Raw genomic sequence first — 60,948 nt, 5'->3', positions numbered from 1 at the left:
CTGCTCAGTCCCACTTCACTTGTCCTTCCCTCCAGCATGCACTGGTTGAAGATAAAATGATGAACAGTCCTGTATGTGGTTCAGAAAGATTCATCAGCTCAAAATTCCACAGGCAAAAAATTTTGACGTACCCATCATCTTCCCGATGTGTTTTCTGTGTTGCTCAGTGAGGTTATGTTATGTACTTAAGTGACTTGAGACAGTTTTGCACATAGAACATGTTAAATATAGTGATGCAATTTGACACTTCCCAAGTTCCTAAATTGGTGTTACAACATCTTGGTCCATTCAAGAAGGAAGCCACCCCAAGCCAGCCAACAGAACAAACTTGTTCTGTGAATGAATTCCTCAGCAGTTTGTGGGTTATCAGTGCAGGTAACTGCAGTTTTTCCTTGTCATACACGTAATAATAGTTTTTCCTTAGTTTCAGAAGAAATTTCAGGTCATGCCATTGCTCATAAGAAACTTCAGAGTGAAAGGAGATTTATCTTACTTTTTGAGCACCCCCTAGTCCTTGTTTGCAATCAAAAGGGTTTGAGTTGGTCATGCCCTGTTAAAGACACAGATCTATCCAAATGTGAGCGCTTCACCAGTGTGACAGAGCCATCTTCCATTAATAGGATACACTATGAAATACTTTATATTACCAGATTAGCTCATTATTGAGCAGTTTTACAGACACAATTTCTTCCTCCCAAGATCTTTTCTTTGATATAATTGTACTGGCAGACTTAAATCTAGGCCTGCTTTATGCTTATATATATATCAAAACTCCATAAATTTAGCTAGATCTTTTTCTGAGAAAATTATCCAGAAGATGACTGCAGCCTCACAGAACTAGATTGCTCCATAAAAAGCATCAGTTCAATAGCACTCAGAAAAAGCAGAGAAGCAAGTGTTACAGATTACTGGGAAAGGAAAATGGGTCTTGAGAAAGAGGTCTACAAAAGTCCCAGTGGCACAGAAATGTTGGAAAGGGATTAATCTCTCTGAAACAAGAACAAGGGGTCACCAAATCAGCAGAAGCCAACTTCAAAAAATGCGAGAGGTCCATGAAGTGGTAACTTATGGGAATTCTCTTCCAAATGAAACCAAGCCATGTTTACGTGGATTCCAAAGACAACTGTCTAAGCATATGGATAAAAGCAGAACTTTGAGCATCATCATACAGACACCTCACACCATTCTCAGGAAGGCCCCTGAGGTGACTCATCTAGAGAAGACTAGTGAGAGGAATCATCATGTTTGATTTTCTGGGAAACCCATAGATCTGGCACCTCTGGAGACAGATTTAGCTAGATGAGCTCTTGGTCTGAGCAAAACCAGCCTTGCTCTGGCAGGACAGTCTTCATTTCACTTCCCGTCCTCACTGACTACCCAGGAGTACATAAAGCACAAGCAGCAACAGCTCAAGCTGAAAATACAGTAGGCATCAGGCACTACAGATAAATTGGCAGTTTCCAGTATCTGTAATCTGCAGGCTGAACCACTGCAAGCAGGCATCCATTCTTTGTGCATCCCAAAACAGATTAAATGCTTTGTCATCTTCAAAAGTCTTTACAATTCGACTTTAAGTTGCTCAGCAACTGTATCAAATGTACATCATGTGCCCAAACCCTTGATCAGCTTCTACACTGTTTCATTTTGAAGTTCCATTTTAAAGAGTAAGTGGGGAATATTAAGTACGTCTATGGTTCCTTGATTGCCAGTAGGCCTGAATTAAGGCACTCTCCTCTAGTTCTTAAATTTCCTTCTGCTCCTGGAAAGAAGAAAGTAGAGTTCTCTCTAACCTGCCTTCAACTTAACTCTAGAATGCAACTGTTTAAGAAAAAACCCAATCCCTTGATGAATAGGATGTAGCAATAGTCTTCCCTAACTCCCAATTACAACTGAGAAATAACTACCTGTAGATACAGCGCAAGGAGAGGAGAGATGGGTTTGTTGGTGAGGGTTTTGAGATTTGTTTTTCAGGTCTGTTTTTGAAAAGCAGCTGAATACTAAGACAGACATCAGTGCACTGGAAATAAAACAGCTGCTTTGAGCAAAAGAGGAAACCTCTCCTTTGAGAGAAAGAACACCCACATCTACACCCTATGCCAAAGGAGAATGGAGAATTCTTTCAAGTGTGTCACTTATTGTATCCCAGATAGATACATGATGGAAGTTGATGTTTAAAAAACCAAAACATACACAACCAAGAGAAGCCATTAAAAATGAATATTTGTGAGCTACATAGAGCACATGCCTTTGGGAGAGGTCAAAGTAATCCCAAATTGAAGGGGTTCAAATTCTGACATATCACACCTGTAATCAATTTCCAAACATTTCCACAGGCATTAATTGTTGGGGTTTTTTTTCCCCTTCGGTTTGTTTTTTTGTTTGTATTTTTTTTGTTTGTTTGTTTTGTTTGTTTGTGTGTTTTTATTCTATCATGGGCAGTCTTTCGAAGACAGACTTAAACCTTCATATTCGTGTGTGGGAAAGCTTACTTGTATTAACAAACACTGGAATAAGAGGTTAGAGACATCACATGATTATGATTTACATAGAGATAACTGCTCATGAAACCTATCAAGTTTATGACAATTTAATAAACAGGTGCAGAGACTGAATAAATGCACAAAGTTCAAAGATTTTTCTTCTCTTTATTTAAACACAAATACATTTACAGCATGCAGGTAAGTTAAAACTATATGGCGTCTTCCCCAAACCAATTGTTTAATGCATCTTAAGTGTACTGAAGTTAAATCATATTCCACAGGTAGACTTGTCCTCTCATGTCAAATTTAGAGTTACACACAGTAGTAAGTCAGCATTTAAGTTATGTAAATAATTTAGTTGTTCACCAGAAATAAATATTATTTCACTAAGTTCCTATCCTAAACCATCTTTTAAAAAATATGATCTAGAGGAACATAAAAATAAGAACCATTCACACTGCAAGTTGAAACAGCAGTGTTTAACATTCCTTGTATAGACTGAATATTTTAACTTATAAAAAACAGTACTTGTCCTGTCTGGCTGACCTATGAGAGCCAAACGAGAAAATGTAAGAAGTGGTTGTTGGGTTTGTTTTGTTCTTTTTTTTTTTTTTTCTTTTTTTCTTTTTTTTACATTTTAAGAGGCAGTTCTTGGTAAACTTCATAAAAGGTTTAAAATAAAAAAAAGTTTAAATATAAAAAGGTGATGTACACTGAGCTACAGGCTAGTTGTTTAATCTATTTTTATTTTTTAAACACAGCAATTTTCAGCACCAAAACCCATGATAATTACCTACAGGAATGAAACCCCCATTCACAGGCATGAGAAAAAAAATCCTGCTTCATTTGAATCTACTTTAAAGAAAGTAGGAGTTTTTTGTTTTTATGATTGCATATTAACAAATGAAGGTCTGAAAACCTGTAGTTAACATTGAGAAAGATAACAGACAGTGCTGTTTCCATTGGGAGAAATTTCATTCAAAACAGTTTGCTGTTCCTTTTCTTTCCTCAGTGTGCTGTCTTTAATCATGCTCTAAAACAACTGCAGGTTTGGAGTGTTTGGCAGCCTTAATGAACAGAACAGTCTTAAAAGCTGAAAACTCCAAAATAGTGAGATTTCCAACTGATACACTCAACCTTTCAAAAAAAAAAAAAAAAAAAATCAAACTATTAAAAATTCAGATTACTGTAGATATAGAAAAAAGTGGTTCAAGGTCTAAAATCTGACTACACTCCATCCTAATATAAATATTTTGTCTATTTATAATATAAAAGTTGAAAGTGATTTGCTGTCTGAACAGTGACAGATTCTCTACTGTTTCCACAATAACTGATGAATACCCAGCAAAAAATTCAAGCCAGCACACAAAGTGGTACCTACCCAGTCTGGAAAACTAACGGGATTCTTTCAGTAAGATTAAATACTTTCTTTCTCAAAGACCTGTTAACTAATTCCTATCCAGAAGGCAGCTGTTCTAAAAATTATAGTGGCTAAACCCTATGAATAAGTTAGGCAGATTATACCGTAAAATTTTAAACCCCAGGTTCAGCTCAGTGGGAGTATTGGAGCTCAAAACAAAATAATAAAAAAAAAATAAACAGTTTCATTTTGTTAGCCACTTTACAGGACTTTATTGCAAAGAGAAGAAAAATATTCAACAACTACTACTTTGGACATTTCATATACCTACTTACAAACGGATTACAAATACAATTCAGGGTAGCACTTTATTATTTTTTTCCTTTTTTTTTTTTAAATACACGTCTCTGGGATTTCCAGATCCATAAGTTGTATCCTTTGTGTATCTGAATTCATTGGCTAGTTGCTGAATTTTTTTTTTAAATTGAAAGTTAAAGTTTTAGCCAAAAATTCCAGTACAGTGTATGCAGTGGAATATCAAGTTAAATTTTAGGTTGTGCTCATTTCACTATTATAAAATAGCAAAAGTGAACCATCACAGATACAGACAAATGGATAGACAGGCTTATCAGAATGAAGCAGAATGTTTTCACTCCACCAGACTGTACTGTGTGTAGAATCAAGAACAGGACAGATGGCATAATCCATTGCCAAAGTCTTTTTTGTAAACTTAGGTTTACTCTTATTACTGTACAATATTTAATTCTAAATTACCCGATAAACGGGCATTTAATCAGATAACAGTTAAACAGCCTTGTTCATATTGAACTCTAGTTCTGTGGTGTAGCGATCGCAGTGCCTTATGGCAGTTGTCATAAGCACACTTCAGTATTCTTACACTGTACAAATAAATTCAGTTCCAATGCTCTATTTAGCATTCCAAAAGAAAACTGTAATGTAGAGTGCCGTTCTAATTCAGTGGGATACGTAGTGTTATGTGAAGTGATAAAAATGAAAGTATACTTAAACACTGTCGCACATTCCCTAAGACAGTAAGATGTACACAAATTAAGCTAGAAAATTTGAACTAAGATTTTCTCAACGTACATTCAGCTTGGCACAGTGCAGACTAAATTTAAGACATGAAAGACAAACTGTGTAATGAGCAGAGCTACACTTTAAGTAACATGTCATTTTTCAAGACGCCAAAATTGCACTCTAGGTTGTTTTTTGTTGGGAATCAGTTAGCAGAATTTGTAGAACGGGGAAGAGCTGTACAGGCCAGGTATAATTTATACATTTTCAAAAAATAATCCTACAGTCCCCAAAGGGAGAGATTATTGTCATGGAATGACTCCCTCTATGTGATATCCAATCCTCCTCACGCTGCATTTACTTTTCAGCAACTGTAAGTGAGAAAAACAACAGAGTTAAGGGGTTGTACCTCTTAATCCAAAAAAGCCAAGTTAATTACATTTACAGTGACCATATGCGCTATTTACATAGCCTTTAAAAGCCCAATTCTTAGACCACTCAGATAAGTGCTAATAAAACATTTACTTTAGAATAAGAAATTACACAATGCAAAGCATTTAAGGAATGGTGTCTGTTACCAACAAATTTACAGCATGATAAACTGACTGGGTATCCAATCCTGACTGCCTTAACAGAGTAAACATTAGAACCACAAACCAATTATAACCCAGCTCCATTTCCCATGACTGTTGCTACTTTTCCGGGCCAGTGAGAACTGTCAGGATACCACCTATCAGCTGTTGCAAAGTTTTGACTTTGATATTTTGGGAAGATGAAATGGGAATGAAGAGATCATTTGGTATTAATCATCCTAAAAATTAGATTTGTGTAGGGAAATAACAGTTTACCATTTCTGTATTTCTTTAATGTTTCCAGAATAATTTGTTAAATGGCGGTCACCGAATGTAAAATCATGTTCTGTATGATTTAATGATAATGTAAAATCATGACTGTACCTAAAGTTCTTCTCTAACCAGAAGTTGAGATGCTTAGTATCTGTATTAATCCTCAAAAAATTATAATAGACATTACTACAGAGAAAAATAATACTGGCTACCTGAGTATTCACAAGCTAAGAACAAGTTAATATTTAATAGTAAAATAAAGTTCAAGAAAGTTTTGTTCCTTTACTTCCATGAGGGACAGGTTCTTCCAAAAAGATATGAAAGTTGGAATGAATTATGACCACTCTCCTGCCTTTAAGTGCTAAACTCTGCTTGGTTCTACAGCAATAGGTAACATGCTGACATTATAAGAATTTTATGAAAGCTTTACAACTGCTTAAGGGATTGTGTAGCATATTGGGGGGGGGGTGTGGGGTGTGGTTGGTTTGTTTGTTAAAAAGGTGTTCTAGCCAATACGTAGCAATTTTCCAATCTTTCATGATTTATCTACAAATAGTCCAAAAGTCAAAGTGCTAAGTCTCCTATTTAAATTCTCCACGACCAACAGTGAAAGCTCTTCTCCAAAGCAAAATGCAAGCTCATAATTTATTTATTGCTGAATATATCAACTATTATAAGTACTCTTAAAGAAGTATGAAACTAAATAGGCTCTCTTCAATTAGAATTGTAGACATCAGAGCATGTGCAAACTCTAGTAGGCATCTAAAATAAATTGGGTCAATTGTGCCTTGAAATGTCTCTACATTGGACAGCTGAGATTGCTTTTGTAGTCCAAGTTGCTATCTATCTGAAGATTAATCTCACCACAGCAACATAATCAAGAATCAATGCCAGGTCCTTGTTCATTCCAGGTAAATGTTATTGAAAGTTACAGTACATATCACTTCAACCTCTGATTTCCTAAGAGACACTACCCAACATTACCAGCTACCCTAACTAGTGCTACACTCTGATTTTCTTCTCTAAATTGGAGAGAAAGCTTTGAGAAGTCAGCGAGCTAATAAAAAGAAAACAACCGGAAAAGATTAACGTAAACTGCTCTGAAGCCCCTCAAAAGAGAAGCACCCAGGAATCAAGCACCACACAATCATTTTAGGAGTATTTTCAAACTGAACATGCAGATAAGGGAATGGCTAGAAGACATTTATGTGAATGCTCAAAAATGAAGATAATGACAGAGAACGCATTCCTGTTAGGTGACCAACAGACCAACTATAATGCAGATGTTAAGTAAAAAAAGAGATGTGATTCTGTGAGCAACTGAAGCATATTAAGTACCAGACTACATATAATTACTGAGGAGATTAGAGACATTTTCAAATAAGTGCACATATTAATTTCAATTACTGTATTTTAACTAGGCTAACATTTTAAAATTACTGGAGACATGAATTTTTCTGTTAAATACTTCCAAATTACAAACACATGAAACAGTGTGTATTTGTAGTAAGAACAGCAAATAAACAACATAAAAAATGACCTTATTCTTGTATTTCATCACCAAATGTTTTCTGAAGAAAGCCATATTTAAATAGATACTAGCAAGCCAAACAAAATTTAAACCGCCCACTTCTTTCCCAAACAGTAGCTATTGGCTGTGACTGATAACTATCTCTAATTGACTGTTCTCACATTTTGTTCCTACTCCAGCAGAACAACTCCAGAACTATCATTTTACAACAAACACCAGTTTTATAACAAAACCAGCAGCAGCATTAGTCAGATGTACATGTATACTCCAAGTATAAAATTCTGTAAAAAAAAGAAGCTAATCTGATCATTTGACTGATTTTATGCCACAAAAGGAACCGTAATAAAACTACTATGAAGGGGTTTAATCATACATTTAAAAATCCTACAGAAAAACTTACACTTTGTCTTGCCGTCCTCCACCTCCACGCAGTGCAACTGGCTGGCTGTTTTGAGTGAACGCACCTCCACCACGAATTGCACTTGGATGAGTTGGAGAAGCTGCTGGATGCTGGCCAGGACGGATTGGCTTAGCTGCATGAAAAGAAACATGACTTAAGTATATACATCACAATTTTACCTTGATTATTCAAATTTACTAATGCTTTATCTTACAGTATCCCAAATGTAATAATAAAAATTGAATGCACTTTGAATATGAAAACAAGTTTAGGAGACAGTATTTTGAGAACTTAACAGATTAGTATCAACTATAACAAGTCCTGAAAAACAGAAAAGATTTTGCTTTTACTGTCCCTATTAGAATTAAAGCTAGAAAAGCTTTTGATAATGATTATCTTCACACGTATTATCTGCCCCACATAATGCATTTCCCTGTAAGAGTCCTACTTCTTGGCAATAAGGAGGAGTCAAATAAGGCACATCGTTAGACAAAGTTTCATGAGGGTTATGTTCCTGTTGGGAATCATTGTACCCTGCTGTATTTCCCACATCTACTTGATTGGTAAGCCACTAGTTACTCTGCTCTGCAAGTGGTTCTGGGTACCAATTAATCTACAGGTAACATTGTTTCATCAACTTCTTACCACCACATAAAAATAAAATTTGCTCTATTACTGAATTCAAAAACAGTAGTTTTGACAGGTAGTTCACAAGCTGCATAGACTTTGATAAATGAACTACATTTTCAATCAGTTTTGCACTAGCTCTTAACAGGACATGCACAACAGTATAACTTTAAAAAGTTCTGTAATATTAAACAGAAGCATTTAAAATTTCAGCAGGTAAGAGTGGATATAAAGTACCTACAAGGTGCAATTGCATCACAGAGACACTTCTCAAGTTCTGCCTTAGAGGAAGGTGATCTCCAGTAAGACATGCTTAGTTCAACTAGACGTTTAATTACAACAGGCTTTATACTTGTGCAAAGCTCACTAGAGAATTCTGTTTGTCTTCTGTTTGTCTTCCAGAGCACTGGAACAGGCTGCCCAGGGAGGTTGTGGAGTCCCCTTCCCTGGAGATTTTCAAGACCCGCCTGGATGCAGTCCTGAGTAATGTGCTCTAGGCAATCCTGCTTTAGCAGGAGAGTTGGACTAGATGATCTCTAGAGGTCCCTTCCAACTCTGATAATTCTGTGATTCTGTGATTCTGTGTGATTCTTCGAGACTACTTGAGAGAAATATAAGACAGGAGAGCACCTATCTTCAGGCCACCACTTGAAATGACCAAGAAAAAAAATTAGGACTTTATTCTTCAACAGCTCTTTGCAGACCTACAGAATGAGTGAAATTTAACTGCAACACTCATTTCAGCTGCATTCACATTTAACAGAATTGGATTGATTACTGAAGTCCTGACACAGGACAAGAAGGCTGGAATACATAGTTACTTCTACAACAACGTAATAGGCACAGTTAAGTCCTCCACTGGTCACACACCCTCTTGGCCCTCAGCACGTTACAGCACGACAGCAAGTGGAGGACCAAGGGAATATGACCGCCTTCCCACCACACAGCAAGAAACACTACTAGTTACTACAGACTTTTGTTTTTTCCATTCTTTTCCCCTAGGGAGCAGCTGTGGAATACTGTATGCTTTAGAACAAAGACCCAAAAAAGCAATTAGGGATCTTAGGATGTTAGTTGTGGGTTTCTGTCTGCCTCCTCCTACAAGATCAAGAGACAGCAAGACAATTTTTTTGTTGTGTGAGGTGATGGCTTAATCTCTCCCCTTACTTTGGAATACCTAGTCTTACAAAGTCTTATGGAATCATGTTGAAGACTTAAGACTCACATCCGGTGTATTGTTTTGTTCTAGGAAATGGAACACACATTTGGGCTAGAATTATAGGTGGGTAAGCTTTTCCCAGCATGTACAAAAATCCAGCTATCAGAAAGAGACCCATTTAAAATAAATAAATAACAACCTAAACCAACCATACACCACCACACACACTCACAGTCTATTAACCAAAATATAACTCATGGTAGAAGGCACACTGTGTTCCCGCATGCAGTTCCAAGTAGGGCTGAAAGATGCATACATGCACAGAGACATCAGGAGACAGATGAAGCTTTATGGGGCAAGGGATTCTTTACTAACCAATTTGCGCAGAATGTCCTCTTCTGGCCATATTCTTGGATCTTACAGCTTCCTTTATACGATCTACTTCTTGCTGATACCGTTTGCGATCACGAGAAGCATTCTCTTTGGCTTCCTTCAGTGCAGACTCCAAAGCTTTAACTCTTTCCGCTGTAGCTCTAAGTCGCTTCTCCAGTTTAGGAAGTTCACAGCGGAGATCTGCATTATCACGTACCAGCTACAAAAACGGAATCGATTATTCTCTTGGTATCTCTCTTTGTGGGGAGAGCCAACCAAACACCCTCCTGCCCCTCAACAGGCAAAGCAGTAGGGCTGCTATATTATCTTTGCTTAAGCTTTTAGTAACTAATAGTTCATCAGTAAAACTGTCATTTGCAAATCAGTTACTGTGGAAGAACATGATACCCAATGTAGGCACTTAAAGTCTACATTCTTTTTCAGTCAGAGAGAGACAGGCAAGCATCCCCCAGGCTGATACACTAACTCTAAACACTAACTTGGATGTTCTTCAGTTTAAATGCAGCTATTTTGTTACATATCCACATGCACTTAAAAAAGCTATTAATTTACTTTATAGGAAAACTTTAGTCTATTGTTTTATATTGAGACACACTCAGGATGCAGAAGTATTAAACTACAGAACAGTTACTTTATGACCAAATATGCATTCAGTTACTTCTATAATAATGCACCTTAAGTAGTTTGGTTTTAATTAAAACTTGAAATTAAGCCTCATTGTACCTGCTTGTGAACTTTTGTAAGCTGTTCAAGATTATTCTCAAGGAAGGAAATCTTCTGTTTTTGTGCAGCACTGCCTCCTGTATCATCCGAGTCAATCTCAGCACTCTGCAGTAACAAAAGCATGGGGAGGGAGAGAGAGGAGGCCGAGTACAAATCTGAACTTGCGTATTACAATCAAGCCAGAAAAATTATACCATGTAAAGATCAACTCCTAATTTAGTTCTACGCTGAAATTTATGTAGCATTCTCAGAAATGCCAAGTTTCACTACAGCACCACGTTACCTTTTTCACTCTAGTAGCCAGGTCTTGAACAAACAGCTTCCGAAGATTGTGAAGAGTCTGAAGTTCTTTTGCCTATAGTTAAAGACAAGGAATTAAAAAAAAAATTAAAAAGCCCCAAATCACTCGGGGCGGGGGGGGAACAAGCAAGTATTGACATTTGCTTTGCAACATATTCTGATTATCTTACCACAGTCTCTTCCAAACCCTTTAAATCTTGCCTTGCTTGTTCCCGTCTGTCCTGCATAACCCTAAAAGAGAATAAATTCATCCTGAAACATCCAAGCAAAACTGGAAATTTCAGTATTTTAGGAGATAAGAGTGATAAACACTATATGGTATGAATGAAAAATGTTTTTCAGTTGAAGCCCTCAATTAATGATGTAACCAACAGATGAAACCACACTCAGAAATCCACATGGGGTGGGTGGGAGAGGGGAGGATAAAATGGAAGTACTTTTAATATCGAAGGAATACAGGCAAGTACTTCAGATGCATAAATTTTAAGTTTTTCAAACAGAATCATAGAATCATTTAGGTTCAAAGAGACCTTTAAGATCATCAAGTCCAACCATTAATCTAGCCCTGCCAAGTCCACCACTAAAACATGTCCCTAAAGAAAGACTCCCTGATTCAGGTTCATTATGAATATTTGGGGAGATGATTTCCTACAAATGTTCTTATCTCTGACCAGCTGAGATGAGATTAAGGATTTTTTTCTTTGTTTTGTTCTATCACCTCACCCCCAACACATTTGCCAAAGCTAGCATCACAAACAACAATCTCAGTTTACAGGAATATAACCTACTGATTATCACTTTACAGAGCTTCTGCCTTCCTATTTAATGTGAAAGCATTTACTGCACTGCTAACATTCTCTCTCAGAATTATAAGGCAGTGCAATTAGTAAGATGACAGGATACAGGAAAGAAATTTGGACTTGCTAAATGAATAAACATTTGAAGTAATAAAATATTCTAAAGAATATTTCAGCATCCTATTCATTTTCCAGACCTCAGTGGAAAAGTACTTCCAGGCATCTCTAGACAATTCTAAGTAAAAAAAAGTGAATAATCTGCATTGTTACTGGCCTGTCATTTGCCATGCACATTTATGACATACAATGGAAAATAACTGGATTCAAAAAGGCTGGTGGAGGACACAGAATACCAAACTAATTTTTAATGTTTCTTTGCAAGTCTTTTGAAGAGGGAAGTTTCTAATACAGCAAGTGCCTTTAAGGGATCAACGCTATACACAGTTTAGCCTGTAAACTAAAATAAGAAGCAATAATGTGCTATGTATATATCAAATGTTACAGACAAGAAAACCTACTGTAACTAATGTAATTTTTGTAATCATTTTGGCATATAAATAAATCAGAATAAGATGCATTCACAAGAGCAGAGTCCTGTTAAAATTTTAGTCAGTTAAACCAACATTGTATTTCACAGGAAGGCTAAAAGAAAAAAGAAGTGTTGCTTATTGGTTACTAGTACAGACCAATTGGGTCCCTCTGATTATTTAGCCAACGTCTGCTTTTAAACATGGCCAAAAAGCATGCACTTTTGAAAAAGTTAAGTGTATAGTTTTAACTTCTGTAAAGAAATTCGCATATGCTCAAAAGGGGTCGCTACTGATACTTGTGTAAAGAAATTCGCATATGCTCAAAAGGGGTCGCTACTGATACCCTAGAAACATTTCCAGCTGATTATGATTAGATTTCTAGAAGTTGAGAACTGTTTTTCAGCTTGACCCTTGGACACTTACCTGCTAGCAGAATTCAATTCTAATTATTGCAGTAACTTTTCAGTTTCTAATTCACTAATACACTGTATTTAGTTACTCAATGAAGTATATGCAGTGGCTTAATCTCAAGAATAAGCCAGTTAGAACCACCCTAACTAGTAAAATCACACAAGAACAAAAAAAAAAAAGGGAACAGAAGAAGCTGAAAAAAAGAGTAAGGGGACAGAAGGGGAAAAAAAAAAAAAAAAAAAAAAGAGTAAGGAAACTGTTACAAGCCTCTTCCAGAGCATGCAATACTTAGCTGCAAATTAAAAAATTAATTATTCCAACTTACAGCATCTTAACAAAGAAAAATTTGTGACCTTCATATCTTACATCATTTTACTTCCAATTTTAAATATTAAGGCAGAGCAAAGGTTTCAAAAAAGTTAAGTTCAAGAGGCCTCTGGAGCCTTTTCTTTAATAAGCATATCATACAGTAAGAGCCACTTCATCATATTAGGTCACTAGTTTTTTAAATTTAAGTGTTCCCTCAGAGATTTGTTTTACGCACAATTATCACTTACGTAAGTTCATGCAGTTTTCTACTTTTTTCCTGATCAGTTGCTTTCAACTTTTCATGCTCAACTCTAAGACGTTCCTGTTCAAGCATCATCTTCTGGTTTTGGCTGAACACAAAAAAAAAAAAAACAAACCACACTACATCAACTGAACCTGTCAGACATGCTATTTGGTAAAGCAACACAAGTTAGAAAGACACTGCTTGAGAAAACCTTTGCCTCTTCCTTCCCACCATATTATGCTTCTGTACTCACACAATCCAGAGACATTTGGCACTAACAAAATAATGACAATTGCTTACTCTTGAAGTTCAGTGATAAGTTTCTCCTTTGCATCAACTTCATCTCTTAGGCTACTGATTTGTTTCTGATGTGTCTCACGATGACTCTGAATTTGCTGTTCCACAGCTTGCTGTTAGAAAAAACAGCATGTATTATATGCTTTAAGAAGTTGCCATACTTCACTTTGGTTTTCAAAACAACCAATGAAATTAACTTACCTTGACTTCATTTGCAGTTTGAACCTTATTTAAGTGCTCTTTCTCCATCTCATGGACTTTTTCTAGTAGGGATAGAGGAGAGAAAAGAAAACGCTTTTTAGTCAGGTAATTAGGCAACCACAGGGAAGATGGCGTTAATTCCCCCTTCCCCCACAGCATCTTAAACTTTGGAAAAAGTCTCCTCTCACCACAAAGATCAACTAAATTAGTAACATCTTCAACTTAATCCTATCTGTAGCAGTTCTTTCAAACAACAAACTTGCTTCCTCGTTGACTAATTCTACATGTCCAGTAGCAAAAGCCATTCTATAGCTCTGCCCTTCAATCTGAATAGAACAGAACACTTTCCTGTTTATCACTATATATGTAAAATGGTGGTGGGTGGGTGTAGGGAGGCAATTCCTACCCTGTGCTCGGAGTTGAACTAATTCTTCATTAAGAGAATCCACAGACTCTTCCAGTTGCCTTTTCTTCTGTTCCACATTCTGAAGATACTCAGTCAATGACTTGATCTTGGCTTCATGCTTGTAGAATGGAAAGATTCATTTACTTTGGAATTAGGAATCACGGAATTACATCTGCATAAATAGTTTATACATATTTTTAAACAAGTAACCTGATCTCAAAAGAAAAACGGTGCCAATTAAACTTTAAGAAGAATATGACTACTCAAGTAGATCTGTAATGTAGCCTGTAAGACAATGTCTTTATTCCAGATTGGAATGAAATAAATTTTTGGCTGGGAGAAGAGATGTTTTGAATGTTAAATACTATCAGAGGCAAGAGAGTCCCACTGTATTTAGAAGACTGCACTGAAATATGCATTTCCTGATTTAAGAGATGACCATCTGTATGTAAAACAAAATATAGAAAGATTAAATCGCGTATGTAGATGACAATTTTCAGTTTTAGAAGTCACATTACTGATCTTTTCTAACAAAGACATTAAAATGGCCTTTCTCACATTAGAAGTAAATTTAATCTGCTATGCAAACATACTGTAATCTTCCTATGCCATTGCTACCTCTCCCACTTCCCACTTGCTGCATTAGTAGGCAGCGTTCTCACTAGCCATTGCTTCTGTAAGACATATATTTGTAAAGGATCCTGTGATGGAGAACATATGGACCCTAGTATTTAATACAAATGTTACAAAAGCAGTATCAGGCTAGAGACACATTACAAAAATTCTGATATCCTGTCACACAATTACCAAGAAGCATCCAAACTGAAAAGAGTATTGAGGATACAGCTGAATCTTGTGGCTGTTTGATCACAAAGTACTTTGTTAGGTGCCAAGAAGAAACTGCAACTTCCCCCCCAGCAGGTTAGTGAATTCAAAAGAACATTTAAGAAGTACAGTGTAAAGAAACGCTTACCTGTGAGATACGGAGCTGGCAGGCAGCCAACTCCTTTTCATTTTCTTCCATTTTCTTATTGCTTTCTGCTTGTGTGCCTTCTAACTGTTTGCAACGTTTCACCATTGTTTTTACTTCTGATTTCATTTTACTAATGTACAGTCTTGCAACTGTGAATTCTTCATCTATCATGCCAGTTCCCTCAGGCTGCTGAAAAGTACAGTATGACATATTTAGAAAGCTCAGATAATAAAAGAGAATTAAAGATGAGCTGGAGCAAAACTTAGTGCCCAGCATACATCCCCTGCCTCAGCTGATAATCAGAGCATTTACACACCAAAACGTAACTTTTAAGTTTTCTAACTGATTATTTAGAAGTTTGCACAAAGGTAATGAGTCACTTGAAGAGGGAAATACAGTTCGCTATAGATTTTTAACACTGCTCACATCCTTGTCCTTCAGTGATCTTCTAGATTTATCTTTTATTTCAGTTCCTCATTCCATTTTTAATAAGTAACACTTTAATTGCCACTGTAGGTCAGCATTAGATTTCGAGGATGCTGTTGATTATGACCATTTCATATGGCAGCTTAACAGTGAGAATGAAAACACTACTTCGGGGGGAAGAAAAAAAAAAAAAAAAATCATACCTGCTCTTCCTTAACTTTGCACAATAAAATTCTGTTTGGGACCTGGTAAGCATAAGCAAGGAATAAGCTTATGCCCAATTTATTAATATAAATGAGGCTTTCTATGGCGGTTATTTTTACTGTACTAAGAAAACTGAACCCACATATTCACAATATCTGTACCTAATACATGGCATTAAAAATTACACTAATTCTTACCTTGACATCATTATTTCCTACTGCAATTCCTATCTCTGCAAGATCTTTTAGTAAGGAGGCCATCATCTCCGTTGCTCGTTTCTTCTGATGGTTGGTCATTTCTTTAAGTTTCTGAAGCTCAGCATCTATACTGGCTAGAGTGACCTACAGCAAAAGAAGTTATGCTTCAATAAAGAAAAAAATCTCTTGTTTTTAGAACTACTTTCATATTATTTATTTAAATACAACAACACGTGGTTGGCTACTGAAACATTCAATTTTTATGTCTAAAACCAGACTGATATCAACCTATATGAATACACCATATAGTAAAAATTTAGAAGTCCTAGAATGATGGTATTTCTTCTGAAAAAAAAAAAAAAAAAAAAAAAAAAAAGTAAAGTACTGGAGAGAGAGGCCTTCAGCTCACAAAAACATAATCTTGCAATTCTACAACAAAATTCATGTCAACATTGTTAAACAGCACTCAGTTACATACGGTTAAATATTGCAGAGGATTGCAATTATAGGAAAAAGGTACATGGACAACAAGTCGAACCTTTTCACCATATTTTGGTAAAGGAAAATAATTTCATCTTTACCTACACAGCTCTTATATCTTTCCTACTTGCAGATCAAAAAACAGCACTCAGTTTGGAGAGTTCATAAGTGCTACACTTACTCTAGAGCAGTTTTTCAGCTAGTTTGAGCTGCTGTGCTTGTAATAGCTGCAGCTCAGCAGCTTGCATACTCAGAAGTTGCCTGCTCTCTGTTCTCCAGTTTTAAAAAAAATGCCAGAAGTTTTACAGCAGGAAAGTTTGAGCCAGTGATGCCAAAGGATGGTTACTGCATGGGTTAGCTGTGACAGACCGAGAACAGTGAAAAATGCCTTAATTTTATTACAACAGTTGTTGCTTTCTCCTGGACTGAGTTATTCATGACACTTAACAGATGTTAGTTATAAAATCTAGAATCGCTTCGTTATCTATAAACTAATATAAACTATGTATAAACAGCAAAACAAAGACAAAAAAAAAAACCAAACCAACACGCACTTCAGAATCATACACGTAGACAGCTAGCCTATTCCACCAATTTTTTTAATGCTGCTCATAATAGGAAGACCAGAGATCATCCAACTTTCAGCTGACCTTGAAGTGATATAAGTTACCAATAAAGATTACTCAGCTCAATACTTAGAAGTTTAAAGAGAGGTTTCATGATCTTGTGAACATCAATTTTAATGCCAGTGTTGTATCTAGTCAAATCTTACTAACTGAAAATTGAAAGCCACATTCACTAGAAGACCTTGACCCACTCAATTTTCAAGACTAGAGAAGAATGAGACTTGCACCATTGCATATTCTGTCTGCAATGCCAGCAAATAAGCTGATCCTTTCCAGTACTTAGAATTTTAAGATAGGTGGAGTATTAACCATTTAAAACTGATAGAAGTTTGTCAAGTAAGTGGCTACCAAAACTGCCAGTCAATTCAGAAATTATGCAGGTATGTGAGGAGGCATATGGTATTCATCCTGCAGGATGGATGCTGCATGTGTATTTTAACTAGAGCAATCTTTTGGAATTTGTCCTCAGTGCTGAAGACTACTTTCAGAAAGTAAAATCAACTGCCCATTTTGGAAGGCATCAAGGTAAGTTATATTTTACATGCCATAATACACCATGCAAATACACATTCCTTTCAAGAAAAGCTGTAGCATGCTCACTGCGATTTCAAGATTGGAAGGAGCAGTTCTTAAGTGAGGATTACACCAACTGCACCAGAAAGACAAACAAAACTGAGTCAGATCACCAGCATGTAATGAAAGCGTTTGCTTCTGATACTTAGGATTTCTCTGAATACTCTTCAGGTAGTAAGACCCCATAGGTTCTAAAAAGTTGACAGCGATCAAGGTCAATATTCGCTGCACATTTTTCTGAAGCTTACTGGTTTTAGGAAATCATCCTCTGCTAAAACTAAACAAGTTTTAGACTTAAGCTCCCATTTTCCCTTAAATGACTTCAAGCAAGAAATACAGGTAAGACAAGAAAAGTTACATTGAAGACTGTCAGTAATTTCTTATCCCAATTTCGTACCGATTTCTGATTGAGTTCATCACTAAGCAGTTCATATTCCTTTGCCTTATCTTCTACTTCCTGAGACTTCTGATCATAATTGACAGCTAATTCTTCAAGGGCTTGTAGCACCTCTTTCACTTCCTCTTTAGAGGCATCGTTTTCAGCCTGAAGGCGATTCAACTCTGCTTGCAGGTTGTCTTGGTCCCGTCTGGTTGATGCTAGAAGCTGCAGCATTGATAGAGATTTATTGAAAATTACAACAAATATATATGAAGAAAATTCCATGTATAAGTTGAATCTTATTAAAGCTTTTAGCTACTACAATAGCTTATATCAACGTTTTTAGTGTCTAGCATCATCCAATAAGGATGCTGAGGACAGGTACAGTGAGAGTATAATGGACAATTAAATTTATCATCCACATCCGTAGCTTTTAACGTATTTTTAAAACAGAAGTGATTGCAAATCAAGACACACAAGGACAGCAACTGGAAACACACATGGGATATTTCAAGTTCTCAAAAAAGCCACTGAACATTACTCATGAGTCTGAAATTGTCAACAGGCTAGGGACTAAGCTTCCAGCATTTTCACACTGTTAGCTGCTGAAGAATAACTAAACAAAGTGAACAGTTGCTAAAAAGGCAGATTTATTTATTGAAGTAAGATCAAACAGTAGCTGCAACTTCCTGAGTCCTTGACCTATTTCCTTCTTGCCATGTACACAAAGATTATTATTTTTCTGATCTTTGTGCCATATAGATTTTCTCTTATACCTTGGCTAAATGAAATTAACAGTTTCATTATTAATAGGTATTTTCCCCATTTAATTAAGTTACATCACTAGCAACACGGGCACACAAATCATTTGAATATTCTAGTAAGTATGGTCTGAAGTAACCCATAGATCCTTCCTTTTTCATTATGGGCCATTACATTTCCCTCCTCCTCCTCCCTCTGTCTGTACAGCAACTGATCAAAAGTAAACCTTAAAGCAGATTTCTTAGAGTAAATCAAGGTATCTTCAGTTTTGACAAACTGCTAACTTTGCATGGAGAAAACGGCCAATGTCTTCACATAAGATATTTCAATTCCTTCACTCTGAACGGACACTTAAGGTTCAAGTAAACTGTTTTAAGTTTAGCCATTAGCTCAGTGTAAGTGGGAGAGGAATGAATAGGGAGAACATTTAGATAAGGAACAAAAGAACTATTGTATAGTAGTAAGCTGCCACTCTACTCCCTGGTCATAAACTGTGACCTATTCAGAGCATCTCAAATTTCTTTCCTGTAAAAGAAAAACAAAAATAGAATAAAGATACAAGAGCAAAACTCACCTCTTCCTGATCCAACATTTGTGTTTTCAGTTTTTCTACTAGTTGGCTCTGCTGATTAATTTCTTCATCCTGCAGTTGAAATAAGACTGTGTTCAATAAACTGACAAATACGATTCTGGAAAAATAATTTGTCTAACATCTACTGTCTCTATAGCTTTTCCATATTCTGAGACAACTATACAAATGTGAAAGCAAGAAAATAAAAAAAAAGTAATCCTTTTAATTTCACTGGCTGATCCATTACACTCTTAACCTGGCATGTATGTGTAAAACACCATGCTTCAAAGACAAAACTCTTACACCTGTGCTTTTCCAAGTCTTCTCCACGTTGTTCTAACTTCCAAGAAACAATTAGGATTTAATTAAAAGATTTTTTTCTCCTCTCCAAATGTAGTACCACTGCTTAAACTTAAAATTATGTTCAAATAAAATATGCATAACATGGAAGGTAAAAACTGCTGTCTTCAAGTTACTCACTTTCCTGCTTTCTCATTATTTTCCTTCTTCCAGTACAGCATTATTACAAACAATCAGCTAGGAATGTTCTACACCCAGAAAGTAGAAATACCATTCAAAATTATCATTACTTTTTCCTTCCTAACCTTCATTTTTATCTTTTTTTCTACGTATTGATACTTTAGTTTTTGGGACATTTTTTAGTAGTTTCAACAAAGGAAGCAGAGCAACTAAGAAAGGATGCTCACTTAGGACCAGGTAAGGCAATTTTGACTTCTGTTAATTAGATTCAGAATTAGAGTAGGCACTCCCAGCAAATATTTAAGCAAGCTATACTAACAAATGAAGACCAACAAATTCAATATTACATAATATAGTTCAAGATGTATTTCCAAGAGGTCTTACATTAAATAAGAATGGCATACCTTGTCGTCCAGTTGTTTGTATAGTTTGGCAATTTCTTCCTCACATTTTCTTCTCTCAGCATCAGTGAAATTGCCAGTTACTCCAATTGTGGTAGCTGGTTTATCATTAACAACAGTAATATCCTTGTCCACTGCAAAAGCTTCTAAGTTGGCCTTCTCCTTGTCAAACTGTTCATCAACTGGTACAGTCTCCCCTTAAAGAAAAGAATATACTTAGTTTTGGTAGAGTCAGCATGAATTGTTTTCCACAAACAGCCTTGAGAAGTATTACATACTCCCTACTAACAGTACTGCTCCACAGTTAGTAAGCAATCAATTTCACATGATTACATGGTAAAAAAAAATGACCACTAGATCATTCAAACTCTCTCCTGCTTACCACAGAACATTATATGTCATCCAGTTACTCTGCTATGAGCTCCAAATCTCACATCAAACCTTATCTTCTAGAATGGCACCTAACTTGCCCCAAAGACAGAAAATCCTTTCTTTTCCCTTAGCAGTCTGTTTTGCTGGGTAGCCATATTCACTTTTAAATTGCTTTGCTTCTAATTTAATATATTTGTTCAGTTACACTTTTATCCTTTTATGTTCATTAAGCCTTTCTGGATGAGAACACTTACTTAGTTTCGCATAGAAAAAATACCACACACACTAATCAAGGCACTTCTCTGGTAAACTACACTAAATTCCTTAGGCACCTTATTACAAAACATTTTATGCAGTCCTTGGATGGTATGGGCTCTTTTCAACACTCCAGTACCTTGTGTCAATATTCTGGAAGAACTATACTTAACATTTCAGGTGTGGCCTCATACCATCTCTAGAAAAGATTTAAAAATAGAAAAAAGTAGAAAAAATCATATCACACTAAACTTACTTAAGCAAGCCTATTTTTCTCAAATTTACACCAGGGTGTGGTACAGCTGCCTACAAGATTGCAAAACCATCTTCTGTAGCTGCCAAACTCCAGAATACATCTGTAAGTATGACCTATGTTTCTGCATTCCTGAATTTAAGGCTTCATATTTAACTTGCATTTTGCCAGACACTTCAATAGATAAGATGTCAGTTATTCAGGAAGAAAAGACGGGAACTCATTCTGTACTGTCAGCAATATTGGTTTTGGGGTGGGTTTTTTTATCTATTAACACGTTTGAGTTTTAAACAAAGATAAGGTCTTGTGATAATGATTTGAATTAGAAAACCAAACCAGAGGAAACTTTACTCAGTTTCTGCATTTACAATTAATATCATTTTCTTCTCCCCCAAAATAAAAATTTTAGACTGCATGTAACTCCAGTTCTGTAGTAAACGAAGCATTGAACAACCTAATACCAATATACTTCCAGACATTTTTGCCATTATGAGATAATTAGAAGTTTTTCCAGTTGCAATACAGTGAAAAATATGAAGCTCCTATGTCAACTTATTATCCTAGCTTTAATATTCCTACTACTGTATTGCATAGAGATCTTAGTTATTTTTGGTATCCTGAATACTAATTCCGTGCCTATCGTCTTGCCTAAAGTTTGCAGAACAAGAATATAATTGCTTCTCACCATTCCGCCATCTGTTGAGTTCATTCTCTAGCCACTGTATGGTGTTACGCAAAGTCTTGTTTTTCTCTTTTTCCTTCTCATACTTTTTCTTCCATTGTTCTGCAGTGAGCTCCACGTTGACACAGACTGTGTTCTTAATGGTCTTAGCTCTACACAGAAAGAGCAAAAAGGTCTGAAACTGTTTTTTTTTTTTTTAAAAGAAAAGAATTAAAGGCTCTTAAATAAAATGTCTATGTATCACTGGTGAAAGCGTAAACAATTCCCACCTCTTACAAAAGCTTATATCTACTCCCTGCCAACTTACTATTCTTTCAATTGGATTGTTAATGGACAGGGCAATACAATAAACTTTGGGAAGGCTGAAAAACCTCTAGCTGGTTGAGTTAGAAAAATTCAGGTGCATACTTTCACCTGAAACAATTTGAATCAGGACAGTGCACAGCTTTGAACAAAGGGTATCACTCACCACCGCTAGCAAACATTTCTCCAACAGACAGCATAACACTTTGAGGGTGTAAAACATCAAGCTTATTTAAGAAACCGCCCATTTTAACTGAAAATCAGTTGTTGGATGTCCATTAACCAAAGAGGCACACATGCTACAAAGTTCAGATTGATTGTCTACATTCGGTCAGGCGCCCCTCGCTTACCTCAATAATTCTTCTCCCACTACAAATACCCACCCCCAGCCCCAAAGATGAAAACAGGAAAAAAGTTTAGTGGTAGTTACAAATTTTTCCCCCTATATTATGACTCCTATAAGCATCTTTCTGCAAAGTCTTACTGGGACTGATTACTACCAAAAGGCACATGATTTCCTACTAAGTTATGTGATACTTACCTAGCCTTCAGTCACTATAGCTCAGGGTTTCAACATAAATTTAACACCTCTAGAAGGCTGAATTAACATACCAGACCAAGTACGGTAGCTGAGATAGAAGTGTAATCTAGTAACTCCTGAAGTAGACAAGAGCATGAAGCAGTGAAACTAGAGCTACAGCTGGAAGACACTTCCCAAAATTCAAGAATTACTAACAGGAAAGGAGCTCCTAGATTCTGAGAGGAGACCAAAAAAAACCTCCACTGCTGCAGAATGCAGTCATTACTCCACACCCACTATTGATCCATATTCTGCCAGGGTTTCAAGAAGTTCTGAAGTCATTTAGTCTACTTTCCATAATAAAAATATTCTCTGAGAAGATCAGTAGAAAACTATGTTGTTGAATTAAAGCAGAAGAGGTAGGCTAACAGAAGACCAGGTGAACCAAGTGAAACGCTGACAGCTTTTGTAATGTGCTCCAGTAAACGAAGTGATTAAATTTAGTGGTCAGGAACTTGAGTATTACAATGAAACATTAATAATAGAGTGGCAAAGAAGTGATACCTAACAAAATACCAAATTTGAAATAGGTACTTATAAATTCAATTACAAATGACACAGGAATTTAGAAGTATTAACTCAAATGTTACTGGAATGCTAGATACAGGAAACAGACCAAAAGATGTAATTCAGCATGCTATCGAAAAAGGTTGGCAAAGGACAGGCTCTCCCAGCACATAAAGGATTCAACTTAATAGGGGAAAACTCATTCGTCCCTCCTTCCACATTAAAAAAAAAAAAAAAAAAAAAAAAAGAGTATTAATTGCCTTCCAAGACTATACATTAAACTGAATTTTGAACCAAACTATACGCTGTCTTCCTGGAAATAGAGTCTTCAGGTTCCTACCCAATTTAAGTATTTTCATATAGATAAGATAGATCACAACATTTAGCCATACGTGCACTGAAGAATTACAGAAAGTAAACATTCTAATTAGTTTGGTTCAGGAATCTTAATAAAGTAACTTACTTATTTCTCATTCTGCATTTATTTCTGAGCATAGTACGAGCAAAATATTAAGTTATTTACTCACCTTTGGCCAAACAGAAGTGTAGATTTAGTTTCAGACTCATTGTATGAAGATGGAGAACAGCAAATAACAATAGTGGTTCTGCAATTACCCCCCAGTGAATCTTGAAGGATTCTGGTCATTTTGCTATCACGATATGGAACATAAGTCTACCAAGAAAATGGTTAAATGACTCAGTCACAGTTTTTCAGACACATTATCTAATTCGTTGAAATAAGAGCTATGCTTTTGCTAGGTATAACTTCATTAGAAAGACATTAAGTTCTACTTTAATTCATAAAACATAAGACAACACACATGGGATAACACAAAATTGTACTTCTATGTTTGGTAACTTCTAGAGTACAAGAAAACTATCAGTATGATGCTTAGGTCCCTCAACTTTAAATGTAACTTTATTAATCACCAGTATCAATATCAATACAGTACAAGAATAACAACCATTTGCAATGCATTGATGCAATTGGATTAGACTCCATTCACCGAGATCAGTAAAGAATTTCTGCATAATACTATGTTCAGAGATGCAAGCCTTTAACCTTGAAGTATAAAAATACAGAACACTTACACTGCTTTCAGCCAAAGCTGAGATGACGTTTCCAAGAGCAGACAAAGACTTGTTGATGTTCTTAGCCTCATCCAGCACTGCACCTTCTGCTCCAGTTTTACTAACCTGCACAGTATTTCAGTAAATTACTAAATTTATCTTCAAAAAACACCTTCCACATTTAATATAAAACTTGAGTAATCTTCCTTAAGTCAATCTCCCTGACTTTATGAGGCACTCACAAAGCTGGATTAGAATAAGCAAACTTCTCAGATTGTTTTCCCTGATTCACCATCAATTTTTCATTCAAAACTCAGTGTTTGAAGATGTTTCTTTTGGTTTTGTGGTTTTTTTTGTTGTTGTTGTTTTTGTTTTTTTTTAAACTGAAGTGAATATTTTTCCTGCAAATTATGCCTTTTTGTAGAAGATAAATGTATAGTTAAAAAATTCTATCAAATAAACAACTTCAAAAGTTCTTTGAAGTCTGTTAAAAAGTTTGAATTCCTTAGAGTAAAAGGAAATCAGTGTTATAAGTAATTTACAACATCAAAGCAACCAAGAGTTAGAACTTTGTCTTAATAATAAGTTCTATATAGTTTGTCCAGAGGTCATCCTCAAACAAAACAAAAAACAATAAAACAAAAAAAACCCAACCAAAAACAAGGAAAACCCCACAACAACAAAACACAACAATCAAAAACCCTAACAAACCACATACTACCACTCTCCCACCAGCACCACCCCCCCACCGGAAAATACAGAGAGTCTATATTAGCAAGAATTTGTGAGAACAGACTTTAAAGGCTGAATCTGACCTGCATGAGCGCTCCAGGAACTTAGGTAGATATCAGTAGAAATGTGAAAAAAATTCTACCCTGACACCATTCTATTTACCTTAGCTCTTCTGCCTCAAGAGCTGAATTTGACTTATAGTTCTATAACCCTCCCTTTACTATTCTCACCAAGCTGTGACGATGACTACACTAACCAATTCCATTTGCCTATGTTTAAACCAACCCAAGGAATCAAAAAAACATCACGTACTTCAAAAAGACTGGAAGAAGCATGAAAGCAAAGTTTTAAGTATACAGCAAAACAAAACTACAGAGAAAGGAGACCTGTAACCCAACCTTTTTCTTTAACTTTGTTCTCACTGTAATCCTTCTTTCCATTCTCATAAAAAAAAAAAAAAAGACCACTACTAAGAAACACATTTCAGAATAAACATAGGATCAGAGACAACAATAAGGCCATATAACAATGACATGAGGAAAGACAACAGCAAGCAGAAAGGACTGAAAAAGATGGGGGATTACCCCAGAACCAAAGATGAAAAGAACATAAATCCAGCTCTTAAAATGTTAAATTAAAGTCAAGTGACACAGAGTAAGCAAAATGGTACACTTTTCCCTCCTTGCTTTAAACCACCGACACAGGAAAGCAAGCTGTGATTTTAAACAATGTTAATCAGATTTGCAAATTAAGAAACTTGGTACCACTAAAAAAGAAAATTCAGACATTTCACATCCATGAAACTTTTTATTCCAGTACCTGGCTACCCAACACACCTGTACACATTTTTGCTCTCACAGATACTGAGACTGAACTCTAGCCTACTTCCCCACCCTATTCCATACTTACAAACCCTTCCTGCAGAAATGCAGATCAGCTTAAGGAGGTAGTACTCAATAGCCAACTCAGACTAGGATTCAGAAACCACAAAGTCAAAATTAAAACACTTCAGAGGTGACAACCGAACAATTAGTATTACATTAGCATAAAATATTTGATTGTAAAGAATGACCAGATTTTTTCAGAGCAGAAAAAGAAACTTAGAATTACCTTTTCACTACCTGCCAAGTCCACAAGGTAAAGTTTTCCACTTAGTTTCTGTTCTGTTTGAGTATTCTCTTGTTTTACATTAATAAGAAAAATACTATGACTTCGGGAGCTGTGTTCATTCATATCTATAATCCAAAATATATAAATTGTCAAACATATTTGTACAACCAAACTAACTTAACAAAACAGTATCTTCCCACAGTGAAGTGACAGATCTAAAGCTAATGAAACTGTATAGAGTAATCTCCGAATGACAATAAAACTAGAGGCAGCAAACCCAATAGTATTGTCTAATTGAATAACAAAGATCCAGTCTCCCTTGAGGTTCTATTAATACCACATAAGCTCACGGATAAGATTTGCTAGGCTGTCAACTATGGACTTCACACATTTAATTTACTCTATTAGAATAGAAAGCACATTTACATTCTGATACCACAACTTTTTTTTTTTTTGTAGATTTACAGTGTATCACATTTTATCCTTTTGTGAAAATTTGAACTAGATGGCCATAACCTTTCACCCCTTTCTGGTTTAAACACCTACTGCTTCCTCCACTGCAAAACATGCAGAGTAAGCAAGACATTGAATTTTAAAAATTATTTTAATTCATTAATAAAATTTAAGCTGACTGCAATCTGAATGAGAACATCCGCCTATTTCTTCTTCCTTTTAACCATAAATCCTTCAGAGGCCTAAAAGGACCAGCTCATTGACACCATAGAAGCAGCTCAACATAGAATAATATCCTTCTATGCAAATTTCTGCTATTTCTCCATGACTTAGTCTGGTCCCAACTTCAGAACCTTACTACCTAGGAGCAATGAAGTCGAAGTGCACGACTGAGTCATTCCTTAAAAGGAACATCATATTCTTATTTTCAATCCTTAACCAAAGAAATGAGAAGAACAATGTTTTGTTTTCTTAATGACTGCAAATTCTTTCTTTTCTGGAATAAAGAGCTAGACACACGAAGATTGTGAAACTCACCCTCAAAGTGGCTCTGAAAGACTTCTGACAGTCAGTTCAGCTGCTAAGAGCTTAAGTTTTTTGTTTTGTTTTTAACTCTAGCACTTCCTAATCCTGTTTCTTGTGGGAATTTGGAGACCTGTGACATGGGTCCTCGCAACTGTTGGCATGCCTTGGGACATTGGGATGTTGCTTAAATCTGCAGCATGTCGGAATATACATTCTGATGCACTTTTCTTAGAATATGCAATAGAATGGTGAAACTGTAGATGAGCCAGTGTCTTACTTATAGATTCATAGGTTAATTGAAACAAATGCCACACACCAGGATTTTGCACAATTCTTAATGCAGAACTACATGTTTTTGTCCGCTGATTCAGAGCTGCTTAATGATCACTTACTCTCTCCTTCCAATCCAAATCTAAGTAATAACATCTAACAAGAAATGAATTAAAACACTTGTTTCTGAAAGACATGTTGAAATTGATTATGCTAGACCCTTTCAAAAACCTGAATTACTTAGCTGACTAATTTTGCCTTCCCTACTTTTTAAGGCATACCAGAAGCAAATCGATAAAGCACTCTAAGACGACAGAAGACAATACTTACTTGTAACTGCTACATGTCGGTTTGACTTTCCTTCATCTATAGTATCCATAACTTCTTCTGGACTACATACAAAACGCTCTGTGCAACCCTTTAAAAAATAAAAAAAAAAAGGCAAAATACCATCACACCAATAAGCCAGAAGCAAATGCTGTCACTAGAGGAGTGAAAGATGAAAACATATCAGATTGATGCTCACCTTTACATAGGGAACTCTATTTTTGTCCTCATGAACAGAAAGATTGGTCTTTGAAACTGGAAGAGAAAAAGTTTTAAAGCTAAGGTATATATGATTTCTTTGCAAAATGAATGAGTTGTGTACCATGCATGTCTAAGTCATAGCTGTTATTTCTCAGCAACGCTTTATTAAAAAACTTAATATACACAAAACAACCACCATTGCAGCTTTAGTATTATTATATAGATTAGCTCCATGCTTTCTTATTTTGATGTACCCTTATAATTTACAGGTTATTACCATACTGCATACCTATCTTAGTATCATGAGAATATTTTTGGGTTTTTTAATAGCTCTCTCCAGAACAATTTATTTTCTATGTTCAATATAAATAAAAGGCTTACCATCCAAAAGGTCCCTTATTTTATCCAAGTATATTTCAAAATATGACACCTAGAAGTGGGAAGTGTAATAAAGATACAGCATCAGAACAAATAAAATGTTTTGCTTTTTGATCAGAAGGATCCAGCATGATTATTATGACCTTCCACATAATACCACATTTAGTTCAGCCTTAAGGACTTGCACTACAATACACCTTTAAGAAGAAACTACTTTCATCAAAAGCTTCAAGCACTATCAGCACTGCCACAGGTTATCAGGATAGCCACCATCAATGTTTAATGGAAACAAGATTAAAGTGTTAACGTAATTCTTCTTTAAGAAGAGTCAGTTACTTCAGAAATAACTCATTTAGATTTTCCAAGTTACAAGCATTTGAACAGATATAGAACATCCATTTAACCACAGACTACTTCCAGTTGTAATACAGATTAAATAATTAACAATGAAAAAAGTTTACCTTAATATGAAACTCAAGATTCTCATCCATAGAGTAAATATAATTAAAAATATCTTGCACTATTCTTGGAATAATACCCATTCCATCCGGGTCGTGAAGCTTCCCCTTATTAGAAAAAGATACAATAAAAGGAAACTTTCACACTGAATCCAACATCACAAACAGTATCCGAAGGCCAGACATTTAACAGGCAAATTAGTTTTAAAATGCTGACAGGCATGATGCACTTATTTTATCTATAAAGGAAAGTCTTGACCATCCATTTAGGCCCAGCATTTGCCAGTAGTGAAAAGAACAATCTCGGAAATCTCCCAAACTACTAAAAGCAAAATGTACTATTAACATTACGCTTGTGTTTCTCATCCTGCTACTGAGGGCTGAAAAAATACAATTGCCATTCTCAGTCCTTAAAAAAAAAAACATTTTGGGTATCAAAATGTTGCAAAGAAAATTAAAGCTGCAAGATGAAAACAAGCATACATCCCATTTCTAGAAAGACTATTGTGATGAAAAAAAAAAAGATGACAGTGACATTAAGAGGAAAATTATTTTAAGATTTCTTACTTCCATAGTGTGTGTCTTTCCAGACGATGTTTGCCCATAAGCAAATATTGTACCATTGTATCCCTCAAGTACATCTAAAGGGAAAGAGTATTTTCATTAGGCTTCATTTCCTTCTTCTAAAGGAAAGTCAAATGAAATAGAATGCAAGCAGGCAGTTCCTAAAATGTTCAGCAAGTTAAATCATTCAATGTTTGGGAACTCTGTGCTAGAGGGTGTTCCTCTCTACCCTTTTTAATGCATTAGGTCATCATTGACTGCATTTTAGAAGTTTACTGTATTAGAAGCATCTGTTCCTTCAACCAGAAAAAAACAGGGCTTCAGAGTCAGGTACAAAAAGGAAATCAATACAACTGCCAGGTTGAAGAGATATTCTTTGATAACTTAGAAGAAACCACCACACGCAAGAACGCTGTTGTATTTTCTGCCTTCAGGGAAGTTTAATTGTCCAAATGTGAAGAGAATGGGCTATGCTGTAAGTTTCAAGCACCTTATTCTTTGGCCATTAAGCTTATATTTCAAATTATGAGTGAACCACCACAAAGTTTTAGATTGAAGGGCGAGGGGCTGGTGAGTTGGTTTGTTTACAAGTCAGTTACTGTAGAATCACATCCGGCAAGCAAACTTTTATTTACCAAAACCAAGGATGAGATACTCCAAATGGGGAAGTCTTTGCCACCTCATTATACCCGTAATCCATTTGTATCACCACTACAGCTCATTTGCCACATGATGTAGCGCAGCCTAGAAATGCTGCACAGAGAAACACAGACCAGATTTTTAGATGGAAGAAAGGGGCAGCATTACAATTTTTAGTTAATTTTTAAGAAGCAAACCTCTGATCTAATCCTAATCACTATTTAACTCATTAAAGGGTTAAACACTTGCAGCAGCATGGATTTTCAACAGCAATTCACTTTTTTAGTGATCAAAAAACTCCTACATTTACCCAGGCTTCTCTTGTCACCATTAGTTGATATTTCAGAGGAGGGCTTTGTTCACAGAATCATAGAGTTTCAGAGTTGGAAGGGACCTCTAGAGATCATCTAGTCCAACTCCCCTGCTAAAGCAGGATTGCCCAGAGCACATTACTCAGGACTGCATCCAGGCGGGTCTTGAAAATCTCCAGGGAAGGGGACTCCACAACCTCCCTGGGCAGCCTGTGCCAGTGCTCTGTCACCCTCACCGTAAAGAAGTTTTGCTGTGTATCTGAACGGAACTTCCTATGTTAAAATTGTTTTGAAAGTTGTGTTAATTAGAATTTATTACTGACCTCCTCAAGAAATTAATCAATTTTATTTTCAGGAAACTAGGTAATTGATTACTACAACAAGTTACTGTGGCATAACCTTCCTTGTGATAAAGTCTTGATTTTCTGAAGTTACTAGGCCCATTCTGACAAATCAAATTTGGAGAAACTGTACACCCTGGCATGCACAGCACTAACTCACATTTAAAGTTTTAATTGTGAAGCTAAAATTCACATTCAAAAAAATCACCCTTAAAGTGTGTACTACATAAACAAGCGTAGAAAGTATCTATAGCATACACATGATTTCACAAGTTTCCTTTCCTTATATTCCTCCAAACAAACTAAAGCAATTGCAGGGTGTTTTCACCAATAAATCTGAAGATAAAAAAAAAAAAAACAAAACTAAACAAAAACTATTCCTGAGAGTTATTTTGATTAATTTCTGACAAACTGTTTTTAACGTTCTCTTGCAGAGAAGTGCAAAAAAAATCCAAAACATGACAGGTAAACGTTATCAGACGTTGCAACGGACTGAAACAGCAGGTTAAGCAGTGACATAATTTATCAGCTCAAATACAGGATGGTTTTATACTGCTATGATCCATGTTGGCTTTTATTAAATATTCAGAAGGTAAAAGGGAAGAAGAGAAGTATCAGTTTTCAACATTGAAATCCACACGAATACAAGACTTTACATTATGGTTAAAGTTGCTGTTCCGCCTTACCTTTGACAATCTTTTTAGCACAATCGTTGTATACTTGTTCCTGTGATGTGTTTGACTGGAATACACGGTCAAATATATATGGCTTGGACTGGGGAAAAAAAAAAAAAAGACACAGAAGAGCTATAAAAATAAAGGTATGGAAGCAGAACTGGAAGGTGCTTGTTCATATAGTTTAGAAGTAGCCTATACCACCTCAGCCCAATCTTTTGTTTTATTTTAAGCCCTTGAAGACTGTAGCAAGGATATCATTTTATATAGTGTTGCCTAAATCTTCACATGCTTGCCTACAAGTAAGGCCTTGAATATATTTGGTTTCAAAATGCAATCTAAACAGTTCTCCAAAACTACTCTGCCACATGACCTCAATTTACTTGATTTACAAGGTAAACCAATGCCCAGTCTGTACATCTTGAGAACCTCTTATTCTCTTCCACTCTGGTAGCAGGTTTACTCTGGTAAACTTAAATTTATTAAGAACAGCTTATACCACATCACACAGAATATCTGTCTTGGTAATATTTGTTAAAAACCTCAAACCAGAAAGAAACACTCAGATCACCTACAGTCAGCAAAAGAAATATTTCCCCATACACAATATCCTTCAAAAAAAGCTCCATAAGCAGAAGCAAAAGGCCACTTTGGAGGAAGGGAACCTTTCACAGAAGACTCGTTTTGGAAGACACTGTAAGAGGAAGCTCTGACACAGCTTTTTGAAAGGAATATTGGATTTTGCTTTGTTTTATAGAAAAAAATTTCATAATGCAGTTCTAAGTAGCTGACAATCCATTAGGGTATGAACTATTATAATACTGATCTTACAAAGTTCAAGTTACCATTCCTAAACTCACTGCAACTGTTAAGTGCTCCATTTTGCCTAAATTTAATTCATTATCATCCTCCCGCAAGGATATTCTAGAACCGCCTCCCTGGCAAAGAAACAAGCGTAGCTTCCATCTTTCACCCACCCACCACATTCCCTTCCCCAGCCTGACCTTCCTTTTAATAACAGCTAGCATAACACCAAACAAAGCATTTAGATTCAACACATATCTATCTGCTGAGAGGGCTTGAATGCAGGTGGATAAACTCCCTCTTGGAAAAAATAATTAGAGCATTCACTGTGCAAATACACTCAAGAAACCACAAGACTCAGAAGGCAGAAACTACCCCTAAGGTGCTGAAGTTTGTCAGAACGCTTGTTTCACAGCGGGGAAATCACAAGCCTTCTCGATTACTCATTTTAGCTTCAAATACACCTCAAATTCATATGTTCTACAGGTAGAATTGAGTCTATTACATAAACCGGAAGACAACCAACTAACAAGTTCAAGTAACCCTGAGGTAAGAAAATGAAGACTGAGAACACATTACACAAAAATCTAAGTCATTGTAGAAAAGATAACACCAGCTATACATTTTCTTTCTCACTAGCAGCTGTAGTTTCAAAAAGCCTCCAACTTCACAAATATCAATCAGCTACACTGTATCATGAAACATTAATTAGATCTGTTTCATGCTCAAGTTCTTCTCCATATTTGTATGCACTGAAATACCACCATTTGGGAGGATATTCACCATTACACATTGGAAAACTACAGTGAGAAGAGTGACAGCGTCCAATGTAACTGCAAACAATCTGTGCAGCATCAGTAATTGGTGTGTTTGTACTTGTAAGATTTAAACTCTTCTGCAAATTATTGCTCCAGAAAAATATATGGATTACAATCATTCCAATTAAATTTATTTTAGAAAAATTAGGGAAAAGTTCCTGGACACAATCTTGTAACAATCTATGCAGCAAGTGTTAACAATACTCACTATTTCTCACAGATCCCAACATATCTGATCTTTGCTGTTCCCAATACAGCATGACAACTATGAGAACAGAAAAGTATATTAGAATGCAAATATTATTTGCATAGTATATGTGTTTGAATGTATACACATACATTATAGTGTATTTATATATTACTACAGAATATTTTTGATGCCAAATAGCAATTTTTTTTTTTTATTTACTTCATAGAAAGCCAACTTTTTTTTTTAAAGATAAAAAAAAAATAAATATTGAGCCTAGTCTCCAGTACAGGAAGATACCTTGTTTAGAAAGAACTGTAGGCACAACCTGCACTCTGCAATCTATAGGTATTTGCAGCAGGTTCTGAGAACACTTTCCTTCTCTACATTTTTAAATAACTTTTAGTGGGGTTTGTTTTGTTTTTTAATTCTTCTGCCAAGCAGAGGTTGACTGAATTAAACTATTCTTCTTCATCTATGTTAAGGGAAAATTATGTTTACTAATTTGAGAGTAATCCATAGACACAATACTTTCAGACTATCTACTCTCCAACTGCCATTCAAATGCCTTCATAAGAGAAGAGAGCCAAATTACAGTATCTCATATAATTACAGCCTCTTTTGTTTCACAAAATGTTAATATAACAAATAGCATGTATGATGAATGCCATGGACAGTAAGAACAGAAAACCAAACTGCAAGGACTTCACTTGGACAGTAATGCCTTTAATTGATCTTGTTTATTTATACAGTGAAAGCTGCTAGGCACATGACAAACTCCAATTTCCCCTCAAGTTAACAACTGCTACCAACATATCCACGAAATGTAATAATTCTGACCATAAAAAAGCCTCACAAGGGGTCCTGTTTATACCACTTGACACTTCCTCACCCCTTGCAGGTGGGAAGTAGAGTATTTGTTTGCATGTCCTCAGTATTATAGTTCCTAGATGAAGCCACAATACAACTTCAAAGCACTCAAAAATCCAGTTACGTATTTCCCTCCCCTCCCAGGTCACAGCACAATTATCACACCTATGAAAACCCACATTAGAGGTATGTCCCTGCTCCATCATTACTGAATCAATATCTAAGGAAGTAGGTTTAGCCAAGCAGGTTCCAAGATAATTATGTTTTAAGAATACAAGTTACTCCCACTCGTATGGTTTCACATCTTTGAAATCTGCAATACTATGTCTTATCACTTCTCTATACAGTCTACTTTCTGCTGTAAACAAAGCTAAAACAGCATTACACAGATTACCCTGCCCTAGAAAGCCTCCTCATTACCTTTAAGAGATTAATCAAGAAAGATTAAAGTGTCAGATATTTTTTCTATACCAGATGCCTTTTCTTCCTCAAGCAGTAAACAATCAGATATTATGATGGAACTGAAAACACAAAAGGTCCATGCAATTACCACATGGTGTCAATAACAGTGGTAGCAGCAGTGACACTACTGTGATATGATGCTGCTTTGACATAGCTCCAGAAATTGTCAGCAAATGCTACTCAAATTCCAATAAAAGTTTAAAACATACAACCTCTAAGCAACACAAAATACCAAGCAAACAAGCAGAGCTTCTGGCTTCCTCTTTCCAAATAGAGAGAATTCAACACATATTCACTCCTTGCCTGGCATTTGCTGTCAGTAATCAACTACAAGACAACTTCAGCTCTCACAATTGCTCATACTGAAGGGATGTGGTCCCACAGCAAAAACTTTGCAAGCACTCTCACAGCCCTCAAAAAAGTACATCTGCCAACACGATTTAGTGGTAGTTAAACATAAACCCTTTATTAAGATTTAGTTTAAGTACACAGTTACGCAGTTAACTTAAAAGCTAGTTACCAGTTATCCTTATACAAAAGGATGCTCAGCCTATCTAACTTATACAAGATTTGGAGCACATGAGAGTTCATTCTTCAGAACACTTAGTTTTTCTCAGTAACTTCAGTGAGGACTATACAGAAATCTGATCATAACTAAAATGAAATCTTACCTTAAAAGTCCTAGCAATACTTAACCATAGAAATAATTTTAAATATCTTTCGTTTTCCTATTGTAACTTTCTGTAAACTACAGAATTGGTTACTCATAACACTACCTTAGTTCACCTTATTTTCTGTGCATTAGTATCTGAAGCAAAGTCAACAGCGAAAATTTACTTGAAAATCAGTAGCATATTTTTCTGCCACAACCTATCCAGATGCTCTTTACTGCTTTTTGCTAGAATGGACTGCTAGAGCAATATTATACCCACCAATGGTTCGCTTATTCTTGGTAAGAGGTTGAAGTAACTGGCCCTACCTCTCATCTTTAATGAAGAACATTCTTCCCATCAGCACAAAATATGGTAAAAGAAAAATCCCACTCCGAATTTCTGGAAAGCATGATGTCAAATAACTGACACAGTTCTTCCTATTACTAAGCTAAGGTATTGCTGCTTTGACACACCTGACAGAGTCCAACATTGCAAAGGGGCAAAAAGGCACTGTTCCAAATTAGTATTTTAATTTTACGATAAAGGATTTTCTTTTTGTCCTAGCTCTATGCATACAAAATTGCAGCTGACACAGAACAGTTAGTGGATCTCAGCTCTTTCTGCCCTAATTTTCCTATTTCTGTGTAAATACTGGAACTCAAGTTATCAACTTCTATAGCAGTTATTTATTATTGTTACAGAAAGACAAAACCATGTGATTTTATTTCTAACAAATTGTGACTGGAAACTGAATTTCCAGCATCAAAACAGAGAGAAATTTTGGAATAAGAGTTTCAGCCAAACTTTGCTCTAGTAAAGAGTTTCTTCTAAAGAAAAAAGTAAGCACTGCTGGCATAAAAATAGTCATTGATTTTCAGAACTACCACCAAGTATGAGATGAGTGAGGTGTTTCTAAGCAAGGGCAGAGCAGCCAGGGAGTACAGCTCTCCCTTTACACATTACTGTAAGCTAGAATATTTACTTTCTGTTAAATCATCAGACCAGTATCATCTGAAAGACTTCTCCATTACCCACCATTTCATGGAATGAAATATATATATATATATAAAAAATAGAGTTACATTTAAAGAATATTATTGTTTCAGCTGCAGATTGCAACTTCCGATTTAGATTTAAGTTGCACTGTAGACATTAAGTATTTTTATTTGTATGTTTCTAATTAAACAGTGCTTTCTTTCATGCTAGCAAAACAATACACAAAAAAAAGTCATTTTAAGAATGCACCTTGTTTCTTGCATTTATATGGTCCAGCACAACCTTTCTTTCAGCAATGCACATGAATTACATTTTCCTTTTGAATAATCTGCTGCCAAAAGCTGTAGTAATAGCAAGCGGTCTTTCATTAATCCAATTCTAACATAACTTAAACCTAGCTTTGCTCTCATTTACTATCCACTACTAGTTTAAAAAATAATGAAAAAGAAAGCTAAATGTCTCAAGCTCTTCCCAAGATCACAGGGGTTACATCTTACATACAAAAAATAGTACTCCAAGCAAATATGAAAATACAGGCAGATAGTCACGATTCTTTCCTAAGGGACATAGAAACAAGGAATATACTATGATCATTACTAGAAACATTTGCACAACAGATGGATACTGCCTATTTCTGTGATTGCTCATAACACCTCACTACTTCAGTCATTTGACAGTACTGTTTTCAGCTTAAGCTTCAGTCCAAAATCCTCAAGTGCCACTCTACTCAGTAATCTCTCTTATCTTTTGGACAGTTGTAAGATGAGCAAGACTAGGTATAGAAATGTTTTTTAAAAAGAAGTATAGATATTTTAAGTAGAACTATAAAGCTACTCAGTTGCAAGCAGTTTTAAATTTAAAAAAATAAAGTACATAATCATATATATTATAAGCTTGCTATATTCCTCCTTGTTGCATCTTACTGAAAAAGAGAAGCCTGAAATCCACAAGCAAATTGCTATCAATTTTTGTGTATAGACACCTTTATGATGTTTAACATAAAAGCCATATACTCATAACACGTCACCCTATTATTTGTTGTAACAACCCCCTTGTATTTATTTAACAGAAAGAGCCATTAGGAAAAAAATATTTAATAAAATATTAAAATGGAAAGAACCCCCCATTAATTAATAATTTAAAAAGCTCTTTGCTAGTTAAAAAGGTTTCATCCTGTGGAAGGACAATACTTTTTCAAAGCTGCTCTTTAAAAGAGACCGACACCACATGTCCCCTCAAATCGCTGTAACACACTAGCTACAATTAAAACAAGTATTTTATCTAACACAAATCAAAACAACTCACTTGTCCAGAAAGACAACCATGCCAGTAATTACACAGGAGCTTGGAAGAGAAGGGAGGATAGATAGCTCAGAGATGACAGGGGAGTCAAGGAAGCAGGAGGGTTTGGTTATAGTCACCGATCTCCCTCTCCACCCTCCTCCACAGAGGAGTCAAATCTGGAGTCTGGTATAAGCTCTGCTTCCACCGTCGCCTAGTTTTCACCTCCTATCTACCATTACAGGCAACTCCCAAGTATTATTCCAGAAGCCTTCACCGTTTCAGCACAGAACCAGGCACACACAGAAGGTGCAAGTCCTTCAGGCAGCCAAGGAAAAGCAGCTATGAAGAAAAAAAAAAGGCTCAATTACTGTTCAACAGGCAGCCAATACGACATGTAGCAATAAAGACATAAATCAAACAGCTGAACATAACCAAGCATACAGCTTATTGAGGATGTTTTTAGAAAACGTTTCATGAGAGGAACAGTTTCTGTTACCATCCTCACTCGGGCAATTCCACAACATCCCCCCCGCCAAGTGGCTGGCTACAGTCTCAGGTTGGAATGTTCATAACTTCCTAAAAACTCAGTCAGCTTGTTAAAGATAAATAAATAAATACAAGTTGAAGTAATTGTCTCAACGTAACTTTGAGAACATTGATATTGTCGTATATCCACCATTATAAAAACAAAGTCACAGAACATCAGACCTTTATTAAGACTTAGTGAAACAGAATTCAACTGCTGTCACTGCAACCTAATCTCATAATTCTGGGGGGCGTTTTTCCCCCTAAGTCAGACACAGAGAATCTTGGCCCTAGGACCCCTGACAGATTTTTCTGTTGTCATTTTTACCAGTGCAGAAAACACCAAAGTACAGTTGTAACACTAAATATTAACCCTGAGCAGAAAGCCCCACATGATTCCTCAAGGAGCATGCCATCACACTGTTCTACTCGGATATAGCACCACTTCAGCCCAATTTATATTTTAGGTATTTTTTAAAGCATACTTTAAAAGTATTTAAACAATGTAAGTTTCCTGTTCTCTTTAGACTAGAGCTACTAAAAGAATATATGGAAAATTTATTTTTAAAAATAAGTCAGAATACATCAAGGTTTCTAAATTTAATCGTGGATTTTAAACAGAATATGTATGTAGTGTCACAATGAATGGGTATTCACTGATGGAAGTGAGATCATTTGTTCTAGTTAAATTTTCCATTTTCCAGGCTTGGTTCCTTACTCTGAGGAGTTTACCTGTACAACCTCAGGAAGAGATGGAGTCCAAGATACTAACTTGCCAGCTGAAATAAGCCCAAATTACCTCACTTCACAAGCACGCTATCGTTCTTGTAGCTCCAGACTCATGGAATTCCATATTTTATTGACAAATCCAGTTGAATATTAACAAATTAGAGCACTAGTATTTAGTAAGTCATATTAAAAAAGTATTTTATTAAATTGCCTCCTTCAACTTCAGATACTATGCAAAAAAGCTATTATTGGTAGCCTCGAGAAACAAACATAAAAACCAAAATTTGAATACAGATAATAGCTGACATCTATGTTACTTTCAGCAATGCAGAACCAGTACTGTCTCTAGAGAGAAAAGTATTTATATGAAAAGACAAATTAAACATTAGCAAGTATAAAACAAACATTGGGAATAAAGTTTGTACAATACCAACCAAACCAGCCAATAAACTACTGTACTTTAATTTTATATTCCAGTTCCACTTTGTAGCTAAATATGACACACTGAACAAAAAGGAAAAGATTATATTTTCCCTTGTAACATTGATTGTTTTACAACAGGCCTCATACTTTGCAAGGTGACTTCAGTTTAAATAGATTTACAAACTTGTAATAAGCCAAATGGTCTGCTTATTCTGACTTTAAAAAAAAAAAAGTTATGAGCCGAAGACTGATTTACAGATCACAGGCACCCATGAACTGCAGCCTGCACTGTTGTTCTGCATTTTTTTCCCCAAAAACCTCTCCGTAGACAATTACTCCGATGGTAGCTCCAACGCATGCACTTTGAGCACGTCTTTAGCGGTCAAACACATCACGGACGCCACGACCGGAGCCGGCCCAGCCGGGGGACACACCGCAGGACTCCGCCCGGCCCCCCGCGCCCTCTCCGCGGACACCCCGCAGCGTGGCCCGGGGCCGGGGCTCGGCGGTGGGACCTCGCCCCACGCCACCAGCCCTTCGCCAGAGCCTCCGTCAAAGGGCTCCCGACCCGCTACCACCGACGTGTCCCCACAACCCAACGCCCACTGCTCGGGGACCTCTGCCCCCACCAGCTCCCTGCTCTTTGGCCGACCGTGCCCACATCCTCACTATCCGGCCCCATCCACGGCTCTGCCTGCCCTGCTCCCTTCCCCCACCCCCAGACACCCCCTCACACACAAAAGGCCACCCCCCCTTCCCGACCGTCCCCGAGCGCCTCAGCCCTGCCCTCCGCCCTCGCTCCGCGCCCACCCCCGCCGTGCCCGACCCCTGACACCCCCCTCCCCCCGCCGGCGCTTCCCCCGCCTTTCCCGGCCGGGGCGGCCCCTCACCGCGATGACGACGGTGTCTTCCCCCTGAAACTTGGCGATGTACTTGTCGCCACGGGTCACTTCGGACTCATTGAGGGGCCTGAAGCGACACATCACTTTGATGTTACACTCCGCCGGGTCCGCCATCTTAGGCCAACGCCGCCTCCGGGGCGCTCAGCTCCGCCGCCGCCCGCTGCTGCCTCTACGCCGCCCGCTCCGGGAGTGGGGGGGGGGGGAGGGTCTCGCAAGCCGCCGTTGCCGGGAAGCCCGCGTCCGGCCCAAGCAGAAGAGAAAAGGGAAGGGCTCCTTCCTGGCCGCCGCCACCGCCTCCCGCTCTCACTTCCTCCCCAATATGGCAGCCATGGCGGCGCCTGCAGCCGGCACAAACCCCGGCCCTCCCTCGCCGGGCAGAGGCGGTACCGCCGGCGGGGCAGGGAGGGTGACGTCACCCTCCGCAGCGCCTAGCCCCGCCCCCTCGGCCGGGACCCGCTGCGCAGGCGCGCCGACGGGCGGGCGGGCCCGGCGCCACACGAAGCCCTAACGGCGCAGGCGCGAAGCGGTTGCTGGGGCAGAGGCGCGGCTGCCGCCCGCGGGTTCGACGCCCATGGGACCGCCCCGGGGCGGAGGGGGCATGGCTTCCCCTCAGGAGTGGGAGGGCCGGCGGTGTCATGGTGGGCGGTGCGGCGGCCGACTCCCGCCCTCTCCCCGTCGTAACCTGGTGCAGCGCCCACCCCCCCGCTCCGCTCCCCTATCCGTATGGAGCGGAGCGGGTTTGAGGGCACACGGCTGGGGTTAACCTCGGCCACGGTGCTGCAAGGAGCGGTAAGACTTCACCCAGCCGCCTTGGCGGGGAGCGGTCGATCGCCGCTTCACCCCTGACGGGGCGGGGGCGGCAGCCGGGCCGCTCCGCATCACACCTCCCCCCGCACCCCTGAGGGGGCGCGCTGGCTAACGGCCGCGGACGGGCGTTCGCCGGCCTCGGTGGCTGTGAGGGGGTTCTCGGCACGCCCCTCTCCCCAGCTGCGCGCCCGAGCGGGGCAGGTCTGTCAGGGCGCCTGAAACCTGAGAGGCCGGCGTGAGGTAAAGGCTTAAAGCAGACGACTGAGGCAGAGACTTCCGTTATTTCTTTGGGGGATTTTTCTTTTTCCTTGCTCGGAGACCTAAAACAGGAAAAGTCCCACTTCCATGAGGTGTTCGCAGATGTCAGGGAGCTGTCAGTATTTTCTGAAGTGCCTGCCTGCGTCCTGGAGCTGGGCAGCGGACAGTGGCCTTTGGGCGAGTGGGGATCCGCGTGCGCTGCAGCCCACAGCTTTCGGTGTCACCTCCCGTGACAGAGTCTCTCGCCACCTTTTCTCAGACCAATTTAAAAAAAAGAAAAAAGGGGCCTGCACAGTATATTTTTTTAAGCTTAGTTTATTGCAAGTTGTTTTTAGTTTTTATAGGAAGCTCTAATTCTAGTCAATCAAAAGTTATGGACTGTGTCTTGATGAAAAATGTCAAGCCATTCTGATCAGACATTCTCAAGAGTCTCACAAGTTTACAGCTGTACCTCCTACACCCAGGTATGAACTTCCAAACTGAGACAAAGTACAAACTCACAGCTTGGCTAAGTTAAGTCTGCTTCCTGACAGAAATCATGATTTGTACTGGAAATTTTTCAAATGGCCTTGAAGTTAATAAAAAAAAAAAAAAAAAGAGGGAGCATTTCTCTTAAATTAGTAAATTTTAGTAGGCCAGAATGACTCAGAATAGTAATGTCCTTCCCTTAAAAGTACACTTTTTTTTCATTAAAAAAGGGGAAAAGCTTGTGAATTTTAATGGACACCATCTGCAATCAAGCGTCCTCTGTTTTCAAGACCCTTCTCAGTTTAGGTATTTCAATGGTGTGGTTTTGCTTAAGATCGGTGCACAAGGTGAACACTGCTTCAAAACTACTCCACATGACAGAATTAATAATCTAATTTCATCTACAGATTCTTTTCACACAGTAATACAACAAATATTTTTGTGCCTAGTTTATCTTATGAGGTAAGCAAAGTCTCCTAAATTGAGTTCATGTTGTAACAAGTTTACTTTTCCGCTGTGGTTAAAAATTCTGCAGGACTGTGCTCTCTTATTCAGGGCAGCAATAGTTACACCTCCCTACCTGTCAGTACATGGGGAAATAGTTGTCTGGTAAAGCCAAGGTATATACTCAGTCTTTAGAAGGTGCAATGCTGCTCCACGACATCGAGCATATGATCTATAGACGCCTGTCTACAGTTCTGTTTGTCTGTTTTCAATAAAATGTTTTAAATATAATTGTTATTAGTGTCAGCCTATTTTTGTTGCTTGCTAGTTTAGAAATTATTAATTTGTATTGCAGTCAGCAAGATACATAAATGCATCTAACAACTATTTCTGGGATTATTCACGTGCTTATGGCTAGGAATGTTCTTACACAGCTGCTGGGTTTGGATCCTCACAGATTTCCTATGATAGGAGGTTATTACTTTTATGAAAGCTGTGTAAATTATTTACTGCTTTTTCAATTAATTTGCTTTCATACATGAGGAAAAAGAAATGTTAGCTGCAAAATGAGCCACATGATTATTACTCCCAGAAGTACACGTTTCAGCTGCTGAGCATCCTTTACTCCAACCTTTTTAAGAAATTCCTAGTTCTTATTAATTATAAGCAAAGGGGATGTATCATTGTCCCTTTGCATTGTAGGGGGATTGGACTAGATGACCTTTAAAGGTCCCTTCCAACCCAAACTGTTCTATGTGTCAATGATTCTATCATTAGCTACGCTTGCTGACATATAGTACCCCATGTAAGAACATCTCGGTAAAGGAAGAAACCTCATAGCGACATGATTCGCAAGAAAATAGGTGCTCGGGCTTGCTTACCTTTTCAATGTTTCAAACAGCGGACACTCCACAAAGACAACATAGACACATATAGGAAATTACTCATTTCAACTATGTTGGAACAAAAAATGTCAGCACGGGTGAGTTATGTAGAAGACACTACCCACTCGGAAGCTGTTGGTTCTGTGCAAGCTTGTAGGAGAACTGACTGATGCTGCCTGTAGGAGCCCTTACTAAATGAGCTTGGCTGAGCTGAAGGCATGTGCTCTCATATTAGTTTCAGGTGTTCTGTCATGAAGTTTCTCTTCTCCAATCTGCTGTTCAAAACACTCAGCAACTGTTCTTTCACGTGACCTACTTACAGTCCAACACAAGGATACAGTGTGCTCAAGGAGGGCAGTATGTTATCGCTCTTGGCACTAACATATGTCAAAACAGCGGTCTTGACTTGTGTTTAAAGATGTGGTGTCACTTTCTTGAAAACAGGGCAGAGACCAAACGTCCTGGGAAGTTTCCCATGTTGGCACAGTTACAAAATATTCCTTCTTTGCCAGTTGGAAATATATTTATTGTCTTCTATATTGTTATGTAATGTTGTCTGTAGCATACATTTTTTGTAATTTAGGATAAAAGACTGCTTAAAACTTATCTATTGTAATGAGAAAAAAATGATGTATCAATTCTTATAAACAGTGAATCTTTCTGTTTGGTATTTAAGCCTAGTATGACCATATAAATCAATTACGTTTTCTTTATCTGACAAATAAGTTTGGTAAAGTTTCTCAGTAAAGACCAATGTGTTTTATTAAAAGTAATTTATCTAATGAATTTGTGTCTGTTAGTTCACTAACCATCTTTCTTCCCATTGCTGATCTGTGCAATAAACTTCTAGAAATTCTTTTGTGATTTACAAGTCCCTTAGATCTCCAGTCTTTCCCAGCAATAAAAGCATGTTAAGCAAAGGGAGTTGGCAAACTGGAGCCTTACAGTGAAGCTATATCTAGATAATGATGTAATTAACCATCAAAATTGTTCCAGCAGAGTAAAAGTGGTCTTGATTTTGTTTAAAAAAATATTACATATTTGAATAAGTCTTTAAACCAGGTGTTTGTGGGGAAGCAAATTAAAGCTGCTCCCTCCTGCCCTTTAAAGAATTAAATTCTGAGATTCATCAGTTGACAGTACTTGTTGACATTCAGTGTTCCTAATGCAAACTGGAGTGCTCTTCTCATTTTAATTTGCAGTGTGCTGGAAAAATATAACATATGACTTCTGAGAATTTAAGGTGCTGTCCTGGTTTGAGGTAAAACAGAACCAATTTTGTTCACTAACTTCGCTTCTTAGCTGGGCCTCTTCTAACTGCTCAAATTAACTGCATATTGTGCCGACAGTGTTCACTCTCCCAGAGCGATAAGACCAATTGTTTATAGGTGATGCCCAGGCATGGGATGCAGAGAGGCTCCTGCTTATACTTATTGCTATAACCCCCACGGCCAACCAACTTTGTTATTTGCCCCGTTGGAGGGTCGGAAGCAGAAAAGCATAGTGGGGTCCCACCTGCAGGGAGGAGCGGACAGGACAGGTGACCCAAAACTGACCAACAGGGTATTCCATCTCATCTGCCTCATGCTCAGTATAAAAGCTGAGGGATCAAAGGGTCAGCTCTCTTCCTTCAATGGCTGACTCGGACTCTGTCTGCCTGCGATCCCGATCCTGAATCCAGATCCGGAATCCAGTTCCCATCTGTCACTGAGTCCAGCCTGGGACTGCCCCAGTGCCAGCCGGTGATGTGATTGTCATCTCTGGAGCTTGATATGGTTTTGTATATATTTTTCATTATTTCTTTTTATTTTATTATTAATATTTCATTAGTTTCGTTCCTTCTAAACTCATAAGTCTCTTTTTCCTCCTCTGCCTCTCTCTTTGAAGAGGGGTAGAGGGGAGCATCTGTCGGTCCCATCTGGGGTCCCTCAGGTCCCCAGTAGTGGATTTTGGCCTAAACCTCAACAGGTGCATTCCAGGTCAAAATTTATTCTGAATTTGCAAGTCAATTTGTAGGACAAAATAGTGATTAATCTGCCAGATATGGTGTACTTCAAACAAAATTCTTTGTTGCTTGTAACATTCTCTTTAAATAAAGGCTATTAACATGGATTATGAAGTCTAGCATCATTGGTTTCAGTTTTGTTTTCCTCCACTGCAGGATTGCTGCTCTTCTGAAAAAGAGCATATCCCAGTAACCTTGCCTGGAAGGAGCAAAAGTGTGGACAAAAGATTTAGATTTGAAAATATTACCCTGCTTATTTCTTCACTTGTTAGTGGCAAAAAAAAAAAAAAAATAGGGGACACAAGTTACATTGTGAACTTCACAATCAACAATAGATCCAAAGATTGTGCATCCTTTAAAGTGTCACTCACAGCTCCTCATTGATATTGTATACAGATCACCTCGCTTTATTAATCTAAGTGCTTTTATGTGCCCCAAATCATCACACTAATATAATCCAGGTGAGGTCAAAACTAATTGGCTTCCTTCATACCCCACACTCAGAGAAAGGAGAGAACAGAAAGCAGGTTGACTGATAAGGAAATGTCAAGCTATATATTGTGATCATATATCTATATGATATGTATTATCTGTAAAAATACATTAGAGTCATATATGTCTTGTACTTTAAAGCCCATCCCAGTGTCTCTAGTGGTCTCATATAGCTGTCTGTAAGGGGGTCAGAAATCGTATGTGATGTCCCATCTTGAGTGTGGAGGAACAAATCCCTGGGTCTGGGTTTTTTTGAGATCTTTCCTCTTTCTTGAGATTGTGCAGGTCATTCAGCAAGGGCTTGTGTTCAGCGATTCAAAAAACTTTTGATGGAGCTTATGGAGTCTTCTCTGCCACTTTTGCCTCCACTATGATTAAGAGCCGTTCATCAGGCATTTGCAAAAAAAATTTCTAAATTCATGTGTTTTTCTGAATTTGAATTTACAGGTATCAAAGGAATTTAAAAAAAAAGTAGCAGTTCAAACCCTATATTTTCATGTTTCTTCAAAATCTAAAGCTCAAAAGATATTAGTATTTGGGAAGGTCTAGTTGATTTCTTAGGGAAAGATCTAGAAAGCTTGCTTGAGCAGAGCTAGTGCCTTGCCTTCCGTATTGTTTATTAATTCTTGCAGGTAACTGACCAAGCTTGTCACGCTTCTGTCAGCAAATGAAAATGAAAGACGGAATGAGTTTAAGATGTATGGGGTTTGCCTTCCACTGATATTGTTCCAAAAAATGATACCTGGGTAGATCTTTTTGTCCAGTTCATGCATCAAAAAAAAAAATCGGGGTCTATGACTGTTGCAGGAATGTTGTTTTTCACAGTCACTACACACACACACACAAAGCGATTGTAAAATCCATATTTATTTTTTCAGTGTAAATCTGTTTAGAAAGATGACCATACACAGATTTTTACTCAGCAGATTTGAAACACGCTTATACTCAGAACCACGTCTGAAATCTATTGGCAAAAATATATTTTATGAATCTCTACTGTATGAGCTCTGCAGAAATAATGCTGGAGAAGAGGAATCCAAACCTTTTTCTAGTTCAGACAGATTTATCAACAGAATTATCTCAGTTCTGACAGTTATTGCTGGCGACAGCGCGAGATATGCAGAACAGAGCTGACTTTCAGCATTCAGTTTGAAATTGCCAGGCTGAAAGTGCTTTTTCAAGTTGAGTGCTGAAGAAATTTCTCTGGCAATGGTAAACAAACCACTCACAGGGGGCGAGAGGGTGGGACAACTGTGCTTCAAAATCAACCTTTTATATTAAGTTCCTGCTGATCTCATGCAGACTCACCATCCTGACTTCTAATCTTCCCATAAATGGATGTGTGCCTTGCATGCAGAAAAGTTAGACTCTTCATTAGCTGGAGAGCTGCCAGAAGCAAAGGGAGTGGTGTATGTGTGTGTGTGTGCGTGCATGCACATGTATTTGTCATAGTGCAATTCATACCGTTTTCTCCATCTCCTCAGAGTCATATTTTCATCAAGCTGCATGCTGTCCACAGGATACAGTAGAGAGGTTTCATCAGCTTTTCAAAATGTTTAGTGAAAGTCTGTCTTTTTTTTTTTTTTTTTAAATCTGGATATTTGCCAGATCTTACGACATGGAGTTACTATGTGGGAAAGCAGCAGTTCTTTGTGGTTATTCAGAAGGTTTGGTGCTAAAGTGCTGATTTAGCACACTAAGGAGTGGCTGAGTAAAGAAAAGAAATTCAGGTAAGGGATGAGACAGGTACTAATCACTTTCTGGCAACATCTAAAGAGCTTTTGTCATCCTAAGTAAACTTCCATCACATTCATATTTCATTCATGTAGGTGGTCGGTGTTTAGCTTTTATATAGCCATACCCTGTCTATCCATCCCTGTGGTGGTTTTCTGTGATATATTTGTTGCTTGCCCAACGTCCAGCAGGCATCTCAAGCAGTTAAAAAAAAGCATAGCTTGTAATATAATTCTCTCTTCCTTAAGTACCTTCACAGCATTAAAGATCATTGGATTTGCATTCCATGATTTGTATGACTTTGCCACTGTTTGTTTATCTGCCCTTGTCTCTGCTCATGGCTTTCCTGTCCTCTTTTTTCTGGTAGTGATGACAGGATACAGTTTTTCTCTCAGAGTTGGCAGAGTTGCCACAATGCTTTCTACAGCATCACTCCAGCTGTCAAATCACCTGGAAGAATCACTTCTGTCGTGCTGCTTACCAAAATGGTGAATAATATGGGCAAAGCCAAAAGAACAGCAAGAACAATTTATGAAAACCCTTTTATTTCTGATATTAAGAAGACATGAATTCATCTTCAAGCCTATTCATCCTTTTGACCGTGGTACTTCTAAGTTCTTCTTTACTAGACATCAACGACCTCATTGTTTTCCTAAAAGCATTTCCAGAAATAAAGAGAAAAAATGGAATAGTGGAACTGAAATTGCCTTTGTGATTCCCACGCCTCTTAAACTGTATTCTGATTTGTCCATATGCACCTCTTTCAGAAACAATAGTATCATCGTTCCTGGCAAAGAATGCTTCCTTCCTTGGTTACAGCTGTAAAGACAGGGTTTATACTTAGATGGAAAAATAAGGAAATGGATTCCTCATTTGATATAGTCTCAATTTTTGGAATCCCCCAAAAGCGTTGACTTGCCACCAACTAAAAGGGAAGGAAACATAATAAAATTTTCAACACGGTTTTTGTCCTTTTAAATGGGAAACAGTGCCCCTTGCAGTAGCTGGAATTTACATAGCATAACGTGAGCAAAATTAGAATTTTCTATGTGTCCTTTGCGCTGGCCAAGCATTTAACAGGCAGCACACATGGGTGATAGATCTTTCCATTCCTCTGCATACGGTTCAATCATGTGGGATTAAAGGTTTCCCTTGAAGAGTATGTGAGGGCTTGGATAGAAGAAGAGGGTTGGGAGCAGGGAGGGAAGAAGCTGAGGCACATGGTTCATTGGCCGTCATGACTTGGCAGATCAGCCTGCAAAAGGTTATTAAAGCCACTGTAGATTTGAAGCCTTGTGTGGCTCTTAGTTCCTCTGACCTCATCCATTGGACCTCTACCTGGTCATGGCTCAGCAGGATAGTTAGTCTGCATGGACCTCATGCTGTCACTGATTTCAGAAGAGGTATCCAAGTTAGCTACTGTTCACAAACTTTATATCTATATATATAGATATAGATATAGATATAGATATAGATATAGATATAGATATAGATATAGATATAGATATAGATATAGATATGCATACTCAAAGCAGTGTAGAGAGCTCAATACTGGTTTTGTAGCCTGTTCAGAAATGAAATTCTTACAGTGAGAATTTCATTTGCATAAGCAGTATCATGATTTTTTTCCTTCCCATACGTGTGTTGATATTAGCTCCTAAAGGGACAGAGGAGTGTCTTCATACAGGCAAATGTAGTGTGTTTGGAAAAAACTTAAATGAAACTTTGATGGGAAATAACTTTCACTCATCATAATCAGTGAAATACTTTTAGAATAAATTGTAAAATAGTTTTATAGATAGGCTTTAAAGTTTTTCAGAATATTTTCTAAAGTGAAGATGTAGTTGAAATTAATTGAGTTAATGTCAAACTTCCAGTATGAGACACCAACAGTCCTCGAATGCTGTAGGCCCAGTTTACGCTGTTCTTAATGCTGGTCAGAGTTAGCAGCCTCGTAACAAACATCTGTATGGACATCAGGGTCCCTTTCAAGTGTTTTCCCTGGAACAGACCCTCCTAAGTTTCTGTTATAAAATTCCATCTTTTTTTACCTGTTAATTCTAAGCCTTATCAACATAACCTTCGTTTTTACTTCCAAGTCAGCGATACTGGTATTTTCCATTTTCAACACTTTAATTCCTCCTATTTTCAGAGATATCATCAACCACATTAACAATATGCTGAAGTCATTTTAGTGCAGAAAATTTCCAGTTCTATTGTTATGTGCATTTGTCATTATTCAAAAGTAAATAATTCATATTTATTTACTTTGCAAATATTATATCAGTATTTTGTGTGATATTCAAATCAGAGATATATTTCTCACTGCTAATATAATTAAGTCCTGATGATTGAGTATCCAGAGCAGATATAATTCCCCAAATTCATTTAAAAACAAGAGAGGAAAGAACATTTCTTTAATCCCTTCACAGTTTCTGGAAATCTTCCCTCTCTAACCTTTTCAGCACCTCATGGTTTACAGTGGCGTCGGTGAGTGCCAGACCTAGTACCCTTTGAAAAAGATTATGCATATATGTGTTTTGCATTTAATCTAGGATTTGCAAGGTTAATTGTATCAGTCTTTTATACATGAATTGACTAGCTGGAGCAGCTGTCCTTTCTGTGTAAGGATTACAGATTACACCGATTACAGGCACAGCAGTCCTACTTCCATGGCTGGAATGTACAGCCCGGTCTATAGGAAGCAGCGCTGGTTGCTGTTATTTTAGACGTATAATATTTAACAGAATAAAGTAAGGGTTAACATACAAGTTCATGTTGTTTTAATAGAAAAAATGCGTTAGATTCCTGTCGTATTCCCCACGGCTAGATTTCCCTGGGAAAAGACAGACAACAATGGTACATTGTTATAAGAAACTCAAAAGTGTTTTAAGATGGAGGTTGATAAGTTTATGGATGGGGATCACAAAACAAGATAAGAATGACTCTGAAGTTAGAATTAAAGCTTGAGATAACTGTTCTTTTGTATCCAATGTATTAGTAGGCCTGGTACCCAAATGCATGTTAGAGAGGAGATTCTGTGTGTTTGCAATGTTTTAGCCGCCCGTTACAGAACTTCAGTTGCTCAGCTGTGGGAGTCGGGTAGGGGGTGGTGGGCTTAGTGCTTGGCGAGAGGCACTGCCGTTGTTTCTGGTGTTAGAAACTCTCGGAACATCTTAGGATCTTTTGGCCAATTGACTTCCAGTTCTTACTACTGTAAGGATGTTGGGAAATGGTCACTCCTGCTTTCTTCTTATGGTACATCAGAGCTACAGCTTTTGTCCGTTTACTCTGTGCCTCAGGTGTACAGGCAATCGGGAACAGCGTGCACTCTGAGGTATGGGATCGTTCATGGAGTAGTTGTATGGCTCCTTTAAGACTAAGTATCTGTTGCGGCGGTTCTTGGATTGCCTGGGACATCACCCAGTGACCTAAGTAGTCTTTTTCAGTCCTCTGTTGCTATGTTCTAGACTGTGCTAAGATCTGAATCCAGAGAATGAGAAGCAGAGCTTGTAAGCTTGGAAGGCTGGCCGTTTGTTGCTCTGAACCGCTCAGGACTCTTCTTTCTCGGCCGAATAAAAGGTGTCTTGAGAAATCTCAGCTGAGCATTTTGTAGATGTTGAATGCATAACAAGAGCTGTTTTTTTGTTCTGAGTACGAGGTACATTTTTGCTTTCTGCTATTTGCATGTGGATGTGGGAAGTGGCACAGCTCTTTCCCTGGGAGACGGACATTCCCTTTCTGTCTTGTACTCCACAGCTCAACAGTATGACTTTGTCTTTAAAAAAGACAAGTACTAGCATGCTGGTTGCATCACTTTAGAATTAACTGAAAAATCCAATGTGGTATAAATCTTTGTTAAGATCACTGAAGGCCCTGTGAGATATACATGATTTTAGAGGAAACCTTTTCAGAAAATTTCATATGTGTTAATGAAAATATAGCAAAGTCATCATACCAGTGTGTTCTGATGCGTAGAAGTTTTTTACTTTAACTAGCATTTCTGTTCTGAGAAAAAAATTACCTGAACATGACAAATTTTTACTTAGCAAATCAATTTCTTTGTCTGTAAGGATTTTTTTTCTGCACACACAAATGACAAAAGTAATTTTGCTTCGGTTTTTATTCCTGTTAAACATGGTAATTATGTGTTAGGTAATAAGCTGAATTTTGTTCCTTTCTATACGTGGCCAATATAATTTACTGCATTGCTAGCAAGTATATTTATGTAACTTAATGAGAACACTGAAAAAGGGGCAAAGGTTTGGTTTGCTTCAGACAGGCTTCCCATGAGATTGCCAGTGTTCATGGCTTTGATCTCTTCTCAAGGTTCAACATTAAAATAAACAAAATCATATAAACAAGACTTCAAAGTTGCTGTCAACCAGTTAATTGATTATTATTTTCTCCAGATTATTTTGCTCTAACAAAGGAAAAACAGCTCAGCTAAGAAAGTAGTCATCTTTTATCTGTGGGAAAACTTTTAATACATCTTTTTGGAGAAATATCAAGGGAAAACTGATTGTCTAAGGAAACATCATATACCATAGTAAAGAGGAACGTTGATATTCATGGTCTGCAATCTGGTTGGTGTCCAGGAGAATCTCTTCAGCATTTTGACTGGAGAATACAGAAATTCAGTCTGCCAGAGAAGTGTTACATTCTTCTTTGGACCTTGCCTGGGGCAGATGGCTGCTTAGAATGTTAAACAGCCAGAACAGTTAAAACCTAGAGCAGATGTCACCTAACCTGTCATAAGCATCTAGAATCTAGTCTAGCATCTAGTCTGGTCTTCCTAGTCTCCTCTTATAGTCTATGGACAAATTTAAATACCCCAGAAGGTGATTTATGTCATTGTAAGATAGGTCAGATAAATCATCCTTTGGAGAGGCCCATGTACCTTCTGTGACTCTAAAAGAGGGCAAGTTAACTAACTTTGCTTTGGACGCCCAAATTGTACATGCCTAAAGCTTAGGTAGGATGAATACTGAGTTAGGCTCTTCAGTAGGGGTATTTTATTCAGATGCTTAAATTTACTCACAGAGCTCTCATCTGTAAATTTGAATCCCCCCTAAGGAGATTTCCAGAAAGTTGCCTATAGCAGCAATAGTCTCAGATGCACATATTTAGTACACTTTTTAGAACAGTTTTTCCAAAGCAGAGGCTGTATTTGGCACTCATTTGAAGGAAAGTGTTCAAATGACGTAGAATCAGATTCGTTCTCTGTCTGTATTTTGCAAAGATCAAATAGAATCCATTAAAATATTATTGATTCAAACTTTGTGCTGAAGTACTCTATAAGAGCTCTGTCATTAGCCCTCTGCAAGGGCTGATTAGACTCTGACATGAGTTATGAGCACATAGAAGCCACCAAATGGTATTTGAGTACATAGTGAAAGGCGTAGGACATCAGCAGGGGGGTAGGACTAGATGATCTCCAGAGCTCGCTTCCAGCCTCAGCTATTCTGTGATGCTGTGATAACTGCACTTCTGGCACACACGTACGGACATCCCCTCCTCCTCCCGCTGTGCCACGGCTTTGCAATTGGTCTGTCTGCCCTATTATTGCACTTTCTCTACGAAAAACCCCCAAAACTGAAATTGGCCTTTTAACTGTTTTAAAGAAACATTTTACTTTTGTGTCAAAGAGACAAATTTGGCAAATGCCTGTGGTATATTTGAAAGAAAAGTAATCAACAATTAGCTTCAAAATGGAATCCTTTACAGATTGGCTAAAGAACCTGCCAGCAATGGACTATTAAGTCCTTTTCTCACCAGGTGGGAACACAGACTTTATTATCAATGAATGCCTGTTAAATTGAGTGATAAATAGAGTTAGTTGAATGAAAACAAATCCTGAGCACAGAATTGTGTATTGAAATTATCTACCTGGACATGGTTAAAAATTTTGATCTACAGGTGTATTATATGTATTTAATTGACTTTTTGCAACAATTGAAATCAGACATTTCACTGGCAGAGCACAGCATACAATTTTCCTTTTAATTTATATATTGTTTTATGTGGGTATCAGTGTGATCATCTTTTTTGGAAGGGAAAATAAAGACAATTACATGAAAAATAAGCTATCATATGTTATGTTAGGGGCCATTTTTGCTATTTTCTTTCTGTCTCTATATACACGGTTCGTTTTCATAAGCTCCAGCTTATGAAAGCTTATGAAATGGTCCTTATTATCATTTAATGTATTTCAGTAATTTAGACTGGAATCATAAAACTCTCAGCATGTGCAGTCAAAATTAAATTTAAATGGAAAAGCAGTATCAATATTTTGCAAATTTCTGCAAGCTTTTCAAGTTAATTTTCCATGTAAGAGAATGTTTTGACTGTTGCAATTGAGTTATAAGTGAAAATAATGAATTCCACATAATTCAAGATGTAAGATTTGAAGCTAGGAAATGCTTTAGTATCCTAATACCAGACTCCTGAAACAGGCTGATTCATCTGCATGCAACAGTCCTCATTCAAAAAATCTCTGTGATTCTTTATGTCCAGTTTTAACCCTGCAGCAATGCTTATGATTTCCTAAAGAACTGGGGGGAGGGGCTGAGAGAACATTGATGAATAAGGCAATGGAAATTTTATTTGCTGAAATAAAAGTATGGAAGAGTTATTTTGATTGAATTAATTCCCTTTTGAGTTTTTTTCTGCTTTGCCATATTGCGTTTTTAGGTGAATCGAGTTGATGACTGAAGAACAAGTATCATTTAACCTTACATGCATATGATAACACACTGCCAAAATTCAAGCTCTTTGACTACATTACACGTGCTTATATTTTCAAATACTGTTAATGGAACAGTGCTGTCACAGAGATAATCAATCAGATGATGGATGATTTGCCTTTCAACTGTGCCAATGAATGCAATGGATGTCTATCATAAATGTTTTGATATTTCTGAGGTTGCCCCAATAAAATACTCTTTTCAACTGAACGCTTAATTATTTTGTCAGAGGAACAAATGTATAATTGACAAAACTTGAAACATTTGCCCTAGCAAGCTGTATCATTTTAAATCACAAACATTAGGTTTGTATAAGTGACTGTATTATATTGTTTTGACAATATGCTGATTGCCTGCTGTCTGGCAATCTACCATGAACACTTCAGCATAAACTACGGTGAGTCTGTGCAGAAAAGGGTTAGCATTCCCAGTGCCCATAGAAGGCAAGAACTGCTATTTACAGAGGCATTAATGAGCCTTTCCAGCACTTTTCTCCCTTGCATGCCATTTCTCTGCCTGGGTTACAAGTGCAAAGACAAAGTCCCAGTGGCACAACTGGCAAAGAATCAACCACAGAGCCATACCCCTGATCTCTAGATTTTATTTTAATGCGTTTGTTGAGGTCTCATACTTTTACAAATAAAGTCTTCCTTCATTTTTCTATTTCTTGGTGATTTTCTGCTCAGTATTAGCATCCAAACCCAGAGGCTTTTCAGAAACAGTTACCAAAGGTTCTGCTTTATTTGGTCTGCAAATACAAGCCATTAGACAAAGAGCTGGTTGTGTTTTTTTACATTTCGGTTTAGTTCATCTTTTCTGCCTTTTACTTTGGAGAGCAAAACATCTGTATCACCTAAACAAGCGATGAAAGAAGATCACACACTCTCTGTATGTATTTAGAGGGCATAGCAGGTCAGCTGCATGTGAAATACACATGGCAGTTCTTTATTCTGATTTATTTATTTTGATTTACATTATTTCAAATTTTTTATCAGAAGAGAGGTGTTGAACAGGAAGCTGCTTTTGTTTTCACATTGTAAGGCAAAAATTAGGCTCCCCGTTCAGTAACTGAAACAAAAAATAGGCAGAGGTTTGAGCAGTTTCCTTTCATGCCCAAACAGTACAAAAAAACCCTTCTTCTGAATTTCTAAAATGCCCAGGTACTTTTTTCAGCTGAGAAGCACAATGGAACACTAGAAATTCTCACCATATTCTGTTGGCTTGGGGTTTTTTTTTGTCCTGTTTTCATCCAAAGTATATCCAGGGATTTTGCTAACACAGAGATAAGCAGCAGAGTTACTGTCCTGCTCTCTGTAAAGAAATCAGCATTGCTATGCTGAACTTGACCAAAGTAATGTGGGGAACTAGTCAAAGACGGAACTAATTTTCACTTGAAAGAAGAAAACAATTACTGCTTCTTTGGTGATTCCTTCCTCACAATGCTGAAATGGATTTCAAGGAAAATGCATCTTCAGGTAGATTATAGAAGCCATAAAGATGTCCGACACGCCTGACAGCAGAGCCACAAGAAAAAAGAAGTAAAAATATCCTGAGCAGCCTGTGTGGTAATTATAAACACACAGACAGAGTAAGCTTCCCACTGCTATCAGTCCTCCTCTTGCCAACTGACCCATCTGGTCACCATGAAGGTCCTCTCATGTGATTTCTGTATGAAGTGTTGAGGTGTTTTCTGAATATTGACAATGGTCTCTTTGTACACTGAGCAGAGCAGGGTATACTCTCAGTCAGTCAGATGATAGGGGGAACCAAGAGAAATTCTTTTAAAGCTTTTTTTCTGGGTTGAAAGTTGGAGGAAAATTATTGTTAGAATTTTATAAATATTTTTTTTCTGTTCAATATAAAAAAAAGGAAAGAAAAGGAAAATTAACCATAAAACCAGTGACATTTGAAGTTAAGTAGATATATTCTAACCCCCGCAAAATTTCCTGAAGTATGGCTTAATTCATGAAAAGAAAGATAATTCTTCCAAGAGTATCATGTGCTTTTCCTCTTTCCAGAAACAGAAACTTCATTTGCTTTCTCTAGTGAACCCAACCTACTTTTTCTCTAGGAGTGCACAGGGCCTATGAATTCAAATGGACCAAGGAAGCCAAACAGGGTTTTGGTGTCCCTCACCTCTCATAGGAGTGAAGAAACTAATGACACTGCCAAAAAGAGAAGGATATAAGGACTCTCACTGACCTGTACAAGTGCCTTTTCACAGACTCCAGAAGATCTTTAGCAATGAAGTCTGGGTACTGCAATAATCCTGCATCCCTCATCGCCAAGGAGAGAGCGCAATCAGCAGGGTGAGGGCAGGGATACATGCCAAGCCCTCCCACTGGACCCGCATCTATCCTAAGGCTATTTAGCAAACAGCCAAAGTTAGCTGGGGACAAATGCTGCTCTTGCCCACAGCATGTCTCTTATCCCCACCCGCTGAAAGGAATCCTGCACTTGGCACCACATTGCCGGGAGCACAGGATCGCTGCCCCCTTCGATCGCTCCCCTCAGCCCATTGTAGTGGCAGCCAGAGCAGGAGTCAGCTGATGGAATTTGGATTTTGGAAACTAAGCAGCAGTAATTCAGCATTTTGCCTCTGCCCTCCAGCAAATAGGTCGTTCTAAAGCATGGGTGTTTTTTGTTTTGTTTTTTTTTTTTTTTATTTTAAATTTTGCCTCAGTGTCTGGGTAGCAGAAGATTTCATCTGTTCCAGATCTCAGGAACTCTTTTTGACCTCAATTAATGCTTTGAGGAACTAAGCTAATAAGTGTTTGAGACATTACTTTACCATCACAGGAATATATATATATTAGAAACATGTGCTTTGCTAAAATGGTCTTGGAACAGTTTCTGCATGCCTCTCTGTCCCCTTGGATCATTACTACCATTCTTTCTGTGCTGGCATTCCAGAGCTGCTGATTCACAGCCTACATCTGGTTCTGTAGCGGTCTTGCCAACTCAAAGCCTGATGCATTATTTGGACGCTTAACTTGCTTGAGTCATTCTGCCTCTATCACTGACTTGTTTGTTTTAACATCCTGTATGTTATAAATACATTTCTGCAGGGCCTTTCCTCGCTATATTTGATAGACTATTTGATTTATCAGAAATGAAGTGTTTTCTTTCCTTCTTCCTTCCTTTGGGCTCAGTTTTGCAGTTGAGGCTAAGACGACTAAGGCTATGCTGACACCCATACGGATGCCAGCTGACTTCAGAAAGGTGTGGGGTAGGTGAGGAAACCTGCTTAGGAAGGGTGACCAGGCCCAGGATCGGGATCCAGCTCTGTAAGCTCTGTAAGCAAAAACTGAGCTTTCCAGACATGTTACTACGGACAGTTGGGATTTCTGAAACTTAACATTAAGATGTTTGTAGACTGACTTACACCCCTATTTTTTTTATGTTGAATTGTATCTGTGTTAATTCATTTATAATCGTTAATGAGTTTGAATTCTTCAGTCATGTAATACAACTTGGGTGTCAAAGACGATGTGGGAGATCAGAGAGCAGCTGAGATTTCTACCTACTTTGTAGGCTATAAAGAGGCTGGGAACAGTACAACAGTGACTACATGTCACACTACATGCATGGCGGGAAGGATGCCCTTCTTCAAATTCCTGCACTAAACTATATCAAAAGTTAAATGACTTGCCATCCTATGGAGTTCATCTCCTCTCCACCAAAAGCGGTCAAGATCCCATCCTATTGAAATCAACGAAAATTTGCGAGTAATTTCAGTGGATCTAGAATTACTTTCAATAAACATATATACCTCGCCTTAACCAAGGTTATTTTTAACTCTCCAGAAATTTCTGTGAGAATTCCTCATTGAAAAAGCTGCTTAGGGCATAAGTGACTTTTATAGAGTGAGGTTTCCTCCACTGAAACGTTTAATATGGGTAGCAGCTGTGCAGCCTTCTTCATCAATGCACTTCACGACTTTTATTTCCAGCTTTGGTAGGCAGAAATAATTTCCAAGGGTGGGATGTGAATTTGGTGTCCATAGCCTTTCAGTCTTTTTCTCTTGAAACCGAGTTATGCTGCCAATGTGGTTGTGCATTCGGTGATAATGGCAATGTGCACCGAGACCAGGATGGGCAACCTCCTAAGCCATTTGACTAAGAAACTGTTTGTACAGTTCTTTCAGTGGGTGCTGGCTGTTGTCCAAAAGCCAAAAGCAGCTGTCTTTCAAGAGACCTATCTATAAACTGACACAGAAACCCACCATAACTGACTTATCACAGCAGTCATGTTGTATTTTGAATGGATGGAGATGGGTTAGGCATTGGCTGTAGTGGTCATTGTCCGTAGCACGAGTAAGCAAAACAATCCAGGCTCAACAGGGTCCCTGGTTCCTGTGATGTGAATGTTATCAGCTGCCCCCAGTTTACAGCAAGATTTGCAACACCAGTTGTTTTTTTTTTTCCAACCCATGATTCTTGGAGTCTGACAGTTATGTGGGAATTTCTACTTTCTGGAATTTTCTTGCTAAGAAGCATGCCTCAGGTCTTTGGAAGGCTGCCGAGTGTATGCTTGACTGCCTCAGAGCCAAAAGGCACAATCTGTGGGGTTTTTATTTGTTTTCAGACTGTCATGTTTTTTTTCTTTTTGATTGCTTGAGTTCAGCCTAAAGACTGAACCAATGGGAGTATATGGTGAGATCTATTCTTCAAATGCAAGGTGTAAATTGCAAGTTAAGTGAAGCAGGAAGCAGATTTAAAGAGCCCTGGTCTGGTTCCTGTAAACTTTGCATCTCTGTGCTGTCCTGCCTCCTTTCTCTGCCTTTCTCTCCCCTGGGCACACACCCTCAGTAGCTTGAAACCGCTTTGTGTCTCACATCAGAGCAGCAGAACAGCCAGTGTGACGGAACAAGCCCACCTGCTGAGATCCACGCACCAAAGCTGGATTTCTAGTGAGGTCCCAGCCGGCTAATCTGAAGTTAGCACAGAAACCCATGCTGCATTGCAGACAGGAGCCGAGTTTCTCAAGAAGCTGCACACAGCCTCTCCTTAGATGCAGGAGGGAGGGAGCGCTGAGCTCAGGTTTTCACCTTCCTTCTAGACACTGTCCCAGAGCAGGATGCTACAGGAAACATTATGATTTCTATTGCAGACATCTCTCTGTGAAATTCATCCTGAAGGTTTTCAGTCTAAATTATTTAAAGCAATAGTGACACTACAGCCAAAAATAATGTCTCTATCAGCAGATGGAGCTGAGCTGAGGTCACAGTGATCCCATTTGCCACATCCTGAATAAAAGCCCTCAAGCTGAAGATAAAAAAAAAAAAGTACTCGAGATACTTCACCAGTGCTGAAAACAGCCTGATTTAGTGCTGGCTATTACTAGTAAGACGGCTGTGCTTTCTGAACAAATACTAAGTTACAGAGTTCAATGCTGCTATCCCATGCAATAGCTCCTCTGTTGAAGTGTCCTGATATCCCTCGGTTCTACAAAGGGCATGACAACTCACGAAGGTTTGCGGTACAGCCCTCGGTGGGGAGCAATCCTCTTCTTACCATGGAGTGACAGCTGCTATCAAACAGTGGAGCGCCATTGCCGACCTGCATAAAGTCAGTCTTCTGGAAGAACATCAGAGTTCTGTTCTGAATATTTTTTCTCATAATCTTTCTACTCTTCTGAGTAGAATTCCCTTTCATGTACTTTCACTGAAGTCTTCTCAAGCCTGAGAGCTGGCCAAACAGTCACGTTCACAGTGAACTGGTAGAAATTTGTACCAGGAGAGGGAGTGGGAGGGATAAAGAACAGCAAAATGAATCCAAAGTGACTAAGGAAGAGAGGCATAAAAGCCAAACTATTTTAGAGAGATGAGGCTTCTGGGTGCCAAACACGTCATCACTAGAAATCTTCTAATAGTTAAGGTATTGCTATTTTGAAGATATTTGAGGAAAAAAGTATATAAATGGAGCTAGATGCTAAGTCACTGTAGGAATATATAGCAAGGGCCATACAAGAAAGGCCACTAAGTCCAGTGGCATGGATGTAATTCACTTCCAGGCGCTGTGCCAACTCAAGGCCTAATCTCTGCCCAATTATTTCTGGGCCTGGTCTCTGTGGTTGCTGATGAATCTGTCTTTTTCCATCTTACCGTAGCAGGGTGTTCAGCCCCAGCAGACATATGAAACTGAACAAGCAATTTATTTCAGGGGATGGGGTTAACATTCCTGACAAGATGGAAAGTTACCAGCTGGGTTATCTTTTGCATCTAATCCAAGTCAAATGTTTTCATCATAATGTCTATTACACCAAGCATAACTGAAAGGTAAATTTTACCAGTATCCACAAAACTCTGCAGCAATTGAGAAAGAGGCCATACATTGTGTCATATTTTATATTGAAATAGTCTGTATCCAATAAGGCGTGAAGCCTTGACGGGTTTCCATACATTAGTGAGTGCAATTTTAATGGTGTTTTTATAGCAATAATCTCATCATTGAAGGCTGTTTGTTCAGCTCATCCGGCAGAGCTGGATGAATTATAGAAAGACGGATTATGGGACGTGTCCCTGAAGCTTCCAGGTTAAATGTAGAAGTCTTGTCAGAAAAGGCAGGATCTGAAGACATACAGCACCTCCAACCAAATTGTTCTTGCTGCTGAGACACCATTCTTTGTACAACATTTGACACAGACATTCACATTCTTTGAGCATGGCCTACACTGGTATTCTCATCATCGGCAGCAGTGTAAGGTGCCCAAGTGTTAGCAAGATTTCTCCTGTTTTCATTACAAATTCAGCATAGACTGTCATATGCAAAGTGGGTCCTCATCCCAATTAATTTTTTTTGGTTTCTGGTACTTTAATATTAGGAAGAAGTTTTGTGCATGTGTTTTTCCTTACTGCTTAGTCTTGTGGCTTTCCTCTTTCTGTGGATCTCTCCTGAGAACGTAACTTTTTCTCTATGGAGAAAAAAACTCCATATTATTCTCTTGTCACTCTGATTTACAAAGAATGAAAGAAGGCACTATGTCCCTGAGAAATCTTGTTTGTCATCACTTGACTTACTCTGTGGGAAGGTTTTTTTGAGGCCATCAGCAAGAAGGTAATTACATAGCTGGATTCAGTGCATCATCTAAGCCATCTTTTTGGTGCCTTAACTTATGTAAAACAATTTTTTTCCTATACCTGCTTGATTCAAAGGTGCAGGATCACTTTAATACCACTAAATCTCAGGTGGGAAATGAAAACGCAGATTACCATTGAAAGGGAGCTGTTACATCCTGTGTTGGCTCTGTTGAAAAGCTTTTCTTCAATGCAGAGCATTGAAGCACATTTTTGTTATTTTTTTCAGTACTGAGATTGTGTCACATACCAA

General features: G+C 37.9%; 1 protein-coding gene across 1 annotated transcript; it reads right to left on the bottom strand.

Moving 5' to 3' along the window:
• Positions 1–2,625: 2,625 nt before the first annotated feature.
• Positions 2,626–40,104, bottom strand: KIF5B (kinesin family member 5B). The gene is made up of 26 exons (XM_082499139.1): positions 39,768–40,104; positions 31,139–31,226; positions 29,165–29,238; positions 28,601–28,705; positions 28,143–28,191; positions 27,760–27,815; positions 27,564–27,651; positions 25,986–26,110; positions 24,165–24,269; positions 23,600–23,745; positions 21,686–21,834; positions 20,124–20,317; positions 19,243–19,311; positions 17,925–18,131; positions 15,849–15,992; positions 15,022–15,210; positions 14,049–14,166; positions 13,643–13,704; positions 13,445–13,554; positions 13,149–13,250; positions 11,024–11,084; positions 10,837–10,908; positions 10,554–10,658; positions 9,813–10,029; positions 7,652–7,784; positions 2,626–5,246 (listed from the first exon to the last, which is right to left on the bottom strand). The coding sequence occupies exons 1-26, from the start codon at positions 39,891–39,893 to the stop codon at positions 5,240–5,242; spliced, it is 2,901 nt and encodes a 966-aa protein (XP_082355265.1). The 5' UTR covers positions 39,894–40,104; the 3' UTR covers positions 2,626–5,239.
• Positions 40,105–60,948: the final 20,844 nt, after the last annotated feature.

The sequence above is a fragment of the Vanellus vanellus genome (genome assembly GCF_965231255.1).
Source record: "Vanellus vanellus genome assembly, chromosome: 2".
Lineage (NCBI taxonomy): Eukaryota > Metazoa > Chordata > Aves > Charadriiformes > Charadriidae > Vanellus > Vanellus vanellus.
The sequence above is the reverse complement of the archived record's forward strand: the minus strand, read 5'-3'. Positions and strand labels throughout refer to the sequence as shown.

Bases quoted from the DNA above. Each gene is read 5' to 3' on its own strand.
- KIF5B (XM_082499139.1), bottom strand. From the start codon at position 39,893: ATGGCGGACCCGGCGGAGTGTAACATCAAAGTGATGTGTCGCTTCAGG. The intron at 24,270-25,985 runs GTAATTCTAAGT...AATACTGTGCAG, and splicing joins ACTTGGCAGGTAGTGAAAAG to GTTAGTAAAACTGGAGCAGA. The intron at 13,555-13,642 runs GTAAGTTAATTT...TTTTTCTAACAG, and splicing joins AAACTGCAAATGAAGTCAAG to CAAGCTGTGGAACAGCAAAT.